We start from the raw sequence: 60,948 nt of genomic DNA on the forward strand, positions 1-60,948 counted from the left end.
CAGGTTCTAGCCTCAGTGGAGGAGACTATCAAGAAGCTTCTGGATAACCAAAAGAAGCTCTTGGAGAATCAACAGTTGATATTGGAGTCTATAGGTACTCATGGGAAAGCATTGAAGGAGCTTACTAAGAAAACAAAGAAGCTGAGAAAGACTCGAGCATCAAAGGAGTCTGTGAAGGAGTTGAGGGCAGAAGTGGAAAAGATGAAGGGTGTTGATCATTTTCCATTGGAGTTGTTGTTGCATGAGCAGTCTCCAGCAGCTCAGACTGCCAGAGCAGGAGCAGGAGATGGAGAGGGCACCGAAGAGGAGGAGAGTGATCCCAAAAACAGCTGACGCAGTGATAGAGTTAGAGGACCCGTAGGGAGGTTCCTCTAGCCAGCCACATGTCTCAGAGCAGCCACAGGTCCTAGTGTAGGCACAAGTTATAGAGGTCGAGTCATAGGTTCCCGAGCAGTCCCGGGACTCAGGGACCCAGGCTCATGATCTCATGTAGACCCAGGACCAATAGGGAGTTTTCTTTATTCTCTATCTTTTCTTGAGCTATTTTTGGTTAGTTAGTATTGAGGACAATGCGAGCTTTCATTTGAGGGGGTAGCCCTATTTTGATGATATTGGGTTGTAAATATGATACTAATTTCATTTTATTATGTTTTTTTTACTTTTGTTATGTATATAATTTTACCAGTTTATTTCACTTTTCGTACTTTGCAACTTTAGTCTGTATACAAAGTTACTTTCTGATGTATATATTCATTCCCTATTATGTATATTCGTCTAAATCCCCTATTGTACATATTCATTTTACTTTCCGCATTTTCTTTCATAGCTTCTTACTTCATTTTCGTAGCTTCTTATTTTGAGTTTTGCGTGCAATAAACCTTTGGTTTTCTTAATATCATGGTTCTTTCCAAAGGAGGAATTTGTGTGAACCAGGTGGCTCTTCCCAATGGTGGATGGCATGAAAACCTTCTTAAGGGTTTGAGTCTGTTTTCTTTTTGTTTTTGTGTAAATATTAGCTAATGAGTAATAGTGCCTCAAGCAAAGCTTCACTTGGGCCTAACACATTTGCCTTTGATCTTATGGTCAAAATCAAATTGGTGTGTATAGGATGGTGATAGTTGTGACCTTGAGACTCTTGTGTTGGCCGATAATCATCAAGTGGTTTTTCGGGACCATTTGTGTTGCTTAAATCTTTGCTAAGGTTGTTGTGGGCCCCTGACTCTGTCTCTTTAGCAATTCTATAGCTTGTGTGGTGAAAATTTGAATTGTAAGTTCAAGTCCCATGCCATTGGTCTAGAACTTGCCCTAAATGTTTGTGTAGGCGAAATCTTATGTGTAGTTTGTCTTGAGAAGTGATTATAGGCTCTCCTTGATCCGAATGATATCTTGAAAACTTCCATATCCTACCAATGATAATGTCCCTAGTAAACTCTTTTGAGCCATAGTCCTTTTTCTTTCAAAGACCAAGATACAAACCTTTACCCGTTCTAAAAAGACCCTCTCTTGGCACCCGATCTTTCCTTAGCACAAGGCAAAAGCATAAGTTTGTGGGAGAGACAAGGAATGCAACAAAGTGGTAAAAGGTACAAAATGAAGAAAAGGAAAGGCAATGAAAAAGAAAGAAAATCAAAAAGTCAAAAAGAATGAGAAATGAAGGGATTCAATAAAAGTAAAGAGATGAAAGGTGTGAAAAGTTTAGAAAGGAGAAAAAGGTTTGAAATGAACAAGAAAGAGTGACAATGTATCTCTATAACCCTTAAGAAAGAAGTAAATGACTCAAAAAGTCAAGAGAATGTGTGCCAAAATGAAGAAATGAAGTGCTTAAGGGAAGATGAAACCTACTTAGACCAAATATTTTCTACCCTGAACCAAAAGCCTTCACTATATCTCCACAAAAGCCCTATATGATCTTGAGTTGAATGAAGCTTACATTAGTGGTGACTCACATAAGGGGCAAGCTTATGGTACTTAGATCCGGACTTGTAACCATTCTTTGAGAGAGATGAGTGTGTATTCCACAATCCTCGTTCTGAGTGCAACAACCTAAAAGTGAGGTTTGCTCATGGAGAGTTGAGGAGTATGAGTTTGGGTTCCACAATGACCAAAGTAGTATAAAGAGTTTCCTTGATGAGTTGAGTCAACTCTTGATGCTCTTGTGTCGCACTATAACCATGGTGCTTAAAAGGTTGAATGTTGTTAATGATTTATTTGATTTGAGGGCAATTGTTAGTCCCAATTGATGCTAGATGAGGTCATTTTAGGTCAGCTGAATTTTCTTGGTTTTATTCTTAAGGAGGTGAGAATTACTTTGTTTCCTTGAGGACAAGCAAAAGCTTAAGTTTGTGGAGTTGATAACTAGGGATTCTAGTCTATTTTATACTCATTTTTGCTTAAGTTTTGGACTAAAAATGTATACAAGTAATCCTGAAAGCTTACATGTTGTGCTTGTTTGCAGGGTTTGGTCAAAAAAATGACAAGTAGTCAAAACCAACTCAAGAAGGAGCGAAACCTGCTCAAGTACCAAGAATAAGTCAAGGAACTGTTGTAGCATAAAATCCACAGCAACCGCAATAGGCCCACCGCGGCCGCAGTTAATTTAGTGTGGAAAGGATCAGAGAGATGCACTTTTGGAAGCTCAAGCACTGCAGTCCGCGATAGATTCTTCACGGCCGCAATCCATTTTATGCGGTCCACGAAGAGGGGATTCAGAGAGCTCGGAGTTTTGAAGTTGAATGCCATTGTGGTTTGCGGTCCATTTTGTGCAGACCATAGTGAAGCCACTGTGGCCACAGTGCATTTTATGTGGTCCGCGGTGGACAGATTCAGAGACTGAGCAGTGGAGTTAAAAAGCTTCACCGCGGACGCAGTGCATTTTCCTTGGTTCGCAGTACCTCCGCCAGGGGTATTTTTATCTAGAAAATTCAACCTTGTATAAATACTTATTTTTCACATTTTTAGGGTAATTTTATCTTAGCAGAGCACGTGAACGGCGATTTTAGACCATTTTGAGTAATTTGTAGCTAGATTAACATTGAATCTTCAATATCTTAGTTTGTAATCATATTATAAGGGTTATTCTTCATTTAAATCTCTGATTTCTTCCATTGTTATGAGTAGCTAGACCCATTAGCTAGGGTTGTGGCTCAACCCTAGTGTGGGTATTTGATGGGTCTTTTGTTTTAAAGCTTAGGTGTTTATGAGTATTTGATATTTGGACTGATTTGTGTTTTTCATGTTGAATTAGTAGTTGCAAACACTAATTTGTGCCTTTTTGACTTGGGTTCTTCTTGAGAAAGAGAGCTTGAGTCTAGGAAAATTAGTCCAATAAGGAATTGGGGTGTAATCAAGAGATTGATAGCCCCAATTAAAGGGTTAAACCTAGAGATAGTGATACCCAACTTGAGCCTATATTGATTGCACAATTTTGACACCCAATTGGTCTTGAGAAAGTCAATTAGGGCAAATCACTCAAGCTACCGAGAGGTATAGAGTGAGTAGTTTTATGCATTGGCTATATCACAATTCCCAACATAACAACTTTGCCTTAGGCTTTAGATCTCGTCAAGTATTCACCTAGGAGAAAGTCATGTACCTGGTGCCTCTTTAACCATTTAGAAAACCTTACAAGCATTCATACTTAGTTTAATTTAGCATCTTATTAGCATAAAATTAGAAGTAACAAACAAACAATTATGATTGGAAGAGTAATTAAGAGCACTACGCACTGCTAGTTTAGATAGGAATTTAAATCCCAAACAATCTAGCTCCCTGTGGACTCGATCCTGACCATCTCGGGTAAAAGCTGCATTGACCGCTCTTGCCACTTTGTAGTGGTGTAGGGTTGGACCCGATCAGTATCAGAGCTTATTTTACATAAGTCTCACAAGTCATGACTAGGTTTAGTCGAGTCTCGCGGATCGGTACAGAGACGTCTGTACTTATCCTCGGGAGGCTGCAGAACCTTTAGGAAAAACTTCATATTCTTGAATTCATGTCGTGTGAATCTGTTGATTCTAGTACTAAACTTTTGTTATTCTATTCTCTCACAGATGGTGAGGACATGTGCTACCGGTCACGACGGACGAGCACCAATACCACCAGCGGGGTCCACCAGAGGCTGAGGACACGGTCGAGGCCGCGGTAGGGGCAGGGGTGTAGCCCGCACTGCAGCTAGGGCAGCACCTGCAGATCTACCAGCCGCCCCAGTTCATGATCAAGTCCTAGTTGTGGATGCTCCAACAGTACTAGCTCCGGTATAGGCTGTGCCTATTGTGATTCCAGGCCTTCAGGAGGCCTTGGCCTAGATTCTATTAGTGTGCACTGGCCTAGCTCAAGCAGTCTCAGTTACTACAGCCGCAGCTACTTCTCAGGCCGGGGGAAGCACTTAGACTCCCGTCGCTAGCACACTTGAGCAGGTCTTGCAGGGACTTTAGACATTGGGGGCACCTCCAACCCAGCCGGTTGCAGCTGCTCAAGACTATGTAGCTCCTGTTATATTAGAGGATGAGCAGCGCAGATTGGAAAAGTTTGGTAGACTTCAGCCTCCAACTTTTAGTGGTGCAGAGGATGAGGATGCTCAAGGTTTCTTGGACAAGTGTTAGAGGATGCTTCGGACCGCAGGTATTCTGGAGGCCAGTTGGGTCTCATTCACTACTTTCTAGTTCTCCGGGGCTGCACTTAGTTGGTGGGAGTCTTACGAGAGGCGTAGGCTGGTTGGCGCAGTGCCACTTTCTTGGCAGCAGTTCTCCATTCTCCTTTTGGAGATATTTGTACCTGTGTCTCACTGAGATGAGCTGCGTAGGCAGTTCGAGAAGCTTCATCAGTGCAACAGATCTGTTACACAATATAAGATGTGGTTCTCCGAGTTGGATCATCATGTGGTCTATTTGGTTCCCACATATCGAGAGAGGATCAGGAGGTTTATAGATGGCCTCGATTTTCAACTTCAATTGTTTATGACCCGAGAGAGAGTGTCTAGTGCTACTTTTGATGAGGTTGTTGACATAGCTCGATAGATTGAGATGGTTAATGGTCAAGAGAGTATTGATAGGGAGGCTAAGAGGCCTCATGGTCAGGGTGGATTCAGTGGTACCCCTCATGGGGTTCAGTTTCAGCATGGCAGAGGTTGTCCATTTAGGCATGCTCAGTTAGCTCGCCCAGGTTACCGTGGGGCATCTTGGGCCATGGTTCTCACAATTCTCAATAGGTCCATTCATCACTCAGTGCCCTTCCAGCCCAAAGTTCGTCTCGTGCTCCATCAGTTTAGGGCACTTCTATGCTAGGTTTTTCTGCTAGTCATCCCGATGCTAGGGGTTCCCTTCAGTCCCGTCTCTATCACCAAGGGGTTAGGGCACATGTGGAGGCAGTGTCCTCGTCGTCTTGGGGGTTCATCTTAGTAGAGGATTCAGCCATCTACTTCAACACCAGTTACTTAACCACCCACCTACCCAGCTAGGGGTAGAGGACAGTCAGCTAGGGGTCTCCCTAGAGGAGGGGTCGATCATGTAGTGGTCAGGCCTGATTCTACGAACTCCCAGCTAGACCTGATGTTATTGCTTTAGATGTTGTGATTACATGTATTGTCTCAGTCTGCCACAAAGATGCATTTGTGTTATTTGATCCTGGTTCCACTTTTTCATATGTGTCATCATATTTTGCTCGTTATTTGGATATGCCCTGTGAGTCTCTTGGTTCATCTGTTCATGTATCTACTCCAGTGGGTGATACTATTGTTGTGGACCGCGTATATTGGTCGTGTGTGTTGACTAATGGGGGTCTGGAGACCCGAGTGGACCTTCTATTGCTTTGTATGGTTGAATTTGATGTGATATTAGGCATGGATTGGCTATCATCGTGTCATGCTATTCTGGACTTTCATGTTAAGACAGTGACGTTGCTATGCCGGGTGTGCTACGGATTGAGTGGTAAGGTTTGACTGATTTTCTTCCCAGTAGGGTGATTTCATTTTTGAAGGCCCAGCGAATGAATGGGAAAGGTTGTCTTTCATACTTATCTTTTGTGAGAGATGTCAGTGTATAGGCTCCTACTATTGATTCGGTCCCAGTAGTGAGGGACTTTCCGGATGTGTTTCCTGCATACTTGTCGGGCATGCCACCGGATAGGAATATTGATTTTAGTATTGATCTGGTGCTGGGCACTCAGCCCATTTCTATTCCACCATATAGTATGGCACCGGCGGAGTTGAAGGAATTGAAAGAGATGCTTCAGGAACTACATGATAAAGGGTTTATTCGGCCTAGTGTGTCACCTTGGGGTGCACCTGTTCTATTTGTGAAGAAGAAGGAGGCACAATGAGGATGTGCATTGATAACAGGTAGTTGAACAAAATTACAATCAAGAACAAGTATCCTTTGCTTCGTATTGATGATTTTTTTGACCAGCTTCAGGAAGCAAGAGTGTTCTCCAAGATTGATCTCCGTTCAGGGTATTACTAGTTGAAGATCAGGGACTCGAATATTCCTAAAACATCTTTCAGGACTCGATGGTCATTATGAGTTCCTTGTGATGTCTTTTTGGCTGACCAATGCCCTAGCAACATTCATGCATTTGATGAACATCGTGTTTCGGCCTTATCTCGACTCGTTTGTGATTGTTTTCATTGATGATATCTTGGTGTACTCACATAGTTAGGAGGAGCACGCGGAGCATTTGAGAGTTGTGTTGCAGAGGTTGAGGGAGGAGAAGCATTATGCAAAGTTCTCCAAATGTGAGTTTTGGCTCAGTTTAGTGGCTTTCTTGGGACATGTGGTGTCCACTGAGGGTATTCAGTTGATCCGAAGAAGATAGAGACGGTTCAAAGTTGGGCCAGATCATCCTCAGCCACAGAGATTCACAGCTTTCTTAGTTTGGCGGGTTATTAGCGTCGGTTCGTTCAGGAATTTTCATATATAGTGTCACCCTTGACCAAGTCGACTCAAAAGGGTGCTCCATTCAGGTGGTTGGATGAGTGTGAGGCGAGCTTTTAGAAGCTCAAGATGCATTAACCACAGCTCCAGTGTTAGTTTTGCCATCAGTTTCAGGTTCATATACAGTGTATTGTGATGCTTCGAGAGTTGGAATTAGGTGTGTGTTGATGTAGGAGGGTAGAATGATTGCTTATGCTTCTCGTCAGTTGAAGCCCCATAAGAAGAACTACCATGTTCATGATTTGGAGTTGGCTGCCATTGTTCACACGTTGAAGATTTGGAGGCATTATCTCTATGTTGTGTCTTGTGAGGTGTTTACTGATCATCGTAGCCTCCAACACTTATTCAAACAGAAGGATCTCAATTTGAGGTAGTGGAGATGGTTGGAGCTGCTAAAGGACTATGATATTACCATCTTGTACCATCCTAGGAAGGCCAATGTAGTGGCTGATGCTTTGAGTAGGAAGGCGGTAAGTATGGGCAGTCTTGCATTTATTCCTATTGGGGAGAGACCACTTGCATTTGATGTTCAGGCCTTGGCTAATCGGTTTGTGAGGTTGGATATTTTGGAGCCCAATCAGGTCTTAGCTTGTGTGGTTTCTCGTTCTTCCTTGTTTGATCGCATCAGAGAGCGCCAGTATGATGATCCTCATTTGCTTGTCCTTAAGGACAGAGTTCAGCACGACGATGCCAAAGATATGACTATTGGTGATGATAAGGTATTGAGGATGCAGGGCCGGATATGCGTGCCCAATGTAGATGGGTTTCGAGAGTTTATTCTGGAGGAGGCCCATAGCTTGCGGTATTCTATCTATTCAGGTGTCGCGAAGATGTATCAGGATCTAAGACAGCATTATTGGTAGAGGAGAATAAAGAGGGACATTGTGGGATTTGTAGCTTGGTGTCTCAATTGTCAGCAGGTGAAATATGAGCAATAGAGATCGGGTGGCTTGCTTCAGCAGATGGATATTCCAGAGTGGAAGTGGGAGCGGATCACCATGGATTTTGTAGTTGGACTCCCACGGACTTTGAAGAAGTTCGATGCTATTTGGGTGATTGTGGATAGGCTGACCAAGTCCGCGCACTTTATTCTTGTGTGTACTACATATTCTTCAGAGCGGTTGGCAGAGATCTATATCTGAGACATTGTTCGTTTGCATGGTGTCCCAGTTTCCATCATCTCAGATAGAGGTACTCAGTTTACTTAGCAATTTTGGAAAGTCGTGCAGAGAGAGTTGGGTACTCAGGTGGAATTAAGCACAACTTTTCACCCTCGGACGGATGGGCAGTCCAAGCGCACTATCTAGATATTGGAGGACATGTTGCGCGCTTGTGTCATTGATTTTGGTGGTTCATGGGATCAGTTTTTACCGCTCGCGGAGTTTGCTGATAACAATAGTTATCAGTCGAGTATTCAGATGGCTCCATATGAGACTTTGTATGGGAGACGATGTAGATCTCCAGTTGGTTGGTTGGGCTGGGTAAGGCTAGGCTTTTGGGTACAGACTTGATGCAGGATGCTCTGGACAAGGTAAAGGTGATCCAGGAGCGGCTTCGCACAGCGCAGTCGAGATAAAAGAGTTATGCTAATAGGAAGGTTTGTGATGTGTCCTACATGGTTGGGGAGAAGGTTCTATTGAAGGTTTCACCCATGAAGGATTTTATGAGATTTAGGAAGAAGGGTAAATTGAGCCCTCAGTTCATTGGGCCTTTTGAGGTGCTTCGGAGGATTGGGGAGGTGGCTTATGAGCTTGCTTTGCCACCCAGCTTATCAAGTGTGCATCCGGTATTTCATGTTTCTATGCTCCGGAAGTATATTGGCAATCCATCTCATATTTTGGATTTCAGCACGGTTCAGTTAGATGATGATTTGACTTAAGATGTGGAGCCAATAACTATTTTGGAGCTGCAGGTCCGAAAGTTGAGGTCAAAAGATATAGCTTCAGTGAAAGTGCAGTGGAGAGGTCGGCCCGTGGAGGAGGCTACCTAGGAGATCGAGCGGGAGATGCGGAGCAGATATCTTCACCTATTTGAGGCTTCGGGTATGTTTCTTGACTCGTTCGAGGACGAACGTTTATTTCAGAGGAGGAGGATGTAACAAATCGGTCGGTCGTTTCATGAGTTACCGCTCCGTTTTCCTTATTTCTGCTTCTTTATATGTTGTTCAGCTATACTTCATCGCATCGTGTTGTTTAGTTTGGTTTTGGAGTGGTTTTGTAGAAAAATGAGACACTTAGTCTCTTAAGTTGGCCTTTTAGTTGGAGAAGTCAACCGTAAGTTGATTTGTGAGTAAAAGATCTCGGAACTTGGTTTTTATGGTTTGGATAGCTTTATGAGGTGATTTGAAACTTAGGAGCGTGATCAGAATGTAATTTGGAGGTCCGTGGTAGATTTAGGCTTGAATTGGCAAAATTGGAATTTTGGCGTTTTTCGGTTGGTAGTGAAAATTTTGATATCGAGGTCGGAATGAAATTTCGGAAATTGGAGTAGGTCTGTTGTGTCATTTGGGATGTGTGTGCAAAATTTCAGGTCATTCGGATGAGTTTGGATAAACTTTTTGATCGTTTGCGGAATTCGGAAATTTTGGAAATCCTTAGGCTTGAATTCGAGGATGTTTTCATATTTTGATGGTGTTTTGAGTGTTCTGAAGATTGGAAAAAGTTTTAATAGTGGTATGTGACTTGTTGGCATGGTTGTTTGAGGTCCTGATGGCCTCGGGATAGATTTGGATGGTTGACGGAGAGTTTAGGTTTTTGAAGTTGTGCTGCAGATTTTCTGCTTCTATAATTTCCACACATGCGGATTGGGGACCACAGGTGCGATGTCACAGATGCACAGAGAAGGACGCAGAAGCAGTCCGAGGTCAGCTGGAGCTTGACCGCAGGTGCGGAGCTTCTATCGCTCCTGCGGGGCCGCAGATGCGGAGTTGGGCCCTTAAGTGAAAATCGCAGGTGCGGTTACTTTGACCGCAGAAGCGGTACGTAAATGCGAAGAAAAAGGTCGCAGGTGCAGTATCGCTGGGCAGAACATATAAATAAGTGCCTTCGCAAATTTTTGGATTATTTCATCAATTTCTCATTCAAGTTGGAGCTTGTGGGAGCAATTTGAAGAGAGAATTCAAGGGGATTTCGTGGAGGTAAGATTCTTGGAACTAAAACTCGTTTCTATGGTGATATTTTACTGATTAGACATGGAATTTATGGAAATCGGTGGTTAAAATTGGGGGTTTAGGGTTTGAAATTGGAGACTTTGATTTAGGGATTAGAGGGGTCATTTATGGTCAGATTTTAATGTATTTAGTATGTATGAACTCATGAGAGTGCAAGGATTCTAGTTTTATGATTTTTATTGGAATCCGAGTTGTGGGTCCGGGGGTCGGGTTTGGCCAATTTCGGGATGTTTTATGTAAATCGATTATTTTCGCTTGGGTTTTGTTCCTTTCGCGTATATTAATGGTATGAATCTGGTTTTGGTTAGATTCGGAGCATTTAGAGGCTGATTTGAGAGGCAAAGGCATCGCTGGCTAGAGTTTAGACCGGATAGAGGTAAGTAATGATTGTAAATGTTGTCCTGAGGATATGAAACCCCGAATTTCACATTGTTGTGCTACTTTAAGGTGACGCACACGTAAGGCTATATTGTGGTTCGGTTCCGGGCCTAAATGGGCTAAACAGTCCCAGGCTCTGGCGGGCCGGGCCCAAGCAGTCCCGGGCCAAACTGTCCCAGGCTTAGCGGTCCTGGAGGGTGGAACCGGCCCACTGTGGGCCTAAGCCCACATGGTCCCGGGCTAAATGGGTCGGGCCTAAATTGGCCTAAGTGTTCAGTGCTATTTCTTTTTTTGAATTTTTTTTATCTAAGGCAATTTCTTGTAAATTATATTATATAATTGTGACTTAAATCTTCTAATTCAAATTTAAACACAAAAAAATTGTAAAGAAATATTCAAGGGAATGCCTTATAATATTTATTATTACGACATTAACTAAAAAAGCAATATCTTTCTTAGTCTTCCTCCCCCCAATGGAATGAGCACAACAAGGTGCTAATACCACCATTAAAAGGAAAAAAACTAATGAAGATGTGCCAAAATACAAGTTACATATTAGTCTACGTATTATCTCTAATAAATTTCATAAATCTTTCAAGATTCGGAGGAATTTCCGTTGGTGGTGGCGGAAAAGAAGCTTGTTCATCACCACTTCCGGGCAAAGTAGCATCCTCCGCAAGTTCCGCTAGCATTTCTTCATAAGCTTCATCTATCTCCGGTTGTGATTCAGCAAGTCCAAAATTTCTTCTTTCCGAACGGATCCAATCTCTGAAGAGTACTGATTTTTCCAAGCTCTCCCTCATAGACGCTCTATGATCACCGATTTGAAGTCTCGCTTGACTGAAAGCGCTCTCCGATGCCACTGTTGAAGCTTGAATACTTAAAATATCTCTAGCTATCCTTGAAAGAACCGGATAATGTTTTTCTTTGTCCTTCCACCATTCCAAAACATCAAAGGAGCCGTCGGGAATCTCTTATTCAAGTCCCTACGACAAATAAACTTGAAGCTCATTTAGTTGTGAACTATCACCAATATTATCACCTTGAGAACCCCTGAACTCCGTCCAAGAACTAAGTGTTTTTAGGCCCGCAGTTCTTTTAGATGATTGCGAACTAGACGAAGTAGGAGTTGGAACATTTGGTCTAGCATGATCTAAGGTAAGTTGATAAGCATTATAAATTGTTTGAGCATTTATTTTAATTGAGGCTTTTGCATCTGCAAGTGTAGCAAATTCCTCATCTGAAAGTAATAAAGCCTTATAAATATTTGTATACCAAAAGTGGGGACCTCCTAATTTTATGGTAGGATTTAACATGGAAGCAACACCAAAAATAGAGAGATAGAGAAAAAATATTTTTAAACTTATCTTTCATAGAATTAATAGCAAGTTGATAAATTACCCCACCCTCTGAAAATTGAGTAAAGAAATCTACAAGTGCTGCAATATACGTTAGAAATAGTAGGATAATATTGCCCAGATAATTCATTTGTAGCAATATGAAATTGTTCTAAAAATTCTACAAGCATTTTAACATTAGTCCAATCCTGATTTGTAAGGTGCTCATCATAATCACCACCAATACGAGCATTAAATATTGCGTTTATTGGATTTCTATATTCATATGCAACAACTAAACTTTCATACATGTAATTCCATCTAGTCGGACAAGGTTTAGGAACCTTTCTTTCTCTAAGGCTAAATTCATCAAATTTTTTAAAATATTCTCTAAGTCTACTTCTACGGTTTAAATAAAAAAGTCAATTAAGAGCCATTTTAACTTTTTCAATTTCAACATTTAATATTTTCATACCATCACCGACGATTAAATGGTAAATATAACAAATACATCTAACATGAAAAATATTACTAAATGCAGGATTTAATGTAGTTTTAAGCAAGCCTATAGCATTAGTGTTACTAGAAGCATTATCCATTGAAACTAACATTATTTTGTCTCTAATGCAAAAATATCTACAAATATCTACAACTGTGTTAGAAATAAACTTACCTATGTGACATGAATTAATTATTCTATAAGCAATAATGCGCTTTTGTATTTTCCATTCCTTATCAATCCAATGAGTGGTAACAGTAAGATAATCACATTCATTACCACTTCTACCAATATCAGTAGTAATAGTAATGCGACAATTTATATGAATAAATAAATAGCACAAATATTGTTCATATTCATGTTTATATTTATAAATATTGCTCTTTACGGTTGAGCGAGGCAATCCTTTATAAGTAGGATTAAAAACTCTTCTAATATAATGTACAAAGTGAGAGTTAGAAGAAAAACTATAGGGTAAGCACATAACAGTAACCATTGTTGCCAATTCTTCACGATCTTTATTTGGATCGTAATATAAAATGTCACCGGTAACAGTGTTAATTCCCGGTTGAACTAGATTTGACCCGGTACTAGAGTTAACCTGAGTACCTACACTTGTCCCCTCTTGTGCAGCTTTCATTTGAAGAAATCTAGCTTAATCTTTAGGGTGTGTCTTTATGTGTCTAGTCAAAGTACTCGTACCGCTACAGTCTCCAGTAAATTTATGAGCCATCAAAGTCTCACAAGTTTTACACTTAGCCTTATTTTGATCTCTTATTTGAATAAAAAAGTGCCAAACAAGAGATGTTTCACACCGCCTAGAAGGTTGTCTATTAAAAGTAGGGGTTACTACAGGAGGACCAGGCGGGGCATCATTTGGATTATTATCAGTTGAGTTAACAACAGGACTAGTAGGTGTATCATCTAAATTCGGTTGCATTTCATCTAAATCATCATTTTCCTCATCATTTTCATCGATAGTTTGATTACCATAAATAGCATTCATATATTCATCATTTAATTGTTGACCTGGTGCAATATCATGGCAAAGTTTACTATCGATAAATTGAAAACAAGGGTTATCTCTATCAAGAATAATAGGTGGAGGAGGACGGGTAACAAGTTTGGGTCGGGGAGCCGGGGGAGGAGTAGTAGCTTGGCGACTAGATTCACCAATTTTAGATTTTCCCTTACCACCAAATATTTTTTCCAAAGAAAAGGCCATATTAATTATAATTATACAAACTAACACAAACAAAACTATAATATTAAAACTTAAGAGTTGGAACGAGCTTACCAAATTGACGAACAACTTCTTAAAAATTGTATATCGTTAAAGACTTGACGACTTGAATACTTCAATTCACCAACTTCACAATTTTTCACAAATTGCAATAATAAAGTAAGCAATTATAGAAGAAAATTAGAGAGAGATTGATGATTTGTGAGTAAAAATGAAAGAATGAGGGGGTATTTATAGTTGAGAATAGGAAAAAAGTATAATTATAAAAAGTTTGAAGTTAAAACAAAGTTTTGGGGGGGAGGGGCAAATGGCTATTTTTTAAAAAGCCAAACGGCTAAATTGGTAGGCCAACGGCTAGTTTATAAACTTCCAACCATTGGCCAATTTTTTTAAAAAAATGAAAAATAGCCTTTGGGCCCGTTAGGCCTGGTTGAACCGTCCCAGGCCCGCTAGCCGGTCCCGGGCTAAACGGTCCTGGGCTCGCGGTCTCTACATGCAGGACCGGCCCACAATGGGCTCCCAGGACCGCTTGGGACCGGACCATATGGACCAGCCCGTTTAGCCCAAAGCCCATGTGGGATCGCGGTCCCGAGCCGGTCTTGGGTTGGGCCCGGACAACAATACAGCCTTACGCACACGCTAGATGACAAGTGTGGGGTCGTGCACCGTTAGGAATTATGACTTGGTCCGTTCCGTACGACTGTTAAGTCGCGTATTTGATTGAAAACTTTTTGATATCATTGTGTTTTGGAAAGTATTATCATGTTTTGGGCTGAATGCCATAATTGGCCCTCGTGTCAATTGTTTTGGACCCTTAAGGGCTTTTTACTACTATTCCTTACTGTTTTGACTTCATATTTGTACTCAGTCATGTTATATTCTACTGTTTTCATAACTCAGCCATATTTACTCTATTTTGATATTATATTTTGGGGTGAGCATCATGTTTTACTGTTGCTCGAGTGGCTTGAGAGGTTTCTGATTGAGTGAGGCCGAGGGCCTGTGTAGTGAGGATTCTTATATCGGGCTGCACGTCGCAGTATGTGTACTGATTTGTGATATATGAGAGGTCGAGGGCCTGATTTGTTATGCCACGAGATGGCTTGTGATAGCGCTTGGGCTGTAGGAGCCCCTCCGGAGTCTGAACACCCCTAGTGAGCGTGGGTACCTAGTGTTAGAGATGTGATATTGCCCGAGGGGCTGATTACGAGTGATTGTGAGGTAGCCCGAGTGGCTGGTTCTGTTGATATTTTGCCCGAGGAGCGGTTGTGGTACATATTTTTCCCAAGGGGCTGTTTACATTTCTATCCTTTTACTCACTGTTTTCATCACTCGTTTGAAACTATTGAAAGATGTTTTAAAAAGGTTTTACTGAACTAAGTTGTTTTTTTGCGAGTTTTATTGCTTTACTGTATTGTTCTGGACATAAACTGTTTTAGTGTAGTGGTAGACGTGAAATACTTGTTTTCTTACTGTTCGACTGCTTTTGCTTTTATTACTTACCGAGTTGGCGTACTCATATTACTCCATGCACCTTGTGTGCAGATCTAGGAGTCTCGGGATGCGATAGAGAGTGTTGATCAGTCTTCCAGCAGGTCTCTGGAGTTGACTAGGTAGTTGTTTGGCGTTCGCAGTCCAGTGCCTATCTTATTCGGATTGTCTTAGTATTTTATTTTTGGGCTATGTTGTATTTTCTTGTTCCTAAAAACGTTGTAGTTGCTCATGACTGGTGACACCCCGATGTCGGGCTTGTGTTATATTTCCGCACTATTTGTTTAAAACTTACAGTATGGGATTTTAGTTAGTTAATGGTTTCAAATGACTTTTATGATCTTCTGGTTGATTTTGGGTTTGTGTCGACTAGCCTAGTTTCACGATAGGCGCCATCACAACCGGGTCAGTTTTAGGGTCGTGATAGTAACTTAAATAAATAAGATGTTAGACATGTATTTTCAATATGTTATCTTTGATATTGTTGTAAAATTATATATTTACTAATATGAAAATTTAAGTAATTTAATTAAAAGTTCTAAAATATTTTTAGTGTTAAAGAATAGACAATCTTTATTTTTTTCTTTCCAAGATTTTTTTTACTTTTCGTTTTCGCAAACTTTAATATTACCTAACTTGAAATAAATCATAAAATTTATTATTTAAAAATTTTGAGGACCTAAATCAAAGCTTTACTAGTGTTCTACTTGATCCACATGTCCATCTCTGATATTTTCAATCAAATTTTATAGAGTTTCAATTAAGATAAGACAACAATCAATGAATGTGTAATTTAATTAGCAAATGTGAATGAAATTGGTTGAATAATACGTTCATGGGACAGTAACCTACAAATAATTGTTGAACCTTAATTAGGGTGGATCTACGGAAATGGTGGCTTAAACCTAAAATATACTAAAAAACCTTGAAATTTCTTTCATAAAGGGTGTGTTTGGTATGAAGGAAAATATTTTCCATGGAAAATGTTTTCCTAGAAAATGAGTGGTTTTATCACTTATTTTTCCTTGTTTGGTTATTAAGTGAAAAACTTGTTCCGGAAAATAGTTTCTAGTGTCTGGTTAGAGAATATAAAATATATTTAGGAAAATAATTTTTATGCTACTCTCCTCAACCCACCTTCCCCAAAATTCTCATATTTCTTATACTCCTTCTCCTCCTCCCGACTCTATTTTCTTCAACAATTTAATTATTCTTTTCAAAATTCACACAAACCCAAAGGTACTAATGTACTACTTTACTTTTACACACAAGAACGATGTTGAAATTTGAGCTCGATAACAACAAAAATATACTTAGTTTGTTGAAATAAAAGAAATTACTTTTGCTACATCATGAAAAGAAAGAACTCATTTTGTTTAAATGAAATAAAATATTTTTTCTACATGATGGAAAGAAAGTACTCATTTTGTTGAAATGAAAGAAAGTACTTTTTTTACATCATAAAAAGAATATTTGTTTTGACGAAATGAAAGAGGTGAGCGGGTGTGGTGGGGGAAGGGGAGGTTAAAGGGTTGGAAGTGGGTAAGGGTGGTGGTTTGGTGGTGGGGTAGTGGGGGTTGGGTGGTGAGGATGAGGAATAGGGTGGAGAAGGTTTGAAAAGAGTTTTGGAAAATATTTTTCCTTCTTTTGATAGTGAAACATTTCCTCCAATTGGAAGAAAATGAGTTTACGAGGAAAATATTTTCCAAAACATTTAAGCCAACTAACCATGAAAAATTGAAAAACATTATTCGGAAAATGTGTTCCTTCATACAAAACACACCCAAAATTCACATAATATTGAGACAAAAAAGTCTATATGACTTTGATCTAATGACGAGAGAGCAATGTATAATGTGTGGGTTAGGCGCATGTCATGTGGTATTGAACTCTCCCATATACAAAAATATAGCATTAAGTGAAAATGGTAAAAGGGTTGAGCCTATTATCCATCGTGTTTGAAACATTACGACACATGCAGAGGCAGATCCATAATTTTTGACGTGCAGTAAAAATTTATATGTAAAAATTCATTAAAATTGCAAAAACAGTAGATATGAACCCATAACTTTAAAAATATAATAATGCTAGAAACCTTGAATATTGAACCCATAGGATTTAAATCCTCGATCCATCTATGGACACAAGTCTCGGGGATTTCTTAGTTAAAAAAGACGAAACACAAAAAAAACTTATTTTTTGATGTGTAGATCTGTTGATACCCAATTTTTCCTCAAACTATTTTAAATTTGCATATATACCTTCAAAATTACTTTTTATAATAATTGGTATTTTTCCATAATTTTTCATATTATTATCAATTTATTTTTTCTAATTTATTCAATACTTTATATCCAATAATTATTCATAAATTACATTACAAGTAATTTCAAAGTATTTCTTAGCTCAATATATCATTTTTAATCCTATTAGGATTTAATTATTTCACAAATTAGCCAATTTGGCATTGTTTGGTTATAATTACAATAATTTTGCAATTATAGCCTAATTGTACACTTTATGCTATTTTAAGTAATTAATCAGTCATTTTATATTTTAAATATTAGTTAATTGCCTTAATTTCACCTATTTAGCTTTAATTTCATTTTTATCTAATTATTAGCTATTTTTATTAATTATTTATCTAATTTTAATGGGTATTTAACAATTAGCCATTCTTATTTAAATTATAGCCTAATTAAACCTGGTCCAAATTAAATAACCCACCAGACCCCAAGCCCAATACCCTATCCTACCCGGCCCAATCCCCATTCCATCTTCGTTGATTATTTTGAATCAACGGTCCAGATCAGCCCCTTCCTAATTTAACCCCCTAATGACTACCCCCGTCTCTCATTCCCCCTCCCCCTCTCATTCCCTCTCAATCGGTCTCTCTATCTCCCTCTCTCTATTTGTGGTTCTCTCTAGAACCTTCTCTTCTCCCCTCCTCTCCGATGGACCCTGTCCACCTTCTCCGGCCACCTCCCTTGCCGGAAACCATGGCCTCTCATCATCTCTTGGCCTCAGTTTCACCCCACACCGGTTTGACACTATCCTGAGATCCTCAAGTGAACCTGGAGCAGTTCAACTCCTACCCATGGTCCTTCATTCCATTTTTCGGCCACCTCTGGCCATTCGAGTAAGATCTATGACTTTTCCGGCTAAAACTGGTAACATTTTAAGGTTTTCTCATCTTCTCTAGGTTCTCTGAAACCCTAACTCTTAAGATTTTCCGATTTTCTTTTAGATCTGTCTTAGATCTGTGTATATTATGAGATTTTGTTGTTTTCCTCAAAGGTTTTTTCCGATTTTTCTAAAGTAACTCTTCATCTTCAACTAGGGTTTTAATCCCTTTTTCAAAAAAAATGCTTTTCTTCTGATTTTTTTGGTATTAATCTACGACTCTCACTGTATTTAAACATTTGTTTGAGCCTTCTCCTTTATCCGAGTTATTCTGTTGAAAACCCTAATATTTTCTTAAGTTTCTGAGTTCGTCTTGAGTGCTATGTTCAACTAATCTGTATATTTCTTATGAACGTTCTGTGAATTCCTAATTTATATGGTTTTTACCCTATGTGTGCTTATGCTAATTTCTCCTAAATTGGTATTGTTCTCTATTTGTGAGTCTTTGTTCCCTGTGATTGGTTCTTCATTGATCTTGCATGATATTCTCTGTTGATTCTTGAGATATCCCTTTAATTAAGGTTGGTTTCCTGTTTATCCTTGCTTATAGCATGTTACTCCGCTCATGTGTGATATTTTCCTTTGATAAATATTGATTCCTTGTAATTAGAACCTCACTCGATGATCTCCTTACTGATTTTTGGAATTTAAAATATCTCTTGCCTTATTTCTCTGGTTGATTCCGTTGTCAAACTAATTTGTAAATATTTTCCTTAAATAGGATTCTGAACTTGGCCTTAATTGCATGCTCTATACCTATATTACACTTGTACTACTTCCTTATTGTGTTATAAGCAGTGTCGCGCCCCTTTTTTCCCTCAGCGGGGAGGAAGTCTGATTTTCGACATTCATGGGGTGTAATGACTCGTTTCCTTTTGGGAATTGGGTATTTGAAGAGTCGCCACCTAACGGCTTATGGTGCGTTAGGGCACCTAGAGCAATTAACTCTTGGGTTGGTTTGCATTACCAAAGATTAGGGTAAGGGTTCGAAATAACCTCGAGGGGAAGGTGTTAGGCACCCCTCTTGGTCCACAATTGTGGGTCCCGGCCGAACTTATATTCACAAATTAGTCCATACAAATAGTTGATTCAAATAAGTTGTTTGTAAAGCATATTTAACAATTCGAGTGGTGAAATAAAGCTTTGAACAAATTATAAACAAATAAAGTTTTAAACAAGAAGATGGGTCCTAGGTTGTTTATCCTATAGGATCACCTAACACAATGTCCGGTAAATACTCCTCAATGAGGGGCTACACGTGACGTTAACGCATAGTCATCCTTCCCATCCTCTTATTGGTCATGCAAAACAAGTGTTTGGTCAATGATTCCTATTGCGTGCTGCTACCCGTCTCTTCTTAATGGTCCCGGAGGGAGTTAGGACCTCTACCTATAAGTAGTTCTAAATGTACCCCTAAGGTTTAGAAAGGCAAAAAATTCTAAGGCTACAGTCAAATCATTTAGGACTTTCACACATAATGGGAGCAATTAAGAGGCTCAAAGTTTCCTCCTCAAACAAACATACAAGAAGTACGACTCAAACACAGTTAAGGTCTTTATTAATCAAAGTCCTAAAGCAGGATCTCTAAGTGAATATGCTACCAAACTTTCAGATACAGAAATTATAACCTAGTAGCCGCCTAGGGCCTCTTCTTTAAAAGCTTGTTGAAATCAGAACTTTTAATGACAAAAATAGCTTCAGAGAAATGCAGGTTTTGAATATGCCCTAAGGCTTGCCTATATGCAGTACTGTGTCTATGTTAATGCAGAAACAAACAAGTTTTTGAAATAGACCCTTTTAGTACCTATAGGCAGGATATCTAATGAGATTGAAGCCATTTTGACGGAACTAGTTTTAGGAAATGTTGACACTTATCAAAACTGTTTTTAAGAAACAAGCTAGGTGAAATGAAATTGATCTATTGGGCTAATTAGAATTACCAGACAGAATTGCGAGTTAGATCCCTAGAGACATGGTATCTAGATGTATTACTGTTTTTAGTCAATTTGCAGTAACATATGAAAGGCTTATTAGAGCTGAATCGGAATTAGGTCCTATAGGCATGGTATCTATACTTGAATCGATTTAAAACATGATGGCGTGGAACCTAGAAACATGGTTTCTAACATGACAAATGTAGAATTTATGAATATGGTTTCTATCTGATGCAAATGACGTTAAAAGTGAAGTCCTTATAGGCATGATTTCTATTTGATGCAAAGGAAACTAGAAGTGGAATCCTATAGGCATGATTCTCTATTATGCAAAAGCAGCCAGATTCAACAAGAATAAAACCCGTACGGACATGTTTTCTAGTGAGTGAAGCAGGCAGATTTGAAAATAAATCCTAAGAGCAGGATTTCTACCCATGTTACCCCACAAGATATACATCTACCCACCCTTTTACTAAATACCCCAAATATCAGTTTACAAATTATTACAAGCCAATAAATGAAATGGAAAACCAAGAAGCTACTCTATAGAGAGCCTACAATTAGGCCCAAGTTTTCCAAAACCTCCAATGTTCTCACAAGCCTCATTTCCATAGGCAAATCAGAGTCTAGGTGCATCAAAGTTCCCTAAGGGTCTCAAGGACCTCGGGCAATGCTTACACCTAGACTTAGTAGCCAAGCATTGAACTAGTGTTGTGTGGAAAGGCCAGCCTTAGTATGCCAGAGTTCATAGGGTTCTCAAGAGGATCCCAAGGCAGTACACACACTAGAGGGGGCAGAACTTATTAACTAAGAGTAAAGTGAAAGTGCAGGACACATATTGAAAGAAGTTTGTTAAGGACTGGACTTAAAAGTCTGTTTGAAAGTAGTTAGTAAAGTAATGGAGATACACAAGTCAGGAGATACACTATAATGGACACAAATCAGGAACTCAGGATAGGATCACACAGAGAATACAAATGGATTCAATAGTCGCACAAGGGGTCAAGAGGCTTTGGGGATACACAAGCATTTGACTGCAAACATATAACCCTGGCAAGGGTATTTGGATTGGTTTGGACATGCTCAGCAATAACTGAAACTGGCATAATCACAAACTAATCAGGGAGAATATAAACACATAGAGGAATAGGGATTTGGGACTCATAAGAATGGTAAGCACACAGTAGATTAAAAACAATTGTCCAGGCGTGCTTGAATCACACAAGGGAACACATGAATTTAAAGGGAAGGGAGTCATACTAGCATGCCTAACTAAAAACTTCACAACAGAATCACAAGTAAAAGCAAGCTAGAAATAAAAAAAACTGAAACAAGAAGATAAACATGTTGTTGTTGAGGTTTTAAATTAAACTAGGACATACCAGTGAAGAGAAGTAAGCAGAATGAAAGAACCAAAGAGCACAGATGATTAGCCTTGGCTTGCAGCCGGCTAATAGTAGAAAATAACACAAGGAAGAGAGGAGAACAGAGATTTTAATAAGAGAGGAGTTTCTTGAAAAAGCCAAGTCTTTTTTTTGTTTGTGAAAACTTAGAGAATTTATATTTGAAAGTAGGTAGTAGAATAAGGTAAAAATCATAGTAGTACACTAATTTAAGAACTCAGAATCAATTAGTTAGAGAATCAAGGAAGTGTTTTCTTAAGTTAAGAGAATCAAGGTGAAACGGGAAGATTTAGTACCATATAAGGGAGGAAGAAGAATCAGTCCATAATTAAATAAGGAAGGAGCCAGGGTTCAGTAGGCATACAGTAGTCAATTAGGACCAAATTCAGAAAGACCCAATTAAGAAAAGACTAAGTAAAACAAAGTACCATAATAAGTAAGGTAATGAAATTAGTCAATTCAAACAAACGAGTAGAATTCTAGGGCTTTGAAGGAAAATCTTTCAATTACCAACAGTTAAGGAAAATCGGAGTCAATCACGGGGAGTCATGATTCTGCATACTTCAACATATAAATAGAGACGAATGAACAGAAGTAGAAAACAAACAAAGTCAGTTATATAGGCAGAAAGAAACAAGAGCTGAGTGAATACCATCATATAGAGGTGGTATAAGTAGGCTAGCGATTCAGTAGAACATATTCGAAGCATGGTGACCATGAGAGATTAACAAGAACCAGGTAAACAGGCTAACACAGAAACGAAGTGAAGAGAATCATGCTAACAAACATAGAAACAAAGTAAAGAAAATCATGCTAACACGCATAGAAACAAAATAGAGAAAACCATGCTAACACACAGAAACAAGTAGAGAAAATCATGCAAACACAAGTAAAGAGAATCATGCTAACACACAGAAACAAGTAAAGAGAAATCTTTAAAAATTAGGGATTTTAATAGAGTTGAGTTAAAAAGCAGTAGGAATATAGAATCGGTCAAAATAAACAAGGGAAAAGGTTAAATCATAAAGAAATCAGTCAAACAGGTACAGAAAAAACTCCGAGAAACCCTAGTTTCCAAAGAAAGTAAAAACGGTTTAGAGTAAAAGATATTTTGGAAGAAAGCTCAAGAATAAACAAATCATAGAAGGAAACAGGCTTTAAGCATGAAAATAGCATAGATCTGAGAGATCCAGAAGAGAGTTAGGGTTTCAAAAGAAAACCTAAGTAGAAATCGAAAGAACCAGTTGTAACTTCATAAATCGTAACACACATGGTGTGATTTTGCCCAAAATCACACCAGAGAAGCCTCGAACAACAGAATCAGAAACCCTAGGTCCAAATCTATATGGCCCAGGACCCTTGAGGGCCTTAGAGATGAGGAGCAAGGCGGTAGAGTGACCATTGGAGGCTTGGGGCTTGAGAGATAGTCGTCGGAGATGACCGGAGAAGGAGGTGAGTGGAGGAGTCTAGGGTTAGGTTTCAGAGAAGAGTGGAGATGGGAGAGTATCTGAAGGCAGCGGATTGGAGAAATGATTAGGGTTAGGGGGGTTGGTTAGAATTAAAAAAGGAAGGGAATTATTTGGACCGTTGATCTGGGAGATCAACGGTCAAGATTCAAATGGGTAGGTGGGTTCTGGGTTTGGTTAAGGGTTAATAGGTTATGGGTCAGGTTATCAATTGTAAAATTGGCTGGGAATGGGGGTCCGATTTGGCTGTAATTGAAAGCCAAATGTGGTTGTTATTTAAATAGCCAATTTTTTCCTATTGTAATTTATAAAAATAATAGGTAGTTTCAGGAAAATAATTTAAGGTGCCAAAATGATTTAAAACACATAATTAACATTTTAAAAATATAGGAACTAATTTTATTCACATAAAATATAATTATATCTTAAAATGGGCTGACATTGCAATTATATGCAATTTAGCTTAAACAAAATACTAAATGTAATTGTAAATATACATAAAATTAAATTAGCTATATTTTGGCATAAATATAAAAATCCAATAAATGAACTATCAAAACAATAATTTTGGAAGTAATTATTGGGGATTTTATGGATAAAAAGGGAGAAAATAAATCAATTTAAGCCCTTAAAATTATGGAAAAATAATGAAAGCCTTGTACATGCTTATATATGCATATATATGCTATTTTGAAAGCTTTTATGCATACTTAAAATATTAAAGAAAAATTTGGGTATCAACAGCTGTCCCTCTTTACCCGGGAAGGATGAAAGAGTTTTCGGGTAAAGAAATGATGGCCAATTTTGACCGGATGGGATGTTATGAAAGACAGAGGCCGAGCTCCGATTTACAAGTTGCCTACATAACCCTAGTTTTACAGGAATCAGGCCATATGTAGTTCTGGATTCACCCGCGGAGTATGTCGATGAATTTATTGCAAGAACGGACAAGCTTGATTAGGACTTCCTCTCTGAGTTATGTAATAAATTTGATTCTGCTGTTATCACTTAGATATCATGCTTAGGATCTGAATTTAGACCTTAATTGTGTATGAGTCATGTTGTTTATGTGTACTATGTATAGAGGTATATCTGAGCCTTTTATTTGTCTTCCATGCTCCCCTTTAATTGAAGTCATATCTGTTTATTATGTGTCGCCTTAGTGTTTTACCTTTAAACTTGAGGGTCTTCCTAGAACCCCCTTTTTATAGGATAGGAATCCTAAATTACTCTGGGACTGAGAGGAAGGGACGGGTAACGGCATGCAATAGGGGTCGAGACCAACCCTCGCTTTAATTACCTTCATGGGGTGGGAAATGGTAGATATGGATATGATGATTGGTGCGTTAATACCACGTGTAGCCCCTCTTTGATGAGTGTCACACCGGATATTGCATTGATGTGATCCATATTATAAACAAACCTAGGATACCCCTTTACATTCACAAATATGCTAAGATTGTAATTCTTTTCAAAATCTAGCTTTTCATTAACTATTTTTCGAACATCTGTGTGCTTAAACTTAAATCCCCTATTATTTGAGTCATACTTGTTTATTTCCTAAATTGTACAAATCCACAAAAGTTGTTTGGCCGGAAACCACACTGGTAGATCCTGAGGGGTGTCTAACACCTTCCCCTTAGGATAATTTCAAGCACTTACCCTGTCTCTGGTTACCAAACGTAGTTATAAATGAACCATCTAGGTGCCCTAACGCACCTTAAATCATTAGGTGGTGAATCTTCAAAATGCAAACCCTTTTCCCAAAAGGAACGATTGTCTAAACCAAAATGTCATAAACCCGATTTCGCGAGAAAAAGGGGACGCGACAGCATGGCAACTCTGCTGGGGATTTTTAGGCTTTTACCATTTCAAATAATTTTTGTGAATTTGTTTGTACCCTCTTTATGTGCAATTATTTGTTTAATTCCTTTAGGCATTTAATTTCTTCTTCAAAAGCAAACTGACGCATCTTTCTTGTTCCTTTCTTTGTAACTATTTTAAATTATAAAACTGTTGTATTTATCGCTTTCTTAACGTGAAAATACATGACAACATGCTTTTAATTATTGCATAATCATGCTCAACATCATACTGCACTCGTGCCAAACAAAATATTATAGCAACTCTTATTTGCGGTAAAACTAGTCGATCAGTGGTGCAGTCGACGGTTTCGTGCCTTCTCCCTTGAGTTGTACGCTCAAGGGTACCAATCTAAAACCCCATAGAAACCTTACTCTGTTATTGTTGTTGCATGCATCATGATCAAGCCTAGCCAGGCTAAAAGTGTTGTCCGCACAATAGCTTTAAGATAGCCATGTCCAAAAGTCCACTGGGTTTCCCTAAACCCAAATGGACATCATCACATTCTGTGCATTCATTTGGAGAACTAAATGTTTCATGCTAATTGTTGATGTTAAATAGTCGAGTTTGGTGGGGGTTGTGAGCACCGAATTTTTTACTATATTTGAATTTTTCATCACTTTATAGTATGTAAATATTTTAAAGTTTAATCTTAATATTTTAATTTTATTTCACCTTTTTATAGGTTTATTTTGGATAAATTGAAAACAACAAAAAATAGTCACAATTTTACATATTAATTGTGTTCTTATTCTAAAAAAAAAAACTTCCAAAAATATATTTTTAAATGGTCTACTTTATCCATTTCAAGTTGAATTTTAATAAATGAATTTTGGATAGTTAGCATTTTTTATCTTTCTATATTTATCAAGTAGGAGTACTATTTTATTTTATTAACTAAAAATAAAGAAAGAAAAGAAAATCAACCAAAAAAATGGGGGAAAACGTGAAAAAATCAAAAGAAAAAAATCAAAGAAGAAAGAAAAGAAGGTGGAAAAAGAATTAGATCCCCTAACGTGGCCCTCATATATTTTATCCTTAATTTCTTATTCTATAGTGGGCCCTACCTCCTAAATTGATTTTTCTCCATATCCTCTCAAAATCACGTGTAGTCATTTCATCTATAACAGAATTGATTTCTTTTGGTCACAATTTTAATTTTTGGCATTTTTTTTAAAGGAGGACCACACACTAGCTTTCTCACCAAGATATAACAATATATAAAAGTACACATATAACAACAATGAGAAAACGGACAGAACGAGAAGGGGCTAAGGAACAAAAAACAGAGAAAAGGGGAGAGGGACACGAAAAACAGAGGAGGACCATTTTTCCTTTCTTCTTCTTTGAATACATGACACACACTCATCTTCCTTACCTCATCTCTTCCTAAAAACCACTATAAAAACTATAAAGCTACTAAACCACCTGAAAACACACACAAAAATGACACACAAATAGAAAAGAAAACAGAAAGAGACGAGAGAAAATGGATCTGTTTGAACACACGAAAATGGAGCTCAGCAAAAGCTCACAAAAAATGGAGTTCCTGCGTCTCTTTTCATTACTCCATTAACATGGCTCCAAAGTAGTACACAAAGTAGCCATTAGAGCATCTGATTAGTTAAGCTTTATTCCACTCCTAAAAACCAGTCTATTCGAATCCATAAAAATCATTCTTTGCTAGCTCACTCTCGCCGGCATTTCGCCAGAGTTTTCCCATCTCCGACAAGTTTTTTTCCCTATGTGAACAGTCCCCAAAACAGTCCGAAAAATCACTGCAAAGGCTATCATTTTTCACGCAAACTGAGCAGCTCCTCCGAACTCCATCAACCACTACAAAATGAGCCAAGTTTGAGTCGAAGTTCGAAGTCGCCGGAAAGTTCCCGTTCGTGGTCAGTTTTCGTTGTCCTTAAGGTTCGCCCCTTTCACCTCCTACTTCAATGAAATTTCTGCCTTGTTTAGTAAATATCCTATTGTTCTTGGGTTTACTTGTTTTAATTTAATTTAGCATATTTTTTTAAAAATTTGAAAAACTCACTCAAGGCCCACTTTCTTGTTCATTACTGTTGGTTTCATATTTTTGTTTGCCATTGTTAATAGCTTTGAGTGCTTTATGTTTTTATTTCATTAGCTTTGTATACAAAATTGTTTCATGTTGGCTATTGTATTTGGATAACGTTAGAAATTGCAAGAACATTGAAAGGTATGACTAAGAATTTTTGTCCATGTGTTTTAAGATTTAAAAAGCTAAAAGATGAATTGGGAAATGAACTGTTAAGGCAAATAAAGTGGCGGATTACTTGGGTGAAATCGAGAAGTGGATTACGAATTTTCGGGATTTGTTTAGTTGCATAAGAATTAAATTTGGACTCGAATAAGTTAATTAAATTTTTGCGTAGCCCGACAATAATAAGAGACGTGAAAGCTAGCCCATCTTTTCATAATAGCTAAAATTATACATTTCTTTCACAATAATTTCATATCCATAGATCATGACCTCACACAAATCTCATAGTTTAGGAAGAATAATGAACACTGTTAAAGTGCTTTAGGCTCGCTTTTAATTGATCAATTGCGATTATGTATCCGTTCGCGTAAAATATATTGTGATTCCAAATTAAAACCGGAGTACGTGTTCGCGCGACTTTGGATAGCCAATCTTAATAATAACAAAGCGTTATTAATCGTGGACACATTCGCGTGACATGATTTTTGACGCGCCAAATAAATGGGTACACGTGCGCATGGCCCGTTTTAACATAATTCATTAATTAAAAGAGGCAAATGCACATAGGTTCTAAAATGAGTAATTAGACAATTTGATTAAAGTCAAGTATGATCAAAGCAACCATGCTAAAATCACGGAACTCGGGAATGTCTAACACCTTCTCCCGAGTTAACAGAATTCCTTACTCGGATTTCTGTGTTCGCAGACCATAAATAAGAGTCAACTTCCTCGATTAGGGATAAACTGGTGACTTGGGACACCATAAATTATCCCAAGTGGCTACTCTGAATTTGATGTAAATAATCCTATTTCGATTGTCACTTAAATTGGAAAAAAACTCCCTTATATACTCTCTCGGTGTGTAAAAAGGAGGTGTGACAGCTCTGGCGACTCTGCTGGGGAACGAACCCAGAATCTCTGGTTCAGGGTTCAAGAATTCGAGCTTGTTAAAATGATTTTTACTTGGCTTCATTTATTGTTAATATTATTGTATTCTGTGAACCTTTTGTGCTAAATGATATATGTTTACCGCTTTAATATTGTTTGAATTGTATATAATTGTCTTCTTACGCCACTCTTCTGCGTCTTATGAAAATGGTGCACACGTTCGCGTGACCCATTTTTCTTTAGAAATTATACCAAATAGAACGAGGATGGGCCAGCAACAAGACCGTCTAGGATAGGTTGACCCAAAATAACAGACTTTCTTGATGCATCATATGTTCTATGTGAACATTTATTTGTTTTGGCTTACATGTTGACCGGCTAGAAGATATAAAGCAAAATAAAAACCAAGAGTAATGTAGGGAAAGAAACAAAACCAGGTTCTAAAAAATCCTCGGCATTTGGAAATGTCTCAAAATGCTGCCAAAATTTTTTTTCAAAAAAAAAAGATGAAAGGAAAGAGAGTCATTTCAAAAGAGTCAGTATTGTGTCCTTTTCAAGTTTGCCAAAACTGGATGAACTACGCGGGTCTGATTCTCACCGGATGTGAGATATGTAGGCAAACCTCATCGGTTCCGGCCCCAATTTTAAAAAAATCCAAAAATATTTTTCTTTACTTCCTTTATTAGAAAAGTCTTTCTTTGAGATCCCAATTTTTAAAAATCCAAAAATATTATCCATTACTTGCTTTTTTAGAAGGTCTTTCTTTTAGACCCCAATTTTTTAAAAAAAAAATACAAAAATATTTTATTTTAATTTCTTCTGAAAATCCAAAAAAAGATTTTCACTCTTATTTAGAAGTTTTTCTTTCAAAAATTGAAAAGAAAATTCAAGATTCAAAAATATTTTTTTAGAAGTCTTTCTTTCATAATTTTAATATAAAAGTCCAAAAATTTAAAAATATTTTCTTTCTTCTTTTGAAATTCCCAAAAAACAAAAATATTTTCTTTCTTCTTTATAAGTCTTTCTTCTAGAAATTCAAAAAGAAGATTCAAAATCCAAAAAAAAAAATAGTTTATTTACTTTATTCCTAATCTTCCTGAACTACGTAAAGATCTAATTCATGCATTGTTGATACCCAATTTTTTTTTTATATTTTTAATATGCAAAATACTATCAAAATAGCATGTATGTGCATATATAAGTATGTCCCGAGGTTTTATTATTTTTCTCTTAATTTGTAAATATTTTTAAATTAATTTATTACCCTATTTTATCAAGAAAAACCCAGCAATTATCCCCAGAATTATTATTTTGAGTGATTCATTTATTGTATTATCATATTTATATTAAATTATAGCTAGAATAATGTTTTCATATTTTTTATAAATTTATTTAGTATTTTTAAAGCTAAATTGCATATAATTGCAATATTGACCTCTTTTAAGATTTAATTGTATTTATAGTTATAAAATTGACTCCAATATTTTTTAATTTAATAATTATGTATTATTAATCATTTAGTACCTTTAATTTATTTCCTAAAACTATTTTACTATTTTTATAAAATAAATGAAGGAAAATGGCTATTTAAATGATAGCCCATTTGCATTTCAATTTTAGCCGTATTTGAACCTCTAATTAGACCCAATTCCAGAACCCAAATACCCAGCCCAAATCCTAATCTACCCGACCCATGGCCCTTTCAAATAACCCGCACGGATTCCCCATCAATCCAGGTCGTTGATCAAATTGATCAACGGCCACCGTTAACTCTTTCCTTTTTAATTCCCAATTACCCCTAACCCTAATCATTTCCCGTCTGTAACCGCCCTTGAATTCCCCCTTCTCCTAGTTCTCTCTCAAGCTCCTCTCAAACCCTAGCCGCCTCCCTCTGTTTCCACCCTAAAATCGCTTGAATCTATGGCTTCCAAAGCCATTAAAGGCCTGTACCGGCCTCCTATGACTCCTACACGCCGGATTACTATGGTTTCAAGGTCAGACCTTGAAGAAGCTTGGCCCAGACTTTGTTTCATTCGAATTCTATGGCTGTCTCCGACTTTGCTCCGGCCAGCCATGGCTATTCAAGCCTGATCTTGACTTCTCCTGCTTAGATCAATGACTTTCCAAGTCTTTCTCACCATCTGGGTTCTTCCAAAACCCTAACCTTCGAGGTTCCTCTGATTCTTTTTGATCCGTTGTAAATCTGTGTTTTCTCTAAGCTTTTAAACGTTTTCTCAAAGTTTCTTTCAAACCTTTACCTTCAAAACCTTTACCTTTTCCGATTTAGGGTTTTGTTAAGTCATTTCAAAGCTTTTCTGATTTTTAACGTGTTCTACTGTGTTTCTTATGTTGATCTTCTATTGTGTTTCTTATGTTGATTCTTCTATTATGTTGCTTATGTTGTTCTTCTACTGTGTTTCTTATGTTGATTCTTCTACTGTGTTTCTTATGTTGATTCTTCTACTGTGTTTCTTTATGTTAAAAGTCTTGGTTCTTTCTTAAGGTTTCTGATTTTATTTTCTTTGTTGATATTTTTTTGCCTGATTCTCTTGTCTTTCATCTCTATACTCGATTGATGGTGAAAACCCTAAAATTTGGGGATTCGTTCGAGTTTTGAGGCTATTTGCTATGTGATTTGCTTGTTCCTCATCTCTGAACTTGTTTGGTTTCAAAACCCTAATCTCTTTGGACCTATTCGAGTTTCTGAAGTCGTTTCATTTACTGCTCAACTGAGTTTCGAAATCTTTGTTTCAACTTCTGTTGCTTCATGTGATTTTGATCTCCTGCTATCATTGAAACTCAACTGTATTTTCAGAAAGGTCTTTCTACTGGACCCTTTTGCATGTTTCTGATACTCTCCCTTTTCTCTATTAACCTATGTGACTATCATGTAATTATTCTCTTTGTCATGAGTTCAGCCTCGCATGCCTAATGTTATGCACTCTTTTATATGCTAAATTTTCCTCTCAAAATAACCCTTAATTGTGGACTAATTTCAAACCTCTTTGTGTAATTCTGATTGCACTCTTGTAATTGATTTTTTCCTTATTGTATTGATTTCCCTGTTTCTTGGACCTATTTGAATACTTTCCTTTGAACTTTCGACCCCTAACTTTTTTGCTCAATTTGAATAATCCTCTTACCTTGATTACATTGGTATTGGATTCTTACAGACCTTTCCTTGATTAGAGTCTGATGAACCTAGCCTCTATTACCTATTGTGTACTTGTACTATGCTGGAAATACTTCCTTATTGGTCATATTCAGCCCTGTGTGATTTCTTTCCTTATTTAGCACTTGCATGTTATCGTTTGATTTTAACTCCTCAATTAAAGGAAGTCTTATATTGATTGATTTTAATTGGTACACAGTTCCATAATTATTTTCTTGACTTGTTTTATGCCTATTTTCAAACTATAAATACATGGCTTTCTCATTAACATAGATACACATAGACACTCTTAGTATTCTGAACTCACACTTACCTTCAAAAGGCATTCTCTCTTGTTACTTGTATTGTGGCCTACTTTCAAGTCCTGCTACTTGCTTTTATTGTACTTTGCCTCCTTTAAACTGGTATGTTCTGATTAAGATTTTCAGCAATCACAACAATGTGTTTACTTAATACTTTTACCTTCTTGTCTACTACTGCTTATGTATGGTTCAATACTTAATTTAGCATGCTATAATTTCGTTCTTCCTGTCCTGTTATGAACCTCAAACCCCTACCCCAATGTGTTTGATACTATGGTTTCTTGAGACATGACAGTACTGAATATTACTATCCATGACTCAAGCTTGATCCCCCTTGGATCCTAACCCATATGATTCTTTGCTGTTATATGTTCTGGTAGGATTATAGGCATGCCAGCATCTCCATTGTTGTGCATGCCCAAAGCTTACCCTTGCCAAGCATGGGCTCTCTGCAATCAGTTCCCAATCCCTGACCCCCTTTTGTGCAAAGTTATCAATTTTATAGTTATGTCCCAGTACCCTTTTTCCCTTTTCTTTACTTCCCTAGTTCTTAAAGTTCTGTTTCTGCACTTGCACTCTCTCTTAGACTTTAAGTTCTGCCCCCCTCTTGTGAGCCTTGCCTTGGGACCTCTTGAGATCCCTCTGAACTTGGACACTTGAGGGTTGGTCCTCCACACTGCACGTATCCCCATTCTGATAATACAATTTGGGTGTGAGCACTGCTCGGAGTCCCATTGAGGCTCTTAGGGAACTCTGACACACTCAAGTTGAGAAAGGCTTTAGATCAATGGTCTTTGAGTTGGCTTATCTCATAACTCAGTGAGGAAGTCAGAATCAGGCTACCTCTAGTTGTACTCTTATTTGTATTTTCTTATGTAATTTACTATTCCGGTTTTTAATAAGTTGTAATAAACACTTGGGGCTGGATAGTGAAAAGGGGTGGGTAACTACGCATGCAAAAAGTAGAAATCATGCCTATAGGTTGTTCTAATTTTGCATATTCGATCACATATAGAAACCATGCATGTAGGATCGTTTTGAAATCTGCATATTCAACTGCATTAGATACCATGTCTATAGGTTTTAAACAGCTTCTGCATTTAGACATTATGTCTATAGGTTTTAAACCGCTTCTGAATTTAGATACCATTTCTATAGGTTGCAAACAGTTCTGCACTTAACAAGTATGCATATAGGACTTTAAATAATTCATTCCAAGTTTTACTAGCTCATCACCTTCAGAGTTCAAGAGATATCATCCCTATAGGACCCCGTCGAAACACTTAGGCAAGCCCTAGAGTAATAAATATAAACTGAATCTGCTTTTGTGAATAATTACAACCAGCAGGCAGGCCTGATTCGGACTTCTTATCTGAGTTATGTGATAAGCTGAAACTGTCTCAACAATTTCCTCTCACCCGTCTTCAATACCTTTTAAATCAGACCTAAATAGTATGTGTAAGTCATGCTAATTACATGCTTCTTTGTTTAAGGAGATATATCTGAGCCTCTGCTTGTTATATGCTTTCCCCAATTTGCAATACGTGTTTTGTATGTCGCCTTCGAGTTTTTTCCTTTGAAACTACAAATAAGCCTAATATCCCTCCCTTTTAGGATTAGTAGTCTTAAATGCCTCCGGGACTGATAGGATTGGGATGGGTAATAGCATGCAATAAGTAAACGAGACCAATATGCACTTTAAATACCTTAACGGGGTGGGAAGGGTAGATATGGATATAATGACCACGCGATAATGTCACGTGTAGCCCCTTATTGAGGAGTGATTACCGGGCATTGTGTGGGGTGATCCATATTATTAATAAACCTAGGACCCCTTTCCCTTATTTCTTTATTCCTTTTATCATTTTAACTCATTCGTTAAAAATTAGCTTTCTTTGCTCTTCCAAACTTTGTTTATTTGCAAACCATTATATGAAACCCCCTCTTATTTGAGCCTTATTTGTCTATATGTTAATTGCACCCTAAAATCACAATAATTGTCTGGTCGGGAACTACACTAGTGGATTCTGAGGGGTGCCTAACACCTTCCCCTTGGAATAACTTCAAGCCCTTACCCTAATCCCTGGTTATTCAAAATCAAATCTTTTGGTGTCCTAATGCACCCTAATCATTAGGTGGCGACACTTCAAACGCAAACTCAATTCCTAAAAGGAATGAATTGTCCCTCTAAATGTCATAAACCCGATTTCGCTCTAGAAAAAGGGGGCGCGACAGCATGGCGACTCTGCTGGGGATTTTTAGGCTTTTACCATTTCAGACTATTATTGTGAATATATGCTTATTTATGTGCAATTATCTGTTTATTTCTTTCAAACATTCAATTTTCTTTTCGATTGCAAAACTGACTTGTTTTTTTGTTTCTTTCCTTTATTACTTTCCTTTACTGCTTTCCTTTACTACCGCTTTAAAATTATGAAAAACTGTTGTATTTACTGCTTTCCTAACATGCAAATGCGTGACAACCTGCTTTAATTGTTGCATATGCTCAACATCATATTCCACTCGTGCCAAACAAAATGCCATAGCAACGCTTATAATGAGTGGTTGCGCTCTTCCAATATTATCACCCCCTAAATTCGAAAAAGGCGTATTTGCAGTAAAACCAGTCGATCAACGGTGTAGTAGACGGTTCCGTGCCTTTCCCCTTTGAGTTGTCCCCTCGAGGGTACCAGTCTAAAACCCCATAGAAACCTTACTTTGTTTAACTGTGCATGCATCATGGTCAAACCTAGCCAAGTCAGTTATGTTGTCTGCATAATGACTCTTTAAGATAGCCTTGTCCAAAGTCCACTAGGTTTCCCTAAAACCCAAAGAGACATCATCACGTTCTGAAGGAATCTAATATCCCCTTCGACTATTTGTATGAGAGGTATGGTCACAGCAAGTCCCACCATACCTATCCTGACGAATTTTCCATCACATTATTAAGGCATAAAGGGTCTTTGTATTTATGTTTTGTTTACTGGGGCTGATAGTGTTTCCAATAAAGAAAGCAAGGATCTATACCAGGCTGACTACGGTAACTAAAACTCTGATGAAGGGCATTGGTGGGTAACCTTTCAGCATTGTGCCCATGATTATTGCGGAGATATACTAAGCCTTGGAGAAATGTCAATGAGGAGCCAAACACTTCGAGGGCTGCAATTTGCTACTTTAGCTCTGGCTTATGGAGCATCTCCAAAGGGGTGAATACCGACAGGAAATTCAGCAAAGAGATTGGGACGATCATATCGCTTTCCATCATACGAAGCGAATGAACTATATGCCCAACATGTTCATCCATCCAGAAGATGCCAGAGGATGGGTAGAGTTATTTGATAACCTTACCGAGGACCGGGTACAATAGATGTTCGAATGGTTCCCTACTGAGGAGTTCATCGCCCGATCCAGGGATGTACCGTTTCTGATATTAATCGGTCTGAGAGGAACCTACCCTTATGCCCCTCTCCGAGTTATGACACAGGCTGGTAGGAAGCAGGTTATACCAAGGGTCGACAAGATGAGTCACTTCCGGGCTAACTTCCAAGCTAATGACAGCCCTTATAAGTGTCACGCTCAGCATATGTGGCATTGAAAGATCATCATGGGAAGAGATACTATCGAGCCAGACAGATACCACACTGGTTGTGCTCCCTACTATTTAGGCTGGTTAGAATCTAATCACGATGGTCTGGGTCAGCTAGGACTTGCTAGGGGCCACAAGATCATAGATGACAGAGGCACAGGTCAAATACAATCAACTGCGCAAGAGGATCTGGGAATGTGAAAGCGAGCACCGTGAGATACAAGAAGTCAACCAAAAACTGATCAAAGAGTGGAAAGACATGGCTATCAGTGCCAACAAGCAATTAGGGTACTTGGAGCGGGGCATAGTAGAGATGGAAAGGAAATTTCTCAAAAGAATCGAGGATTGCCAGAATGCTGAGGGAAATGAGGGCGGACATCTAGCCAGAGCCTACCTATTGTTGGGACTTCACGAGTTGGGAAAGCTGTTTGATGGAGCCAAAGATGCCGAGTCTGGGGAAGGTCCTTCTGGGATCAAGTAGATAGGAATTTACTTTTTCGTTTTATGAATGTAATAAGGCCAATGGCCACTAGTGATATTTTATTTCCTGTTATTTAGTGTCGATTTGGGATTCGTCTACTTTTTATCAATAAAATGAGGTATTTAGCATTCTAAGTTCTCCAAATCAATTTGTCGCTAGGTCTACCCCGGGCACAAAGAGGTCCCCAAAATAGGACACGATTTACATCCTTGCACTATGTGTTTAACTATCGCAACATTTTCTTATAATCCTCACTAACTTGTTACCTTTTTGTTTTCATTTTTTGTTTATTTATTCCCCTCCCCAAAGGTTAGTTCGTGCACTCTGGCAATATCATCTTATTTCACGAGATCTAGGGGCCCTCCACCCACTCCTCCTCTTAGTCCTGTCAAAAACAAGAACAAAGGAAATATGGAAGATGTGAATAACTCCAGAAAAGAAAACTCAACTGAACGGGTAGAGGTCGCTCATGGTCATGGTACTCTAGTTCCTAAGGAAAGTGCATCCCAGCTCGAACAAAAGCTGCTAAAATTCCAAAAAGAACTTGATCAAGTTCGGAATCTCGCAAATATGTCATTTTCTCTCACCACTCCCGATGTCAATTTTCCAAATGCTCAGAACCCCACACCTCCACAAAATATCCCAAACCCACAAAACCATCCCACTCCTCACCGCCACTGCAACACCTACCATACTTCCAACAATACTCCGCTTCTCGTCCTAGAACCCTTGAACTCCACAAATGACCACTTTCACACCCATCAAAATACCCCCATCTATGTGGAGACCATGTCGCACTCCACCCAACCCATCTCAAGCATACCTGAGTCTGATGATAAAGACTCGCTCATCAGGAACCTGGCTGAAGAACTTAATAAACTGACTAGCCAAATTCAAGGTGTCAAAGGAAGCAAGGGAATTGAGGGTCTAAAATATGAAGATCTCTTCATACAACTAGATGTTGAGCTGCCGGAGGGGTACAAACCTCCGAAGTTCGAGATGTTTGATGGTATAGGTGATCCAAAGGTCCATTTGAGAACATGATGTGACAAGCTAGTCGGAGTAGGGAAAGACGAAAGGATCCGCATGAAGCTTTTCATGAGGACTCTGAAAGGAGATGCTCTGTCTTGGTACATTAGCCAAGACCCAAAGAAATGGTCAAACTAGGTGAGTATGCCATCCGATTTCATGGACAGGTTCAGGTTCAACACAGAAAATGCGCCAGATGTGTTCTACATTCAGAACCTAAAGAAGAAGCCCACAAAAACATTCCGCGAGTATGCTACTCGTTGGAGATCCGAAGCTGCTAAAGGCAGACCTGTCTTAGAGGAAGAACAAATGAACAAATTCTTCGTTCGGGTTCAGGACCCGCAGTACTATGAGCGGCTAATGTTGATTGAAAGCCATAAATTTTCTGACATCATCAAGCTAGGTGAGAGGATCGAAGAGGGCATCAAAAGCGGTATGGTCACAAACTTTAAGGCCTTGCAAGCTACAAACAAGGCCTTACAGTCAGGTGGTGCATCCAAGAAAAGGGACGTAGGGGCCGTAATGGTTGCACAGAGAACCAAATCTCCCATTAAACACCAAACCTATCCGATGCCTCCACTCACATATCAGCCTACACCAAATTACCAAGCACCTTTACCCTCTTACCAAACTCCACCACCTATTTACCAATCACCTCCAGCTCTTACACATCAGCCTACTTCACCCAGATACTCCCAACCCGTACCTGTTTACCAAGCCTACAATGCTCAATCATCCCACTATCAATTAACCCCTACACGCCAAAACTTCTTTTGACCGTAGACCTCCTAAATAGTATACAGCCATTACTGAACCCATTAACCAGTTATATGAGAGACTCAAAGTCGCTGGTTATGTCACCCTTATCCCTGTCATAATCCTTGAGAAACCTTCTCAATGGGTTAATCCAAACAAATCCCGTGTATACCATTCTGGCATGAAGGGACACACCATCGACGAATGTCACTCTCTAAAAGACAAGATCCAGGCTCTGATTGACAACAAAATTATTGTGGCAAAGGAACCTGCTCTAAAGTTCTGCAATAACCCTCTGCTAGACCATAAGGGTGGAGGCTTTCACATGATCAAAATAGAGGATGATTGGGATCTCGAGGGGTCAATTGGGTTGATCACAGAAGGTGATGATCCAGAGAAACCAATAGTTACTCTTAATCCAATCATAGTCCAGATTCAGTCGTCTGGGACGCTGAGGTAAACATGTCTGTGTCACTTGAGTTCGAAGCAACTATAAAGACACCAACACCAATTGAGTTCGAATTTGTGACTCTAGCAAATGCACCTCCACCATTTGAAGTTGCAGTTTTACCTCCCAAAGCACATGCTCCGTTCGGAGTGAAGATGTTCATGCCTATCTTAGTGGCGATGTCCACCATAACACCATTCCATACCAAGGCTATACCATGGGACTATGCAGCCGAGGCAAGAAGAAAAGGTAAGGGTAGGACCGAGGAAACTAATGTCGCACAGGGTATGGCAATAACTAGTAGAGTTTATACCCCTGAACATCTTGCCAAGTCAAGAAAGCAGGCCTCCAATCGGCCACCCATTATTGAAATGGATCCAGATGATCTTTGGAGAAAGATACAGGCCAAATAATACTCGATCATCGACCAGTTGAACAAAACACCGACGCAAATCTCCATACTTGCTTTGCTACAAAACTCAAAGGCACACAAGAATGCTCTGTTGAAGGTTCTGAGTGAAGCCTACGTACCCAGCAACATTACTGGTAGAGAAATGGCTAACATGGTCGGATAGGTATTGGAGAGTCACAAAATTACCTTTCATGAGGATGAGCTACCGCCTGAAGGGTTGGGGCACAACAAAGCATTGTACATCACTGTGCAATATGAGGGTTACTTTATCACCAGGATCCTGATTGATGGGGGTTCCAACCTCAACATTTGTCCGCTGGTAATGCTCAAGAAGTTGGGTAAGGGACTGCACGAGATAAAGGATGGAGCTATCAATGTGAAAGCCTTTGACGGTTCCCAGCGGTCCACTATTGGGGAAATTAGTCTGTGTTTGCAAATGGGGCCAACTTCGTTCGATGTCAATTTCCAAGTGATAGACGTGCCAACATCTCATAATCTACTATTGGGATGGCCATGGATCCATGCCGCTGGGGCTATAGCATCAACACTGCATCAGTCAGAAAGTTTGAATGGAACCACCAGGAAGTGATCATTCACAGCAACGGTAACAACCCCATATACAGTCGTCAAAACATTCCTTCAATCGAAGGGAGAAAGAAGCTAGGTGGAGAGACTTACCATCACATTGAACGAGTGAATATTGTTGACAAAGACAAATGGTGGGACAACAAGATCGAGAATATATTGAATTGGTGTGGGTACGAACCTGGCAAGGGGCTTGGCAAGAACCTCCAAGGAATCACTAAGCCCATAAAACTCAAGAACCATGGCACCACTTTCGGTCTGGGATATGAGTACACTTGGGAAGAATTCAACAACTGGTCGCCACCATGGTGCGGTCCTTACTATCCACTGGAGCAGCCAATACCATATTTGGAGCAGACTTTCCAATCAGTCGATGTTATCTATGGGCTAGAAGAAGAGGAAGCACTGGCAGCTGTAAAAAGCTTGTTCTTAGAGGACAATGACATGGATTGTTGTGTTGTTATCGAGGAGGAAGGGGGAGGAAGGCCCTTCCATACAGGCCGTAAGTAGATGAGCACGCCTCAATAACTGGACCATCAGGACAACCATGGCCCGACGAGCCTCGGGGTAGCAAGGCTAAAACAAGCACTATTTTGATTTACTAAAAGATTTTTTTATTTTTCGCATGTCTTCAGTTCCTGCAATAAGATCTCCAAATTATTATGCAATTTATCAAAGCATTTTGACTTTTTCTTATAAATCGACACTTATTACTATTGTTTTCTCTCATTACTTTACTTGTACAACATTACTATTACTTATCTTGATGAACCAATGACTGTGACATGCAACGAGACAACACAACAAACAGACATAGATTCAGAGGAAGATGACATATCAGAAGAGATTGTTAAGGAAGTTGAGAATTTTGAGAATAGACCTAAGTCCAACCTGGACGAGACCGAGATTGTTAACTTGGGAGATGTAGAGAACATCAAAGAAACGAGAATCAGTGCCTACTTATCGCCACCAGAAAAGAAGGAATACACAAAATTTCTAAGGGAATCTGAAGACATATTCGCTTGGTCGTATGATGACATGACTGGTCTGAGTACATCTATTGTGTCTCACAAACTGCCAACTAATCCAATATATCCACCAGTAAAGCAAAAGCTCAGAAAGTTTAAGCCTGACATGAGTTTGAAAATCAAGGAGAAAGTCACTAAGCAAGTCAAAGCCAAGGTTCTCAGGGTAGTAGAATACCCAACATGATTAGCCAACATTATGCCAGTACCAAAGAAGGACGAAAAGGTCAGCGTCTATGTCAACTACCGGTATCTCAACCGGTCCAGTCCGAAAGACGACTTCCCCTTGCCAAATATATACATCCTGATCGATAATTGCGCCAAGCATGAATTGTAGTCATTTGTGGATTGTTTTTCTAGGTATCATCAGATCTGGATGGATGAAGAAGATGCTGAGAAAATGGCTTTCATTACGCCGTGGGGAATGTACTATTATAAGATGATGTCGTTCGACCTGAAGAATGCAGGGGCCACCTACATGAGGGCCATGACTACCATCTTCCACGATATGATACACAAGGAGATAGAGGTGTACGTAAATGATGTTATTATCAAGTCCAAAAAATCCATTGACCTCATGGAATATTTGAGGAAGTTCTTCAATAGATTACGGAGGTACAACCTAAAACTGAATCTCGCGAAGTGTGCATTTGGGGTCCCTGCCGGAAAACTAGTTGGGTTTATTGTGAGTCGCCGAGGAATAGAACTGGATCTATCAAAGGTCAAAGCTATTAAAGAATTGCCACTACCAAAGAACAAGAAGGACGTGATGAGTTTTTTGGGGAGACTTAACTACATCAGTCGGTTCATAGCACAATCTACAGTTATCTGTGAGCCGATCTTTAAGATGTTGAAGAAGGACGCCGCTACCAAATGGACTAATGATTGCCAAAAAGATTTCGACGGAATCAAGGAATACCTGTCAACACTACCAGTCTTAGTTCCGCCTGAGCCAAGTAGACCCTTATTACTCTACCTTGCAGTATTGAATGGAGCATTCGATTGTGTTCTGGTGCAGCATGATGAAACCGGGAGGAAGGAGCAGGCCATTTATTATCTCAGTAAGAAGTTCACCCCGTACGAGGCCCGGTATTCTCTGTTAGAATGCACCTACTGTGTTTTGACCTGGGTAGCTCAGAAGTTGAGGCACTACTTCTATGCCTATACTACATATCTCATATCAAGGATGGATCCTTTAAAGTACATCTTCCAGAAGCCCATGTCCACTAGCAAGCTAGCCAAGTGGCAATTCCTGTTGAGTGAGTTCAACATTGTTTACGTGACTTAGAAAGCAATCAAGGGCCAGGCATTGGTAGATCACCTTGCTGAAAATCCCGTTGATGGAGAATACGAACCCCTGAAAATGTATTTTCCTGACGAAGAGGTGTCATTCATAGGAGAAGACATTGTGGAATCCTATGATGGTTGGAGATTATTTTTTTATGGAGCAGCAAATTTTAAAGGAGTTGGCATAGGAGTAGTCCTGGTATCAGAAACCGGTCAGTATTATCCGGTGTCCACCAAACTCAGGTTCCCGCGCACCAATAATATGGCCGAGTACGAAGCTTGCATCTTAGGGCTCAAAATGGATATTGACATGAACATTCACGAGTTGCTAGTGATCGTAGATTCGGACCTACTTATACATCAGGTTCGAGAAGAATGGGCAACCAAGAACTCTAAGATACTCCCGTATCTGCATCATGTACAGGGATTGAGAAAGAGGTTCGCGAAGATGGAGTTCCAATATGTTCCTAGAGTCCAAAATAAGTTCGTCGATGCATTGGCTATCCTATCATCCATGATACAACATCCAGACAAAACCTTCATTGATCCCATTCTAGTAAAGATCCATGATCAGCCAGCTTATTGCGCCCATGTTGAAGAAGAAGCAGATGGAAAACCATGGTTTCATGATATCAAAGAATATTTGGCAAAAGGCAAATACCCAGAACTTGCAAATCCTACTCAGAAACGCACCTTTCAGAGGTTGTCCAACAATTGCTTTCACATCGGAGGGATCCTGTATAGGAGGACTCCTGATTTGGGGTTACTAAGGTGTGTCTACGCAAAGGAAGCATCCAGGATACTAGAGGAAATTCACGCTGGGACCTGCGGTCCACATATGAATGGCTTTGTCCTAGTAAAGAGGATACTCCGAGCTGGTTACTTTTGGATGACTATGGAGATGGATTGCATCCAGTATGTCCGGAGATGCCACCGCTGCCAGATACATGCAGACATGATAAAGGTACCTTCGAATAAGCTTAATGCAACAAGCTTGCCATGGCCGTTCGCCGTCTGGGGAAAGGATGTTATTGGACCAATCGAGCTTGCCACTTCCAAAGGGCACAGGTTTACCCTAGTAGCAATCGACTATTTCACCAAATGGGTTGAAGCAGCATCTTACAGAGCAGTAACTAAGAAAGTCGTGGCAGACTTTGTTTGCAACCACATCGTTTGTCGATTCAGGATTCCAGAGTCAATCATCACTGATAATGGTTCCAACCTCAATAGTGACTTGATGAAAGCCATGTGTGGAACCTTCAAGATCAGACACAAGAATTTTACAGCCTATAGACCTCAGATAAATGGAGTAGTAGAAGCCGCCAATAAGAATATCAAGAAGATATTAAGGAAAATGATAGAGAAGCATAAACAGTGGCACGAGAAGTTATTATTTGCTTTATTATGATATCACACCACAGTCCACACATCAATCGAGGAAACCCTCTATATGCTGGTTTAGGGTACAGAGGCAGTCATTCCCGCCGAAATGGAAATTCCCTCCCAAAGGATATTACAAGAAGCTGAGCTCGACGATGTAGAGTGGGTGAAGAGTCGTTATGAGCAGCAAGCTCTTATCGATGGAAAGAGAATGAATGCTGTTTTCCATGATCAACTTTATCAGAACAGAATGTCCATAGCCTTAAACAAAAGGGTCAAGCCAAGAAAGTTCACACCGGGGCAGCTAGTGTTAAATAAAAATTTTCCACATTAAGATGAAGCTAAGGGGAAATTCTCTCCCAACTGGCAAGGTCCATACATGGTTCACCAGGTTCTGATAGGAGGAGCCCTCATACTCGCAGAAATGGATGGAGAAGTCTGGCCGAAGCCGATCAATTCAGATGCAGTCAAGCATTACTATGTGTAATCTTTATGATTTCCTCATATGATGTAATTTGAACTACGCCTGACCTAATTCCCGTTTAAGAGGGGATACGTAGGCAGCCCTATGGGTTAGGTCACAATTCAATAAAATTTTCATATCCCCCCCCCCCACACACAATTGGAAACTGAGGTAGAATTTTGAGGAGGAGAAGTTAATTTCAGCCAATCATCACTAGCAGCAGTCGAAGGCATCAATACATTAAACTGGGGCAAGATTTTGAGGAGGACCCTCAAAATTCCGTAACAAGAAGGGTTGCAATGTCTTGAACCACGTCGCAGTCGTTGGTTCATCTAAAGAAAACTATTCTTAATTATGTATTTATGTATGCCTTTACTAAATCATGCATGTTTATTGCCAAAATTGCCTTGTTTAGCAACGCTACCCCAATGATACATATAGTATCACCAGATCAAAGCCGAGAAGGTCAAGCAGAGCCAGCGGGGATACGAACTAACCTCCCCCTTTTACAAAACTCACGATTTTTCTTCGGATGCAGGCACTTGAGTTGCAAAATCGTCAAATATACTATACACTCACGAGACTCACATTGCTCAAAAATACAACTCTTAGAACCGTTGCACTTACTCACAGCCGTTACCCACACACAGTGTCCCCAGCAGACACAGTATCCCCAACAGTCGCAATATCGCAATCCGTTATCAGCTAAGAAAATTCTATTATCATTTGCCCTTTTACTTCTTGCATAAGGCTACCATTTTGCCTTCCAAGACTAAGCTATATCTCTATATGCATTCTTGCATTGCATAAGGCTACCATTTTGCCTTCAGAGACTAAGCTCTATCTCTATCTGCATTCTTGCATTGCATAAGGCTACCATTTTGCCTTCCGAGACTAAGCTCTGTCTCCATCTGCATTCTTGCATTGCATAAGGCTACCATTCTGCCTTCCGAGACTAAGCTTTGTCCCCATCTGCATTTTTGCATTGCATAAGGTTACCATACTTCCTTCCAAGACTAAGCTCTATCTCCATCTGCATTCTTGCATTGCATAAGGCTACCATTCTGCCTTCCGAGACTAAGCTCTGTCTCCATCTGCATTCTTGCATTGCATAAGGCTACCTTTCTGCCTTTTGAGGTTAAGCTTTATCTCTATCTACATTACTGCATTGCATAAGGCTACCATTATTCCTTCCGAGGTTAAGCTCTACCTCCATTTGCATTGGCTGAAAGATCGCCACCTTATTTGCATTCGCATCGGCTGAAAGATCACCACCTTATTTACATTCGCATCGGCTGAAAGATCGCCACCTTATTTACATTTGCATCGGCTGAAAGATCGTCATCTTATTTACATTCGCATCGGCTGAAAGATTGCCATCTTATTTATATCTACATGGTTGAAAGATCGCCACCTTATTTACATTTGCATGGCCGAAAGACCGCCACCTTATTTACACTTGCACGACTGAAAGATCGCCACCTTATTTACATGTGCATGGCTGAAAGATCGCCACCTTATTTACATCTGCATAGCTGAAAGATCGCCACTTTATTTACATGTGCACGGCTGAAAGGTCGCCACCTTATTTACATTTGCATTGGCTGAAAGATCACCACCTACTGCATTGCATAGGCTGAAAGATCGCCAGACACTACATCTCATGGGCTGAAAGATCTCCAAATTATCCGAAGGCATCATTGTTCGGAGGCACCATTCTCATAGCCCGAGAACACCATTTCATGGCCTGAGGACCCCTTTTATCTTTTGCATATCATTATTCAAAGGCATCATAGTTCGAAGGCATCATTCTCATAGCCCGAGAGCATCATTTCATGGCCTGCGAATCCTTTATTATACGCTTCATGGCCCAGGACGTCATGGTCTAAGGACGTCATCCTAACCATCCAAAGACAACTTTCATGGTCTAACGGGAATTTGCATCATGTTTAAATTTACGCACAATATATGCTTGTATCGCTTACTTGTAGGTAAACTAGCGAGCAATGGCCATCTCGTCAGGAGCTATCCCGCTCCAATTCCCGCAGCCCTGTCAGGTTTCAAACTATTCACCCCAACCTGAATATTGCGTCCGTTCTTGAAAAGTCTCCATCGGCATATTCCACCGAAGGATCCCGAACTACATACGGCCTGATTCTTGTGAAACCAAGGATATGTAGGTAGATCAAAAACCATATTACGGCCTAAGTCTTCTCGAACCATTTCGTTCGGTCAAAATTGGTCATTATATATTTACCCAACAACTCTTTCATCCTTCCCAGGTAAAGAGGGACATTTGTTGATACTCAATTTTTCCCTGTATATTTTTAATATGCAAAATACTCTCAAAATAGCATGTATGTGCATATATAAGTATGTCCCGAGGTTTTATTATTTTTTTCTTAATTTTTAAAGATTTTTAAATTAATTTATTGCCCTATTTTATCAAGAAAACCTGAGTAATTATCCCCAAAATTATCATTTTAGGTGATTCATTTATTGTATTCTCATATTTATATTAAAATATATCTAGCATAATTTTTGTATATTTTTTATAAATTTATTTGGTATTTTTAAAGCTAAATTGCATATAATTGCAATATTGACCTCTTTTAAGATTTAATTGTATTTATAGTTATAAAATTGACTCCAATATTTTTAATTTAATAATTATGTATTATTAATTATTTAGTACTTTTAATTTATTTCCAAAAATTATTTTACTATTTTTATAAAATAAATGAGGGAAAATGGCTATGATAACCCATTTGCATTTCAATTTTAGCCGGATTTGAACCTCTAATTAGACCCAATTCCAGAACCCAATTACCCTGCCCAAATCCTAATCTACCCGACCCACGACCCTTTAAAATAACCCGCCCAGATTCCCCATCAATCCAAGCTGTTGATCAAAATGATCAACGGCCACCGTTAACTCTTTCCTTTTTAATTCCCAATTACCCCCTAACCCTAATCATTTCCCATCTGTAGTCGCCCTTGAATTCCCCCTTCTCACAGTTTTCTCTCAAGCTCCTCTCAAACCCTAGCCGCCTCCCTCCGTTTCCACCCTAAAATTGTCTGAATGCATGGCTTCCAAAGCCATTAAAGGCCTGTACCAGCCTCCTATGACTCCTACACACCTAATTACTATGGTTTCAAGGTCAGAACTTGAAGAAGCTTGGCCCAGAATTTGTTTTATTTGAGTTCTATAGTTGTCTTCGACCTTGCTCCAGCCATCCATGGCTATTCAAGCATGATCTTGACTTCTCCTGCTTAGATCAATGACCTTCCAAGCCTTTCTCACCATCTGGGTTCTTTCGAAACCCTAACCTTCGAGGTTCCTCTGATTCTTTTAGATCTATTGTAGATCTGTGTTTTCTCAAAGTTTCTTTCAAAACTTTACATTTAAAACCTTTACCTTTTCCGATTTAGGGTTATGTTAAGTCATTTCAAAGCTTTTCTAATTTTTAACGTGTTCTATTGTATTTCTTATGTTGACCTTCTATTGTGTTTCTTATGTTGATTCTTCTACCGTGTTTCTTATGTTGTTCTTCTACTGTGTTTCTTATGTTGATTCTTCTACTGTATTTCTTATGATGATTCTTCTACTGTGTTTCCTGATGTTAAAAGTCTTGGTTCTTTCTTAAGGTTTCTGATTTTATTTTCTTTGTTGATATTTGTTTGCCTGATTCTCTTGTCTTTCAACACTATACTCGATTGATGGTGAAAACCCTAAAATTTGGGGGTTCGTTCGAGTTTTGAGGCTATTTGCTATGTGAATTGCTTGTTCCTCATCTCTGAACTTGTTTGGTTTCAAAACCCTAATCTCTTTGGACCTATTCGAGTTTCTGAAGTTGTTTCATCTACTGCTCGACTGAGTTTCGAAATCTTTGTTTCAACTTCTGTTGCTTCATGTGATTTTGATCTCCTGCTATCATTGAAACTCGACTGTATTTTCAGAAAGGTCTTTCTACTGGACCCTTTTGTATGTTTCTGATACTCTCCCTTTTCTCTATTAACCTATGTGACTATCATGTGATTATTCTTTTTGTCATGAGTTCAGTTCGTATGCCTAATGTTATGCACTCTTTTATATGCTAAATTTCCCTCTCAAAATAACCCTTAATTGTGGACTGATTTCAAACCTCTTTGTGTAATTCTGATTGCACTCTTGTAATTGATTTTTTCCTTGTTGTACTGAATTTCCCTATTTGTTGGACCTATTTGAATACTTTCCTTTGAACTTTCAAACCCTACCTTTTCTATTCAATTTGATTAATACCCTTACCTTGATTACATTGGTGTTGGATTCTTACAGACCTTTTCTTGATTAGTATGATGAACCTAGCCTCTATTACCTACTGTGTACTTGTACTATGCTGGAAATACTTCATTATTGGTCATATTCAGCCCTATGTGATTTCTTTCCTTATTTAGCACTTGCATGTTACCGTTTGATTTTAACTCTTTAATTAAAGTAAGTCTTATGCTGATTGATTTTAATTTCTACACGGTTCCATAATTATTTTCTTGCCTTATTTCTGCCTATTTTCAAACTATAAATACTTGGCTTTCTCATTAACACAGACACACATAGACACTCTTAGTTTTCTGAACTCACACTCACCTTCAAAAGGCATTCTCTCTTGTTACTTGTATTGTGGCCTGATTTCAAGTCCTGTTACTTGCTTTTATTGTACTTTGCCTCTTTGAAACTTGTATGTTCTCATTAAGATTTTCAGCAATCATAACAATGTTTTTACTTAATACTTTTACCTTCTTGTCTGTCGACTGCTTATGTATGATTCAATACTTACTTTAGCATGCTGCAATTTCCTTCTACATGTCCTGTTATGAACCCCAAACCCTTGTTCTAATGTGTTTGATACTATGGTTTGCTTGAGGCATGACATTACTGAATATTACTATCCATGACTCAAACTTGATCCCCCTAGGATCCTAACCCCTATGATTCTTTGTTGTTGTATGTTCAGATAGGCTTATAGGCATGCCAGCATCTCCATTGTTGTACATGCCCAAAGCCTACCATTGCCAAGCATGGGATATTTGCAATCAGTTCCCAATCCCCCACCCCATTTTGTGCAAAGTTATCAATTCTGTAACTATGTCCCAGTACCTTTTTCCCTTTTCTTTACTTCCCTAGTTCTTAAAGTTCTGTTTCTGCACTTGCACTCTCCCTTGGACTTTAAGTTCTGCTCCCCTCATGTGAGCCTTGCCTTGGGACCCCTTGCGCTCCCTCTGAACTTGGACACTTGAGGGTTGGGCCTTCCACACTGCACTTATCCCCATTCTGATAATACAATTTGGGTGTGATCACTGTCCAGAGTCCCATTGAGGCTCGTAGGGAACTCTGACACACTCAAGTTGAGAAAGGCTTTGGATCAATGGTCTTTGAGTTGGTTTATCTCATAACTTAGTGAGGAAGTCAGAATCAGGCTACCTATAGTTGTGCTCTTATTTGTATTTTCTGATGTAATTTACTATTCCGGTTTGTAATAAGTTGTAATAAACACTTGGGGATGGCTAGTGAAAAGAGGTGAGTAACTATGCATGCAAAGGGTGGAAATCATGCTTATAGGTTGTTCTAATTCTGCATATTCGATCACATATAGAAACCATGCCTATAGGATCGTTCTAAATTCTGCATATTCAACTACATTAGATACCATGTCGATAGGTTTTAAACAGTTTCTGCATTTAGATACCATGTCTATAGGTTTTAAACCGCTTCTGAATTTAGATACCATGTCTATAGGTTTCAAATAGTTCTGCACTTAGGTACCCCGTCTATAAAGGTTTAATCAGTAATGCCTAGAAAGCATGCCTATAGGAGTTTCTAATAAAAAATCTGATTTGCCTCACTCAGTGTTAGATCTAAAATTAGTAATAATGGATATCATCATTTGCAGAACTTGTAATCAATTCATTTAAATTATGTCTCTCTTTAATAATCTGAGTCCCTCACTTAACTAGTTTAACAAGTATGCATATAGGACTTTAAATAATTCATTCCAAGTTTTACTAGCTCATCACCTTCAAAGTTCAATAGATATCATGCCTATAGGACCCCGTCAAAACACTTAGGCAAGCCCTGGGGTAATAAATATAAACTGAATCTGCTTCTGTGAATAATTACAACCAGCAGGCAGGCCTGATTCGGACTTCTTATCTGAGTTATGTGATAAGTTGAAACTGTCTCAACAATTTCCTCTCACTCATCTTCAATACCTTTTAAATCAGGCCTAAACAGTATATGTAAGTCATGCTAATTACGTGTTTCTTTGTTTAAGGAGGTATATCTGAGCCTCTGCTTATTATATGTTTTCCCCAATTTGCAATACGTGTTTTGTATGTCGCCTTCAAGTTTTTTCCTTTGAAACTACAAATAAGCCTAATATCCCTCCCTTTTAAGATTAGTAGTCCTAAATACCTTTGGGACTGATAGGATTGGGACGGGTAATAGCATGCAATAAGTAAACGAGACCAATCCGCACTGTAAATACCTTAACGGGGTGAAAAGGGTAGATATGGATATGATGACCACGCGATAATATCACGTGTAGCAACTCATTAAGGAGTGATTACCGACCATTGGGTGATCCATATTATTAATAAACCTAGGACCCCTTTCCCTTATTTCTTTATTCCTTTTATTATTTCAACTCCTTCGTTAAAAATCAGCTTTCTTTGCTCTTCCAAACTTTGTTTATTTGCAAACCCTTATATGAAACCCCCTCTTATTTGAGCTTTATTTGTCTATATGTCAATTGCACCCCAAATTCATAATAATTTCCTGGCCGGGAACCACACTAGTGGATTCTGAGGGGTGCCTAACACCTTCCCCTTGGAATAATTTCAAGCCCTTACCCTAATCTCTGATTATTCATATTCAAACTCTTTTGGTGTCCTAATGCACCCTAATCATTAGGTGGCGACTCTTTAAACGTAAACCCAATTCCCAAAAGGAATGAGTTGTCCCTCCAAATGTCATAAACTCGATTTCGCTCTAGAAAAAGGGGGCGCGACATGCATCATCATGATACGTAGTCAACCCATATCAGGTTCGATCAAATGTTTTAAAAGCAAAAGAAAAAAAAAAGAAAATAAAGAAAAAAAAAGTAAAAAAAGAAGAAGAAGAAGAAGAAGAAGAAGAAGAAGAGTAACCATTCTAACATGTTGTTTGTTTTGAATTGTGAAGAAAGTTTGAGGTGGTCGGTTTGTGGTAAGTTGGCAACACATCCATAATTCACAAGATCTAAGGGAAAAATGTCATTGACAACTGTCATTGAAGCTGATACTAGTGCTCAAGAGACTCAGGGTCAGAGGGTTCAGCAAAAGTCTATTGTGGTTGAGCAAAATAGGGTACTAAAGCAGCAAATGACTGAAATGTGTCAAGCATTGGCCAACGACCAAGGACCGTCCTTTTCTTCTCATGGTTTCCCAGAGTTCACACCCATCTCGACTACTGTTATTTCGGTCTGATTGTCTAATCAATCGTATCCACTTGGGTTTAGTCATTATTCCAACTGTACAACTACAGCTGGAACTTCTGTTTCATGCTCTCAAAGTTTGTCATTGACAACCAATCAGACAACCACTAATGTCATGCCCATCTTCCAGCCGATGGTGGTGCAGAGGAAAACTCATAAGTCATAATTTGCTACCCAGCAAGAGTAGTACTACTCTCCTGAGTACCACTCGTACCTATTTGATCTTCCTGCAAAGATTGAGGATCCATCCCAAAAGATGGCACAAGAAGAAATGACCCAAAGAGTGAAAAGCTTAGAACAACAATTGAAAAACATGCCAGGGTTGGCAGGTCAGAAGAGTATCGCCTTCAAGGATCTATGTATGTTCCTCGATGTCCACTTGCCACTCGGTTTCAAGACTCCCAAATTTTAAAAGTATGATGGACATGGAGACCCCATAACCCACTTAAAAAGGTATTGCAATCATCTCAGAGGTGCCGGAAGAAAAGAAGAATTGCTAATAGCTTATTTTGGGGAAAGCCTTACGGGAGCAGCCTCCGAATCGTTTATAGATCAAAATACCTCTCATTGGCATGTCTGGGATGACATGGCTCGGGCCTTGGTCAAACATTCCCAATACAACATTGACATTTCCCCAGACCGCAATTCCCTTTCAAACCTGAAGAAGAAACTAAGTGAAAATTTCAGGGAATGTGCCATTAAATGGAGAGAGCAAGCAGCTAGAGTTAAGCCACCCATAGATGACCACGAGCTAATCACTGTCTTCCTTCAGGCGCAAGAGCCAGATTACTTTCAAAACATGATGTTCGCAGTTGGCAAATCCTTCTTGGAAGCAATCAAAATGGGAGAAATGGTAGAGAATGGCCTTAAGACAGGCAGAATTATAAGTCAAGTAGCTCTCAAAGCTGCAACCCAGGCAGTCCAAATTGAATCTGGTGACACGAATGAGGTGGATGAAGAAATAATGATGACATCAGGGTCGAGAAGAGGTCCTGGGAGAACGTCTCGAAGGTATGACCAGCCTAGTCTATTTTTCGGTAACTCCCCTAAGCATTACTATCCCCCTCAGAACCTACAATACTATATCGCTCCACCTCAGTATGTTGTTAAACCACCAAAACAACCCAGAAGGCGAGCATCAGCACCTCAAAACCCCCCAAAAACCTCTACAAAATTTTCAAGTGCCCTATTACCCACATCCAAGCCAGGGTATAGAAGAGAACAAAGATTGAAAGATAATTTTAAGCTAATAGGAGAGTCCTATGCAAGCTTATTTGAGAAGTTAAAGCATCATGACATGATTGCACCCATTCTTCCAAATCATGTGGACCCACGTGCAAGAAGCTTTGGCCCTTCTAAAAGGTGTGAATACCATTCCAATGCCTAGGGGAACAATGTTAAAAGCTGTCAGGATTTGAAAAGAGAAATAGAAAGGATGATCCAGGAAAAACTGATTGTGATCCAAGACAGTGACACCTAGAGTATCGCGCAGAGTACTTTACCTGCACATGATGATGCACACTTTGTAGGGGTGATGCGTGGTGACATGGAGTATGAGAATTCTCTCGGGAATTTGCCGACTAAAATTAGAGAAGGCCATGGTGATTCTATGAGCAAATTTGTGGCTAAATGTCAAGCTTAGAAATTGAAAAGTCATTCTCTCCTTACTAGGAAGAAATCTTGGTAGCTTGTTTTGATGTTTTTTCTACTATCTGGGTTATTTCAGGGTTGTCATCCAGATTTTATTTGTTTTATTGAGTCAAACCCTTCTATCCCTTCATTCTGTTTGTGTGAGTCTTGTCAGTCTGTTCTATTGCTATTTTCATTATGTGGGTTATTAAACGGTTGTAACTCGGATTTTAGGTTGTTTGTCTTGTTGTCAAACCCTTTCATCTTTTACTCAATAAAATACAATTTGTCCTTTTGTGTCATTCTGTTCTTAGTTCTTTTCTTGCTAGTTCTAATGACATGAATGCATGCGGAAATTTTGTCCAGATTTTAGAAACTGATTTAATCTGAGATTGGATAGCTAAAAAATAAAATAAGATTTGAGGATGAATAAAGAGTTGAAATACTTTAGAATTAAGGTCGAGTAAAATTCACCTTCAAATCATTGTGAAAATCGGGATTGAGGATGTTTAATCAATTGAAGTTTGTTGGAAAGTTTGACAAGGGATGGAAAGTGTCTTGTGACCACGACACACCAAGAAGACAGACATGTTCGTCAATATTGTGATCGCGAAAAGATACTATATTTGGCGTTCTCGAGGTTGGGAGGCCCTTTTTCTGCCACCCAAACACTTTATACCCTTTGTCACCACTTTGAGTCTGTGTTATTTTCTTTGACCACCCTCTTTTGGAATCAAGTTTAGAGTCAAAAGTCAAAAAAAATGAAAAAAATGAAATAACAATAAAATTTCATGCCCCAAGAGTACAAACTAGGGCAACTTTTAAAAGCTCTAAGTAGAAAAAAAATTGTCAAAGGTCCATGCCCTCAAAAATAGAAGCTGGGGAAAAAAAAGAGAAACAGAAAGAAAGATGAAAAATAGTTTAGGTCAGATGAATCTTTCTCCTAAGATAGAAAACCTAGTTTGATGAATTTTCTCCTAGGATCGAAATCTTCGTCTGATGAATTTTTCTCCTAAGATAGAAGACCTAGTCTGATGAACTTTCTCCTAGGATAGAAATCTTAGTCTGATGAATCTTTCTCCTAAGATACAAAAAAAAAAGACCTAGTCTGATGAACTTTCTCTTAGGATCAAAATCTTAGTCTGATAAATCTTTCTCCTAAGATAGAAAACCTAGTCCGATGAATTTTCTCCTAGGATAATAATTTAAAAACAAAAAAGGAAGTCTGAATTTGAAAAAAAAGGTCAATTTTTAGTTTTCTTAAGTTATCAATGTTTATTTTTCTTGAAATCAGGGGCCCTGCCTAGAGAATAGGGTCAGCCTTTACTTTAGTCAAGCTTAATTTATAGTTTTTCGCAAGCTTAATCACTTTTAGGAGACGCACATCCTAGTCGAATCTTCAATTGCATCCTTCATCAATAGCATATGTAATTCATAGGTTTGCTAACAACTCACAAATCTTCCAAGTGCAAACTGGGGCAGAAAAGTTTTTTTTGTTTTGTTGTAATATTAGGTGCCGGGAGAACAAGGGAAAACAACTCAAGTTTCAAAGGAAAGCATTTAAGTTTCAAGGGAAAGCAGTTCGAGTTTCAGCAATCAGGCGCCTACCTTGAGAACAAGGGAAGACAGTTCAAGTTTCAAGGGAAGATAGTGCAAGTTTCAAGGGGAAGCAGTTCCGGGGAAACACAGAAAGTTTCAACAATCAGGCACTCACCTAGAGAACAAGGGAAAACGGTTCAAGTTTCGAAAGAAGACAGTTCAAGTTTTGGCAATCAGGCACCCACCTGGAAAATAAGGGAATTCACTTCAAAATGCAATTCAAGTCAACAACAAAAGAAGCTCGCGGCAAGAATGCGAGTCAATAGTCTGAGATGATCAAAGGAAGTTAGTCACAATCCAGAATTAAAAAAAGGGCAAGAAGTGAATACAAATGCAGAAGTTGATGAAAGATATGAGCTGCTCAAGACATGACTGAAGTCACAAGCATGGTATGTCCGGTCTTGATCCGAAAAGCTGAAGAAGAATGAACTAGCACCTGCAACTAGCAAGCGTCAAGGTTCAAATCTAAAGTCTGCATGAAGAACCATTCAAGACTCAAGATCAAGCTTCGGAAGACTTATAGATAGGAATCTTGTAACTCATAGGTGACAGGCTTAGTTAGTCTTTTTCATTTTGTGATTTGGATGTAATAATAGGACCACAGATTGGAGCCTCTACGGAACTTCACTCGACTCTCTAACTCGGCATTCCATCATTCTCCTTGAACTACACGCGACCTAATTCCCTTATAACACGGGATATGTAGGTTGTCCAAAACCCGGACTTGGTTGCGCCTTTTTCTTTCTCTTTTGAATAACGATATTGTCAAAAATTAGTCACATGACTCACTTTATCTTTGCCCGAAAACTCTTCGTGTTTCCGAACAAAGAGGGGCAGCTGTGAGCACCTAATTTTTGACTATATTTGAATTTTTCATCACTTTATAGTATGTAAATATTTTTAAAGTTTAATCTTAATATTTTAGTTTTATTTCACCTTTTATAGGTTTATTTTAGAAAAATTGAAAACAACAAAAAATAGTCACAATTTTACATATTAATTGTGTTCTTATTCTCAAAAAAAAAAAGCTTCCAAAATATATTTTTAAAGGGTCTACTCTATCCATTTCAAGTTGGATTTTAATGAATGAATTTTGGATATTTAACATTTTTTATCTTTATATATTTATCAAGTAGGAGTAGTAATTTATTTTATTAACTAAAAATAAATAAATAAATAAATAAAATCAACCAAAAACACACCAAAAAAAAAAGGAAAAACGTGAAAAAAGCAAAAGAAAAAATCAAAGAAGAAAGAAAAGAAGGTGGAAAGAGAATTAGATCCCTTACGTGGCCCCCATATATTTTGTCCTTAACTTCTTATTCTATAGTGGGTCCCACCTCCTAAATTGATTTTCCTCCATATCCTCTCAAAATCACGTGTAGTCCTTCCATCCAAAACAGAATTAATTCATTTTGGTCACAATTTTAATTTTTGGCATTTTCTTTTTAAGGGGGGACCATACACTAGCTTTCTCACCAAAATATAACAATATATAAAAGCACACACATAGAAACAATGAGAAAACGGACAGAACGAGAGGGGGCTAAGGAACGAAAAACAGAGAAATGGGGAGAGGGACATGAAAAACAGAGGAGGACCATTTTTCCTTTCTTCTTCTTCTTTGAATACATGACACACACTCATCTTCCTTACCTCATCTCTTCCTAAAAACTACCATAAAAACTATAAAGCTACTAAACCACCTGAAACACACACAAAAAAGACACACAAATAGAAAAGAGAACAAAAAGAAACAAGAGAAAATGGATCTGTTTGAACACACGAAAATGGAGTTCAGCAAAAGCTTACAAAAAATGGAGTTCATTGGTCTCTTTTCATTACTCCATTAACGTGGCTCCAAAGTAGTACACAAAGCAGCCATTAGAGCATCTGATTAGTTAAGCTTTATTCCACTCCTAAAAAATAGTCTATTCGAATCCATAAAAATCGTTCTCTGCTAGCTCACTCTCACCGGTATTTCGCCGATGTTTTCCCATCTCCAGCTAGTTTTTTTTCCCGCGTGAACAGTCCCCAAAAAAATCCGAAAAATCACTGCAAAGGCTGTCATTTTTCACACAAACTAAGTAGCTCCTCCGCACTACATCAACCACTACAAAATGAGCCGAGTTTGAGTCGAAGTTCGAGGTTGCCGGAAAGTTCCCGTTCATGGTCAGTTTTCGTTGTCCTTAAGGTTCATCCCTTTCACCTCCTGCTTCAATGAAATTTCTGCCTTGTTTAGCAAATATCCTATTGTTCTTGGGTTTACTTGTTTTAGTTGAATTTAGCATGTTTTTTTAAAATTTGAAAAGCTCACTCAAGGCCCACTTTCTTGTTCATTACTGCTGGTTTCATATTTTTGTTTGCCTTTGTTGATAGCTTTGAGTGTTTTATGTGTTTATTTCATTAGCTTTTTATACAAAATTATTTCATGTTGGCTATTGTATTTGGATAACGTTTGAAATTGCAAGAACATTGAAAGGCATGACTAAGAATTTTTATCCATGTGTTTTAAGATTTAAAAAGCTAAAAGATGAATTGGGAAATGGACTGCTAAGGCAAATAAAGTGGAGGATTACTTGGGTGAAATCGAGAAGTGGATTATGAATTTTCGGAATTTGTTTGGTTGCATAAGAATTAAATTTGGACTCGAATAAGTTAATTAAATTTTTGCGCAGCCCGACAATAATAAGAGACGTGAAAGCTAGCCCATCTTTTCATAATAGCTAAAATTATGCATTTCTTTCACAATAATTTCATATCCATAGATCATGACCTCACAAAAAATCTCATAGTTTAGGAAGAATAATGAACACCTTAAAGTGCTTTACGCTCGCTTTTAATTGATCAATCGTGATTATATATGTGTTCGCGTAACATAATTGTAATTCCAAATTAACACCGGAGTACGCATTCGGGCGACTTTGGATAGTTAATCTCAATAATAACAAAGCGTTATTAATTGTGGACACGTTCGTGTGATATGATTTTTGACGTGCCAAATAAATAGGTACACGTGCGCGTGACCCATTTTAAGATAATTCCTTAATTAAAAGAGGCAAATGCACATAGGTTCTAAAATGAGTAATTAGACAATTTGATTAAAGCCAAGTATGATCAAAGAAACCATGCTAAAACTACGGAACTTGGAAATGCCTAACACCTTCTCCCTGGTTAACAAAATTTCTTATCCGAATTTTTGTGTTCGCAGACCATAAATAAGAGTCAACTTCCTCGATTCGGGATTTTAAACTGGTGTCTTGGGACACCATAAATTATCCTAAGTGGTGACTCTGAATTTGATGTAAATAATCTTGTTTCGATTGTCACTTAAATTGGAAAAAACTCCCTTATATATCCTTTTGGGGTGTAAAAAAAAGAAGTGTGACAGGGGTAAGGGCCTAACCTTATTTGCCTTGCAGAATTATGAGGCACGAAGTCCCCAAATTTGGCATGGTCACCAATATCCACTCAAGATTGTTGAGTTGGTGGGAAGATTTACATTCTAGTGACAAAGCCCTCGTTAGAAAATATCTAGGTAATCTACCATCCCTCCTAGAGATCCAGCCTAACAACATGATAATAGAGGCTGCTAACTTATTTTGGGATTGTAAAAGGGTCGTGTTCCGCTTTGGGGACATCGAAATGACATCTTTGCTAGAGGAGATAGGAGGGCAGGCCGGTCTAGTATGGCAAACCCCGGATTTGCTAATGTCTGAGAACCGCATAGGCAAGAGTTTCCTAAAAATGATTGGTTTGAAGAAGAATGCAGAATTGGAATGCATAAAGGAATCGTACATCCTTTTTGACTACCTGTATGAAAGTTACGGTCATAGCAAATCATATTGTACCTACCATGACGAGTTTGTCATCACATTCTTGGGACATATCCATCGTAGGGTATTCGTCTTCATGTTTTACTTCCTGGGTCTGATCGTGTTTCCAATGAAGAAAGAGAGGATCCATACTAGGCTGGCTATGGTAACCAAGACCCTAATGGAGGGGATTGGTGGGCAGACATTCAGCACTGTACCCATGATCATCTCAGACATATACCGAGCCTTAGAAAAGTGTCAACGAGGAGCGAGACACTTTGAAGGCTGCAATCTACTACTTCAGCTTTGGCTCATGGAACATCTCCAAAAGGGCAAATACCGACAAGAAATTCAGCGAAGGGCCTGGGATGACCACACGCTTTCCACCATCCAAAGCGAATGAATTACATCCCCGACATGTTCACTCAGCCTGAGAATGCCAAAGAATGGGTTGAGCTCTTTGATAATCTGACTGAAGAACAGGCTCAATAGATGTTCGAGTGGTTTCCGACAGAGGAGTTCATCGCCCGATCCAGAGATGCACCTTTCCTGATACTGATTGGTCTAAGAGGAACATACCCTTACGTCCCTCTTCAAGTTATGAGGCAAGCAGGTAGGAAGCAAGTCATACCCAGGGTTGACAAGATCAGCCATCTTCGAGCTGATTTCCAAAATGATGATAGTCCCCACAAGTGCCAATCCCAGCACATGTGGCACTACAAGATCGTAATGGAGAAAGACACCATTGTGCCAAACAGATATCATGTAGGTTGTACCCCTTTCTATTATGGTTGGTTGGAAGACAATTGGGATGGTCTGGGCAAGCCAGGATTCGTTCAAGGCCACAGAATTATAGATGAGAAAGCCGAGGCACAAGTCAAATGCAACCAGCTACGCAAAAGGATCCGTGAATCCGAGAGCGAACACCGCGAGATACACAAGTCCAACAAGAAGCTGATTGAGGAATGGAAAGACATGGCTATCAGTACCAACAAAAGTCTAGGATACTTTGAGCGGGGCATAGTAGAACTAGAGGGAAAATTTCTCAAAAAGGTTAAAGACTGTCAAAAGGCTGAAGGGACCAAAGGTGGACATCTAGCCAGAGCATACCTGTTGCTGGGACTTCGCGAATTGGGAAAACTGTTCGAAGGAGCCAAGGATGTCGAGTTTGGGGAAGGTCCTTCTGGGACCAAATAGATAGGAATTTACTTTTTCGCTTTATGAATGTAATAAGGCCAATGACAATTAGTGACCTTTATTTCTTGCTTATTTAGTGTCGTTTTGGGATTCGCCAATTTTTATCAATAAATAAGGCATTTAGCATTCTAAGTTGTCTAAATCAATTGTCGCTAGGCCTACCTCGAGCACAAAGAGGTTTCCAACTTAGGACACGTTTTACATTCCCGCACTATGTGTTTAAATATTGCAATACTTTTTATAATCCTCACTGACTTGATTACCTTTTGTTTTTGTTTGTTTGTTTTCTTTCTTTTTATTCCCCTCCCTAAAGGTTAGTTCGTGCACTTTAGCATCATCATCTTATTTCACAAGATCCATGGGCCCTCCACCCACTCCTCCTCCTAGTCTCTCTAAAGGCAAGAACCTCCAAGGAGGACCCATAAAACTCAAGAAACATGGCACTACCTTCGGTTTGGGATATGAATACACCTGGGAAGAATTCAATAGATGGTCAACACCATGGTGCGGTCCTTACTACCTACTAAGTCAGCCAATACCGTATCTGGAGCAGACCTTCCAACAGGCCGACATTATTTATGGGTCAAATGAAGAAGAACTTGCAGTAGTGAGAAACTTGTTTTTAGAGGACGGTGATATGGACTATTGCATTATTCTTGAGGAGGAGGGGGAGGAAGGCCCTTCCATACAAGCTGTGAGTAGAGGGGCACATCTCAATAATTAGACCATCAGGACAACGAAAGCCCGACGAGCCTCGGGGTAGCAAGGCTAAAACAAGCATTATTCACTGTTTACTAAATGATTTTCTTTTCGTACTTTTCAATTCCTGCAATAAGATTCAATTTATCAAAAACATTTTTGATTTTTCTTATGAATAAATATTTATTGCTATTGTTTTCTCTCATTACTTTACCTATACATCATTACTATTACTTGTATTGATGAACCAATGACTGTGACATGCAATGAGACAACCCAACAAACGGACATTGATTCAGAGGAAGATGACACACCTGACGAGATTGTCAAAGAAGTTGAGAATTTTGAGAACAGACCTAAGTCCAACCTGGACAAGACCGAAATTGTCAACCTGGGAGATTCAGAAAACGTGAAGGAAACACGAATCAGTATTCACCTGTTGCCATTAGAGAAGAAAGAATACACAGAATTTCTAAAAGAGTACGAGGACATATTTGTCTGGTCGTATGATGACATGACTGGTCTGAGTACGTCTATTGTGGCTCACAAACTGCCAACCAATCCAATGTGTCCACCGATAAAGCAAAAGCTCAGAAAGTTCAAGCCTGCTATAAGCTTGAAAATCAAGGACGCAGTTACCAAGCAAATCAACGTTAAGGTTCTCAGGGTAGTAGAATATCCGACGTGGTTAGCCAACATTGTACCAGTGCCAAAGAAGGATGGGAAAGTCAGAGTCTGTGTCGACTATCGGGATCTCAACCGAGCCAGTCTGAAAGACGACTTCCCTTTGCCAAATATACACATCCTGATTGACAATTGCGCCAAGCATGAGCTACAGTCATTCGTAGATTGCTTCGCTAGTTATCATCAGATCTGGATGGATAAGGAAGACGCTGAGAAAATGGCTTTCATTACACCGTGGGGAGTGTACTGTTACAAGATGATGGCATTTGGCCTGAAGAATGTAGGGGCTACCTACATGAAGGCCATGACTACCATTTTCTATGATATGATACACAAGGAGATCGAGGTATATGTGGATGATGTTATTATCATGTCCAAGAAAGCCACTAAGCACATGGAAGATCTGAGGAAGTTCTTCAATAGACTACGGAAATACAACCTGAAATTAAACCCCCGAAATGTCCATTTGCGGTTCCTGCTGGGAAATTGCTTGGGTTTATTGTGAGCCGTCAAGGACTAGAACTGGATCCATCGAAGGTCAAAGACATTCAAGAACTACTACCGCCAAGGAACAAGAAAGATGTGATGAGTTTCTTGGGAAGGATTAACTACATCAGCCGAGTCATAGCACAATCTACAGTTATATGTGAGCTGATCTTCAAGATGTTAAAGAAAGATGCCACCACCAAATGGACCAATGATTGCCAAAAGGCCTTCGATAAAATCAAGGAGTACCTGTCAACACCACTAGTCTTAGTCCCGCCTGAGCCAGGTAGACCCTTATTACTCTACCTTGCAGTGTTAGATGGAGCTTTCGGTTGCGTTCTGGGGCAGCACGATGAAACAGGAAGGAAAGAGAAAGCCATTTATTATCTCAG

At 38.9% G+C, this 60,948-nt stretch overlaps 1 long non-coding RNA gene across 1 annotated transcript; it reads left to right on the forward strand.

The window, feature by feature from the left end:
* The first annotated feature begins 26,150 nt into the window (after nucleotides 1–26,150).
* Nucleotides 26,151–54,392, forward strand: LOC142182105 (uncharacterized). The gene is made up of 2 exons (XR_012710993.1): nucleotides 26,151–26,809; nucleotides 47,931–54,392. It is a non-coding gene; the product is annotated as an uncharacterized LOC142182105 (long non-coding RNA).
* Nucleotides 54,393–60,948: the final 6,556 nt, after the last annotated feature.

This window comes from Nicotiana tabacum, chromosome 6, assembly GCF_000715075.1.
Source record: "Nicotiana tabacum cultivar K326 chromosome 6, ASM71507v2, whole genome shotgun sequence".
In the NCBI taxonomy this organism is placed as follows: Eukaryota; Viridiplantae; Streptophyta; class Magnoliopsida; order Solanales; family Solanaceae; genus Nicotiana; species Nicotiana tabacum.